Raw genomic sequence first — 72,089 nt, 5'->3', positions numbered from 1 at the left:
CCTCCAAGGTCCCTCCCAACTCTGTTATTCTGTTATCTGAGCCAGAGGTTTGGTTAAAAAGGAATTTCAGTGCTCCCTCTCTGCCTTTTGAATAACTCCCATAAGTGTTGCTACCCCACTTTGTGTCAATCAAGGAATGTGATTGGTTTGAAAGTTCCAGGCTCTTGTGGCCTGGATTTTAAACCTACTATCTCACTTTGAAGGATTTTTTTTTTAAAGGGAAGTTTTTCTGTTCCAAGCTGTTCATGGACACAGCTTTTCTACAGAAAGTGGAACTATATTCACTCCATCGCACTGTGCCTAATAACTCTCACTATTATGTACAGACATGGGAAATTTAATAGAAAAACCTGCCCTTGGGGCTTGATTCTCTGTACTGCAGTCATAACTCCTATGTTAGCTACTAATGTCAGACATTATTTAATATTGCATGTTACAAATGTTTATTTTGCGTTTCCCATCTCCCAAGAGTATTTTCCCAAGATGTGCTGAAACTAGAGGTTTATTTTTCTCCCACGTTGAGCAAACCAATTAGTCAGCCTTTTTTTAAAAAAGAAAAAAAAAACTCCCGCGAATAAACAACAACCAAGCAACCATTTTTACTTTTATTATGCAAATTCTACCCGTAGGTGAAAGAAGGAAATGAGCTTTTATAGCAGTCGTTTTAAATGATGGTCGTGCCAAAGTACACTGCAAGTGTAAGCTATGTTTCTAAAGGCCTACATGATTTATTTTAATTAGTCCTTGCCAATTTTAAAAATGCTGGTCACCCTACCCCTTAATGCCATTTACTTGGAATGGAATAATAGAAATAGATGCTGTCTGATTGAGCAGCTCATACATCTATTTTGCATTGAAGGGGAGGTGATGAACTGAGACATCAGATGTAATTCTGGCAGTCTATAATCCAAATAAAATGCAAGTCTGAATCAAACCAATAAATCCAAGTAACATCCCAAGGAAGATTTAAAAAAAAACTTAATATTGAAAGATGTGAGGAAGAAAAGAGATCAAATAGGGAAAGCCTTTTAATTTTATTCTATTCTTAGTTAATTGGAATTTCTATTCTTTAGTATCTAATAGGTATTCATTTGTTTTCTGTTATGTCTTTTTCTTTTTAAAAAAAGTTAATAAAAAAGATTGAAACTCCATTTCAGGTGCCAAGTGCTATGTGATAACTTTATCTCCTTCCTTCCTTCCTTCCTTCCTTCCTTCCTTCCTTCCTTCCTTCCTTCCTTCCTTCCTTCCTTTCTATCTTCTTTCTTTCCTTCCTTCCTTCCTTCCTTCCTTCCTTCCTTCCTTCCTTCCTTCCTTCATTCGTTCATTCATTTGTAGGAAGTTAGTACCCAGCAGTTTACTAGAAAATGAAATATTTCAGGAAATATTGATTTATATAGCTGTCCATCTCACACAAAATCTCTGGGTGCTTTACAAGATTAAAAGAAAAAAGTCATCAAACATAACCCACAGCCCCCAATGATAAACAATGGAGCACACTCACCTTCAATAGCAGAGGTCATTGTCACGATGTCCTCACATGATGTATGCTTTAGCTCTCTAAGTGGTTTTATAGAGTCCTCATATTGCCCCCAACAATAGGTGTCCTCATTTTACTGACCTCAGAAGGATGGAGATCTAATCCACCCTGCGACCCACATGCTATCACTGTTTGGTTCTAATCTAGGAATAAATGGATTCTTAATTTCACCTCAAAAGAAGTTGTCCATGAACTACATCTGTATTGATAGGAAAGAATATATGTAACTCAGGGTTGAACCTTGGTTGTCTCTGAACTGGCAGGGCAAGCTACTGTACTATATATAAATAGGGAGCAAACCCCACACTCTCTAGCATTGGTGTTGGTAGCTAATTAGTCTGCAAGCAAACAACCAAGCTCAGAGATTATCAAGGAGTCTCTACAGGTGAATTTCTGCTGTAATGATTAATTACCATTTTACTCTATCACAGCATAAATAGGACAGATAAGCATCTGTTACTCCAATGCTTATAAATTTAATGTAAAATACATTCCTATTTAGCTCTAGAGTGGCATGGTGGCCTAGAGGTGGAGCTTTTGCCTCACAATTAGGATGCTGTGAATTTGATCCTAGGTAATGGTACATACTTCTTTGTCCAGGCGCAATGTATTATTGTCTCCTGAGAACTCTGCATAGGCATCAGGAAGGGAATCCAACCAGTAAACACCTGAGCTCCATTCAGTTGCCCCAAGTCCACTCTGAATGCAAGGGATTAAAGATGGTTAAAAGGAAAAAAAAACATTCCCGTTTAGCTCCAATATTACCAGCAGGCTGAATCAGTGGTGGATGTGAATTAAGGTTTTCACAGCTTTTTTTCCATGTCAGCATTTCCGTTGTCCAATTTTTAATTTGATCAGTAAGGTTTTAAAGGTGGGGAATTTATTACAGGTGTAAGCATTGCAGAATTATGTACATTTCTATCCTTCCCTTTATTGAGGAATCAATGTACCTATATATTTGATGTACAAATAAGCGTGTGCAAATTCCAATACAGAGAATTGTAATCAGATTTCCATTTGATTCTCTAAGTTTATTAAAAGTCCCCTAATCTGAACTGTAATCACACAATATCCATGTTATTAGCAGGGATTATCTTAGAATATTATAATTTAAGACTCTTCTCGAGATAAAGACTTGGTCATAGTCTATTTATCTGGAATGAGATTACTGTCTAATATCAGTAGTACTTCTCAGTAGTACTATTATATCTTTCAGTTAGAAAACAGGACATGCTGCTTTACATGTTTATTAATATTTTACTAGTTTTCACTTACAGGTGCTACTTCTCTTACATATTCTTTTTATTTTTTTATTTTTAAACAAACATGGTTTATTGTTTATGGTTTATGGTTTATTTAATTTATAAACTGCCCTCTCTCCCCGTAGGGACTCGGGGCGGTGTACAGACCGTTCAAAATCAAAACAACAAAGACATAACATAAGACATTGAACAAAACAACACACACATACTGTCTGTATATAAAACCCCAAAACCAATTTAAATAATTAAAAACAATTTTAAAACCCGTTTAAAACCCCAATATAAAGTTTAAGAAGCCATCCAGGAAAGATAGTGATAGATGTTCCCTTTGTAAATACAATTACGATTATAATTAGGCCAGACCAGCTACTCGAAACAGGTGGGTCTTGAGTTTCTTGCGGAAGGAGCGGAGATCAGAGGTGGTTCTAATATCGGGGGGGGAGGTCGTTCCAGAGGGTTGGGCCCATCACAGAGAAGGCCCTACTCCTAGGCACCGCCCGCCCGTACTGTCTAGCAGAAGGAACCCGGAGGAGGCCCTCTCTGTGAGAGTGGATTGGTCGCAGGGATGTATGGGGTAGGATGCGATCCTGCAGATAACTAGGTCCCGAGCCATGGAGCACTTTGAAGATGACAATCAACACCTTGAAACGCACCCGAAAAGCCACAGGTAGCCAGTGCAGCTCACGCAGGAAAGGTGTTACATGGGAGTACCTAGTACTCCCCATAATAACCTGCGCGGCTGCATTCTGAACTAGCTGGAGCCTTCGGGTGCATCTCAAGGGGAGCCCCATGTAGAGAGCGTTACAGTAATCAAGGTGAGAAGTCACTAGGGCATGAGTGACTGTGCAAAGGGCGTCCCGCTCTAGTAAGGGGCGCAATTGGCGCACCAGGCGAACCTGGTGGAACGCCCCCCTAGCCACGGCCGTCACATGATCATCTAGCAACAACCGGGAATCTAGGAGGACGCCCAAATTGCGTACCCTATCCACTGGGGGCAGTTGTTCCCCCCCGATGGCCAGAGATGGAACACATTGGCTAAAGCGGGGCGCCGGTAACCACAGCCACTCCATCTTGGAAGGGTTGAGTTTGAGTCTGTTGTCGCCCATCCAGACCCGCACGGCTTCCAGACACCGGGACATTACCTCGACGGCTGAACAAAAACATAAAACAAACATAAAACAAACAAACATAAACGCACACAATACATAAAAATCATCCTCCAGTTACATACAGTATGTCGATTGGTTACAAAGCTTTGTGCTTTCTCACAATAGCCCCCTCTTGCAATTTACACAAATTCTCATATCATCAATCCTATATATATATATATATATATATGTTGCACTACTCTTCCAATTTATAAACATTGCCACTATAACATCCAAAGCTTTTTTGTTAGATTTCAAGTAAGTTCATTATATTCTTTCAAGTCAAAGCTTTGTCTTCACTCTAGTTAAGCTACTGATAGTACTCCCGAAGAGCACCTGTATGCAGGAGACAATTAGTTCGCTTATTATCGTGAAGATTTGCTTATCTGAGTTCGTGCCTCACAGAGACTCCTTGCAAGGTATTTCATTGTACAGCTTTGCGCCTGGAAGTTATTGACCTAGTAACTATCCAAAGGCTGATAAAGTCTGTTTTTGCAACTAAACCTTGAAAGTCTTATTGCTGGGACTTTTCTAGATGTGAATACCTGTCTTTCTTTCTTTCTTTCTTTCTTTCTTTCTTTCTTTCTTTCTTTCTTTCTTTCTTTCTTTCTTTCTTTCTTTCTTTCTTTCTCCCTTTCTGTCAAGAACCCCAGAAGATCTTTGGTTGGAGGAAGAAAAGCCAGACATTTTGAACATGCCAATTGATCATCTGGCATTCTTAGAGCTCCACTATTTAGTAGCTTAGCCTGAGCAAGGATAGCTAGCAGCACTTTCACTAAGCTCTCAACTCAAACTCCATGCCAGAGGTCTTCAAACTTGGCAACTTTGTGGACTTCAACTCCCAGAATTCTCTAGCCAGCAGAGCTGAATTCTGGGAGTTGAAGTCCACAACTCTTAAAATTGCCAAGTTTGAAGACCTCTGTTCCATGCACTTGGGGATCCCCAAACAGTGAGGATTTCTTTCCTTCTTTCTCCCTTGAAGTCCCCCTATTTTGGGTCTAGCAGGCCTCCATGAAGCCCCCTGAAAGCCAAAATGGGTGGGGGGGATGCTGCCGCCTCCACCCTATTTTGGGCCTAGCAGGCTTCCCCGAAGTCCCCAGGCTGCCAAACTACTACCAGTTCAGCCAAACCCATCCGAACCAGTAGGAACCCATCTCTAGGTCGTAAGTGTGAAAAGCGGTCATAAATCACTTTTTTCAGTGCTGTTGTAACTTTGAACAGTCACTAAATGAACTGTTGTAAATCAAGGACTACCTGTAATTGTGAAAAGATATCCAGTCTCTATGTACTTTTTTTTATTGAAAAAGTTTTACACAAACAAATTTTCCCCCTTTTTACCCCCCCACCATATAATGTAAATCACATACAAATACTGTACCCCCTCCCCTCCCCCCGTCTTAAAATAGATTTCTCATTCAAATATTGTACCCCCTCACCTCCCAACAATCATAATATAAGTTTCTCTTAAAGTAACAATAGTCCAATAACCCCATCATCTAAATTAATTAAACATATATAAATCCTAATATAGGTTTCTCTTAAAGTAGCAATATTTCATTAATCCCATCTTCTAGATTAGTTATGCATATATATTTCCCCACCCTCCACCCTAACCCTCCCCCACCTCCCAATCAAACCCACCCCCCTGACTTCCGCTGTACACCACTCTAACAATTCCAAGCATCCCATGTATTATTTACTCTGATCATCTATCAGTCTAAACATTCTTAACTAAAGGCTACATAGTACTTCCTAGTCTGATATTTATTCTGTATGTAATCAATCCATTTTACCCATTCCTGTGTGTAATTCTCCTGCTTCTGACCTTTTAAGAAAGCTGAAATTTTTGCCATTTCGGCGAACCCCACCACTTTCTGAATCCATTGATCAATTGTCGGTAAAAATATTTTTTCCAATGTTGCGCAATCAACAACCTTGCTGCTGTAACCATATACAAAACCAATTTTGTTTCCCCTTTAGTAAAGTCCTTAGTTATACCCAATAAAAACATTTGCGGAGTAAATTGTATTCTTTTCTTAAATACATTTTGCATAACCCACCATATTTTTATCCAAAAAGCTTTAACCTTATTGCAAGTCCACCATACATGAAAAAAGGTAGCATCTAGGCACCCGCATCTCCAACATTTTGGTTGAACACCAAATGTACTTGTATTGTTTTTCTCATAAAAATAAGGCATTCTGCCAGAAACCATTGCCAATCCTACTTTCCCTTATGAAAATAGTCACATTTTTCATTGGGGAAAATTTCCACTGAGAGATTGGAAAGTTTGGTCTGTGAATTTTCTCATCTTCGTATTTGTGATCTGAAAGTAAATGTAGTGAAGTAAATAGTTTAGTGAATATCCATCCTAGTGGGACTGGTTATGCATAACATTCAGATTTTCCTGGGAAATGATAGATATAGGTCATAGAGATATTCCACAGAAGAAAACAACAAGCAACTACAGTTATAGTAATTAAAATGGGCCAAGTCGGAATGCTGTGACTGAAATTAGCCCTAGTAATTCTCTGAGCTATAAAGGTCAGAGCTGTCTTAACAGCATTATGGGCCCCCGGCAAAGCAATATACTGGGGCCCCTATGACAACTACTCACAAGAATAAAAATGTAAATGGTCAATAAAATTAAACCTATATTTGCATGTTAGGATTAATTTTAAAATTCAGTAAATGTAATAAATATATTCCTCTATTTATATGATACAAGGTTTCAAAGTTTGTTGCAGAAATCAAATCCAGAAAGCACAAACAGATAACTGATTCAGCTGGATTCCTTAACTTCTTTATGTGCATAAGAATAGATTATTAAATGTACAATACCAACAGATGGTTCTTCCAAGGAGAGTTACACAAGGAGGGAGAGTTACAGGCAAACACAAGCAGTTAGTTTCATTTTATAGTTCAGAGCAGACAGAGTCCAGACAAGTTTACTTCTCAGAACAGGAGACTCAGAGTTTACAGACTAGTTTCAGTTTCAATTCTCAGTTAAGCCATGTCCAGACTCCAAGCTTTAGCTTCTGTTTCCAAAACAGCCCTCATTCTCCGACCCAGTTGCTATGCCTATTCATCGGCTGACCTTGTTAACTATGTATCCATTCAGTCCCGATTGGATGACCTATTCCAGTCCAAGAATATTCATCCTTGACAAAGGTGCATTGAAGGATCAACATACACAGATTAGTATGGGGTCCTTATGCTTGTGGGGCCCATGGGCAAGTGCCCGTTAGCCAATGCATTATGACAGCCCTGAATTAGGAAATGTCTTTCTGAATATTATTTTCCCCCCAAAAGTTTCAAGAAGTTTCACTCAGAGGGCCATAGAAAAAGAGGTAATGCCTTTAAAAGAGAAGGAAGGGAGCACTATTCAGTGGTCTTTAAAAAAATCTATTACAAGATTTTGCCATACACCTACCTTACTTACAAATTCTATTTAATTGGTCCCATGCAGGGAGCAGGGTTTGGGAGAAGAGATAAAACTATAGCAATTTTCACAGAATATAGGAGCATGGAAATGTAGTCTTTGATTAACATGAAAAATGTATGTTCTTTGTAATTGAATGTAATTATACTGGGACTTAAATATATATATATATATTGATGCCTTTGTTGCTGTTGTGTTTATGACCACATGATTGTCAGTGCATTTTATTCAGTGCTTCTTTGCTGCATGCAGATTGAACCCCAAACGCCTAATTTTCCATAGCTCCAGCCTTGTTTATTTTTCTGTAAAAAGCAAAAAAAAAAAAAAAGATTTCCTATTATTTATCTAAGGCAAATGCTGCAGAGAAAGACACTTAAGATTATATGTCACTGTTTATACTTTTCAAAAAATAATTATATGTAGAGAATTGCATTTCATCTCATTCTTACACACATAAACACACATTCAATAACCATAAAAATAATGTGTAAAATCAAAAATACATCTTTCTAAAGAAATATAACCTTTGGACACTCTATTTCTAATTTGACTCCAAGCTGCTTCTGCTTTTATTGTTTCTTGTCTTTCTCCTGTCTTTCCCTTCCCTTCCCTTCTCTTCCTTTCCCTTCCTTTCCACCTTTTCTCCCCCCCCCCCCCCCCCCAATCCCAATACATTTATTTGTCCATCCAGCTCAACCAAAGTGAGGATGAGCTGGGTGGACAAATAAATTGAGAACCTTCCTCAAAAACCATTTCACTAAGTTTCATTAATAGAAGGATAGAATCAAGATCATGTGAAGTTCTAGTACTGCTTTACAAAGCTTTACACACCTATAATATTGCATCCAGTTCTGGTCACCATAATACAAAAAAGATGTCAAGACTCTGGAAAGAGTGCAGAGAAGAGCAACAAAAATGATTATGAGGCTGGAGGCTAAAACGTGTGAAGAATGGTTACAGGAATTGGGTATCTCTAGTCTAATGAAAAAAAAGGACCTGGGGAACATTATAACAGAGTTCCAATATTTGAGGGGCTCTTCAGAGATGAGGGGTGTCAAACTATTTTCCAAAGCATCAAAAGGCAGGACAAGAAACAATGGTTGGAAACCAACCAAGGAGAAAAGCAACCTTGAACTAAAGAGAAGTTTTCTAACAGTGAGAGCAATTAACCAATGGAAGAGCTTGCCTTCAGAAGTTGTGGGTGCTCCATCATTTTAGGCTTTTAAAGAGACTGAACAACCATTTATCTAAAATGATATAGGGCAGAGGTGGTATTCAGCAGATTCTGCCCAGTTCTGGAGAACCGGTAGCGGAAATTTTGAGTAGTTCAGAGAACCGGTAAATACCACCTCTGACTGGTCCCGCCCCTATCTATTCTCTGCCTCCCAAGTCCCAGCTGATCAGGAGGAAATGGGGATTTTGCAGTAACCTTCCCATGGAGTAGGGAGGGAATGAGGTTTTTACAGTATCCTTCCCCTGCCACACCCACCAAGCAATGCCGACAGAACTGGTAGTAAAAATTTTTGAATCCCACCACTGGTACAGGGTCCCCTGCTTGAGCAGGGGGTTGGATTAGAAGGCCTCCGAGGTCCTTCCAAGTCTATTATTCTACGAAAAATTCTATGAAATTTATAAGTTACCGTAGTTACTACGGTAGTGGATAAACAATAATAATTCTATTATTCTATGAAAAATTCTATGAAATTTTAAGTTACTATAGTTACCACAGTATGAGTGGATAAACAACAATAAAGCATTAAAACAATAAAATAATGATCTAAACAGAAAGCACACCATGCTTTAATTGGTGCTCCAACGCAGCGCAACCCAAAAGTTTGGGGAGGGCAAATTTCCCTAATTGATAAAAGCAATTAATAATTATTAATAATCCATCTTGCTGCTATGCTTCAATAATGAATTATGATAAATTATGCTGTGGGAGCAAATGTATTTGTAAAATACTTCATTTTTTTGTACTTTATGGTATCCCTTCCAATCACTTGCTTGTTAGATGGGCAGCTATCAATTAGATAAACAAAATGCACTGGTAAGAATTTGATAGAATGAATGTACAGTATGTAGATTGTGTATGTACAGTAAATGAGTGGGCATGTGCAGAAGCAGTATGACTCATTAATCAGTTCATTGTGTGCTTTTGTGTGTATCCAGTGTGGAAAAAGAAATGGAAAAATACAGTTTTCTTCGTTGTTTCATTACATGCTCAAATGAAATAATACAAAACCACATTCAATAGCTTACAGTGATTTTCTTGTTATTATTCACATTTACTATGTTTAAAAGGAATGTCCTAATACTGTGATGGTGAACCTATGGCACACATGCCAGAGGTCTGCTGGCACATGCGCTATCATCCCAGGTCAGATCTCTGTAGAGTTTCTTTGGGCATGTGCACAATTTGGACACTTGGAGTTTAAAAGGTTTACTATCACTCTCCTAATACATTCATATTATGATAAGTATTTATTTATTGCACTGGCTTCTATTCCACTCCAGCCTGTTGATTCTGAGCAGCTCACAAAGTTCAGTTCAGTAATTCAGGTTTAAAGCATTGATAATCCAGAAAAGAACAATAATTTTACCTGCTCATCACTACGGTAGCACTTTATCAGAGGAAGAAGAATCCCGCCTAAAGGATCAGACTTTAAATAAATAAATAAATAAATATTTATTTCTTAGCCGCACCCTCTCCCGAAGGACTCGGGGCGGCGTACAGTAAAACATATGAAATACATATATAGACAAGACATACATATAACAATGACGTATACCAAGACGTGTACAAGAAGGAGGTGGGCTGATGAATAAAAACAATTAAAATCACAAAATTTTAAAAACCCTTAATAAATGAATACAATTAAATTCCCCTCTTTCACAGCTCTCCAAAATATTGACAGGCATCTGGACATCCTTATCTCGGAAGGGACTTACACTTTTATCATGTTTTTAACATCTTCCCCAAAGACTGCTGTTTCTTGTTTTCATTTTTATTTTTCCTGGAGATAGCATCATTTGTAGTCAACCTACTACCCATTGACAACGTTAACATCTTGAAAAAAAGGACACTGTTCAAACTGAAGACTGTCGGAGTTGCTCATCCTCCTCATTCTGCTTTGTTTTGTTTTGTTTCCAAACAAACATATTTTTGACAAGTTAAAAAAAATTCATCTAAAATTGCTGTATGGTGCACTATTCATAAAGGCATTTGCTCCTCTCTTTTTTTCTTTTTCTTTTTTAGGTGCCTTTTCCTCCCTGAAAAATATACTTCAGACTATTTTCTGACACAGAAAAGTAGATTGAAAAGTATCCGAAATTAAACATTTAAAGGAAAACCTTATTTAAAAAGAGATTTTTTCAATTTTTTTTTAAAGTAATAGATACGTTGGACTCTCAGTGATATTCAGTCTTATTGACCATGACGAGATGAGTTGGGCTGAGAGGGAGTGACTGGCCCAAAATCACCCAGCCAGCTTTCATTCCAAAGATATATCTAGAACTCACAGTCTCCTGACTTCTAGAATGATGCCTTAAACAATAGATGCTATAGCTAGATAGAAATGGCACTTAGACTTATATACCACTTTATAGTGCTTTACAGCCCTCTCTAAGCGATTTACAGAGTCAGCATATTGCCCCCAACAATCTGGGTCCTCATTTTATCAACCTTGGAAGGATGGAAGGCTGAGTCAACCTTGAGCCTGTTGAGATTTGAACTGCCAAATTGCAGTCAGCTGGCAGTCAGCAGACGTAGCCTGCAGTACTGCACTCTAACCACTGCACCACCGTGGGTCATGCTGTATATAGATGCTGTACATAGGTAGTCCTCAATGTACGATCACAATTGAGCCCAGAATTTATCCTGCTAAGCAAGACATTTGTCAAGTGAATTTTCCCCCATTTTACGACCTTTCTTGCCACTGTAAAGTAAATCACTGCAATTGTTAAGTTAGTAACCTAGTTGTTAAGTGAATCTGGTTTCCCCATTGACTTTCTTGTCAGAAGGTCACAAAAGATGATCATGAGACCTTGGGCCACTGCTCCTGACACAAATATGAGTCAGCTGCCAATTGTCTGAATTTTGATCATGTGACTTCCATGGGAATGCTGCACCGGTCATAAGTGTGAAAAATGACTGTGAGTCCCTTTTTTTCAGTGAGGTTGTAACTTTGAACGGTCTCTAAACAAACTCCTCTAGGTCAAGGACTACCTGTATGAGCTTTATTGGGGTCTAGGAAATTGCCCTGGGACAAGGTGCAGTGATGGCCTTATCAGCAAATTGATGCTCTCCATGCAGAATAACAGGAGTCTGAGAGTCATGGTGCTATTTACCAACAGGTTTAGTTTTAAAAACAAATAAAGGCAAAGATGTTCCAACTCACCTTTCTACCCGGCTGAATGACCAGGCCAGATTCTGCGGCTGGACTGCCGTTTTGTTCTTCCCTTCGATTCTTTGCTTTCAGTTTAATTTTAATTAGCCACCCCAAATCCTTAAGGATTAGGAAGGATTAAAAATGCTGGTAAATGAAGAAACAAATAAACAGATGACAAATGTAAACATTTTGAGCAAAGCTCTTTTTTCTTTTTTAAGAAAATAAATACCTTCCCCGTGGATCATCTTTTGGGTTGTCTGGCGCAATTAACATTCAATTATTATTTTAGGAAAATGGTCATTGCTGCACTTATTCTTTTCAGAAGCATTCAATTGCACCAGTAGTGGGATTCAAAGTTTTTTTTACTACCGGTTCTGTGGCCGTGGCTTGGTGGGCATGGCAGTGGAAGAATACTGCAAAATCCCCATTCTTTCCACACCCCACACACCTGCTTTCCAGCTCCATTCTCCTGTGCAGGGCAACAAAAGAAGACCCAGTTTATCAGCTGGGAGGCTGGGAGGAAGCAATAGACAGACCAAGCCAATCAACTGTGATGATGGGGGCAAGGACAGCCAGAGGTGGTATTTGCCGGTTCTTCTAACTACTCGAAATTTCTGCTACTGGTTCTCCAAAACTGGTCAGAACCAGCTGAATACCACCTCTGAATCTGAATTGTACAAATGAACTTTATTTACTGTCAGATTTGCACATATTATGGGCACATTTGCACCTGAGTGCTATTATCTTTAAAACGAAGTATTCACTGGAGGATAGCTGAAAGACTTCATCCCTCAACCAGTAAAATCTCTTGCCTCAGGCCTGGCTGTTCCTGTAGATTTCTTGGTGCTCTCTGGGAAATTTCTGAGAAGCAACAGAGAAAGCTATATGGCAACCATCATCTCTAGACATTTCTGCTAGTTGGAATCTATAGTTGGGGATCAGTGTCTTCTCAAATTCATGCTCCCCTTTTCTTAATTTATTCAGTGAAGAGAATTTGTATAATATTTTCTCAAGGGCAGGACTCTATATTTTCGACTAGTATCTGAACAAACTTGGTTTGTATCCAGTCTGTCACTCATTTTTCCCTCCCGGGCCAGAGGCATTCAGCAAACAATGAACCAAGCCACTGTGTTGCAATGTTCCACCCGTTTTGTACATATTGCGATGTCTCATACATGTTCAAAGAGGCAGCATTTTCAGCATTGCATCATTGCCTCATTCATTACATCAGTGCATCCGTGGGGTCCTTGATGCTCTCTCTTCTTGATATCAAGAATACCCCTATCAACACTGACAGGGAAATTATGTCATGTCCATAGGGAGCAAACCTCAGTCTCTTCTTACACTGATGATGATACACAGTAGGGTTAGAAATGACTGCAAGAAAACAACCAAACTCAGAAAACAGCAAGAATCCCACAGTTCTTCCCCAAGCTGCAAATATTCTCTTCTATTGGTATTCATTTCATTCGTTTGAGAAAAGCTTGGATTCTTTCTGTTCCTAGCCAGTGAATTCAAAAAAATTGGCCAAATATACTTCAGCGGTGACAATTGAAAACATTCATGGTATTGAGTTTGGAAAAGGCCCAGGTATGTGAATAACAGACTAGTCTCTTAATCTTCCTTTTTCATATCTTTAAGTTCTATCTTTAACTTGATCTAAGTTATTTACACATGATGGGTTCTGCATTAACTGATGAAATTTATTGTGGGCAAGCTGATGTGAATAATCTAACGAAAGCCACTATCTCAGGGTACAATTATCTCCACAGATAGTTTGTGAGAAGTGAAAAGCTGCAACATCAATACCAATACATAATGTCTAGATGTCAGCTTCCCTGATCTGGACAACCTTCCTTTTAACCTCTTTATCTAAATGTCATCTCTTCAGTTTGCTATCCATTGCAATTTTCTGAAATAAGCATACATGGATTTCTTTGGCTGCCCCTTTGATATTGATTTTGTGATCAAGTCATAAATCTGCACGGAGGCTATCAAAAAAGTTTTTGACTGAAGCTCATTCCATAAGTGATAAATGTACAACTCTCTGTCCCTTGACGTTCTTTCAGTATACCAATGCCCCTGTATTATTTTCAGGAGTTATTGCTATAACATGATACATAATTAAAAGATGAGAGTAGGTCCAAGAATTGAGAAGACAAGAACAATAGGTATATTTGGGTTATTAAATTACTCAATAAAATCAGAGTAAAACGGCATAACATTTTGTATACAAAGACAAACATGTATAAAATGTCTTTGAATAAAGGGAGGTACAATCGTGCACCCACTGTCCCTATATTTAGGAAAATGGGAAGAATGCACACCTGCATACTTTTTGCCAGACCTTTAACTATGAAGATATTTCAATTTAATTTAATTAACAATTAATTTAATTCAAAAACAATTTTAATTATTTTATTTTCTTGTCTAGTACTTGCATGATCAGGGAGGGCAAAGGAGAAGGAGGATTTTAACAAAATAGCAAAAGCCAGCTGGGTGACCTTGAACCAGTTTCTCTGGCCCAGCCCAACCCATCTCACAGGATTGTTTTTGTGAGGAAAATAAGAGGAGGAAGGAGTATTAGGTATGTTCACTGCCTTGAAGTAATAAAGGGGGGATAAACTTCTAATAAATAAAGAAATAAAAATAAAGAAAGAAATGAGACTCAAATAGAAAATACCATGTTTTCCCAAAAATAAGACCCAGGAAAATAAGCCATAGCATGATTTTTTTCAGGATGCTCGTAATATAAGCCCTACCCACCCAAAAACCGCTCAATTAAGATTGTCAGCCAGATGGGCGCATTTTAGTACGGTATTTCCCTGAAAGTAAGACCTAACCAGAAAATAATGGGTCCTTTGGAGCAAAAAATAATATAAGACCCAGGCTTATTTTTGGGGAAACACAGTAAGTATTTTTTTAAGAACTAGAGGAAGGAAGTAACATCCAGGTCAGAGTCAGAAATGAAAGACAACTGAAATTGAAAGGAAATGATGAAAATCCTGAAAAATATCAATTTAACCAAAAGGACATGCACTGTAAGTTTTTTAAAGAAGGAAAAGATTTAAAAAAACAGAATTCTTTTAATAACCATCTCCTCATCTATTGTCTATTGTCCACTTGTGAGCAATACTTTATAAGTGCAGCAAGCTGGAGTGCCAAGTTGAATTCCAACATTCCATACTCTCCAACACTTTTAGTATTAAAAAAACTTTAATAAAAAGCATATCCTTTAAAAAAATAGAATTGTCCTAAACTTAGTCTAAAATATTAGTAGTTGTTAGTTTGGGTAATGGAAAGACACACTCAGGCTTAGGCAACAAGAGCTCTTTATTGTAACAGAACAACTATGTACAATCCAGCGAAGGTTGAGTCTGACAGCAGCCCTTTTATAGGGAGCTGTCAAACCCTTCGGCCAATAAGATTAAACCTCTGTTCCCGCCGGAACAGAGGACCTTGGTGGAAACCATTATAACAGTTGCTGTATCTAACACCAGTAGTTTTTTTTTTTAATTAACTCTTCCAAATCAAGTCAGGCCTTCAAAACGTGCACAAATTTCATAAGATGGAACTATTAACATTTATGGATAATTCAGTTAAATAAGATTAGGTACAAGTGTAGTTTTCTGCATTCAACCAAGTTTATATGAATATACTATCTAAGGCATCTTTCTGTCTCGTCTGTGAAGAATAAAAATAAGTAATATAAGTACCAATCAAGATAAAATAAATATGATGGTTGTTCTTAAAAATATATATAGTAAAGAGTAAGATTCTAGGTATATATAATGATTTTTCATGAAAAAAGAATGAAACAATTTGACATTAGCTTAATACCAAAGTACATGTAGAATTTCTTCTTTCATTTTTTTTTATAATCCCGATACTTTTAGAGAAATTGTAACCTAATACTCCTTGATACAGTCTATGTGACAAGAAATGTTTTTTTATATATAGATGGATGAAATTTTTGAATCAGGACATGACATAATGTTATATCAAATAATAAGTGTGAAAGCGACATATTCGTCAGGGTGACAAAATAAGCTCATGACACTTCACAGGAACTTGTGAAGTGAGAACTTCAAAGAAAAAAATCAATCAATCTACTCTCTAAAATATTACCAGGTACAAGGTTTTTTTTTCAGAAAAGGAAACCAGAAATGTTGTATTTTGGGTGAATTTGGCTAAATTCATAGGCAGGGTTTTCCTTTTATATCAGGGTGTTTCTGTACTTCACCCCCCCTAAAGGGAGACTGTTTAGTCCAATTTAAATAGGAATATTAACCAAGTTAATTTAATACCATCAGAGTTTTCACCAACAGCTCAGTCTTAATATTGCCTGTTCATAAATGAAGTATATTTCTTCTCAGGTGATTTCTTCCCCCAAAAATATGTTTAATATTTGCAATCATAGATATTGATACTTTTCCTTGTCAAAATACTTCCCCCCCCCCTGCATTATATTTATAGATTTTAGCTCTGCATTTAACACAATACTTCCACATAGACTAGTGTCTAAACTTATGGATCTTGGATTTTCTTATTCAATCTACCTTTGGATTATGGGTTTCCTGTCTGGCAGCTCTCAGAAGGTCAGATTAGGCAATCATGGGATGAGTCTGCCTATCGAGATGAGGTGGGCCGTAGAAGGAATAGATCAGACATCCAGCCCTGGCTTATCAATGGAGACCTAGTGAAGCAAATGGCCAGTTTTAAGTTTCTGGGTGTTATCATAAAAGAGGACTTGACCTGGGGCACTCATATTGCAGCATTGGTTAAAAGGGCCCAACAGAGACGATACTACCTGAGACTTCTCAGGAAACAACAACTGAATGAATAACTGCTGGTGACCTTCTACCATTGCCCCATAGAGAATATTTTAACTTACTGCACCTGTGTATGGTTTGCCAAATGCACAGTGGCAGATAGGGCAGCACTCCAGAGGGTTAACGTCATTGCTCAGAGGATCATTGGTTGCCCTCTTCCCTCTTTGGAAGAGCTTTATAGCTCCTGCTGCCTTAAGAAAGTTCAAAACATTCTTAAAGATCCATCTCATCCTGGGCACCCTTTTTCTGAACTATTACCATCTGGCAGACAGTACAGGATCATAACAACAAGGACAAATAGGCTGAAAAACAGTTTCTATCTCAGAACAGTAACTATCTTGAATTCTACTGTATGGTGTAATTCTAAAGCAATATCAGGTTTTAATTCAATTGTGTAGAATCTGAAGGATGTGTGTTTGCCTTTTATTTTTATTGTTATAACGTACACTGAAGATGGCATTTAATTTTGTTGTATGAGGTACAATGACAATAAAGTAAACCAATTGGATCAATTAATTAAAAGAAATACTTATTATCAATGATATTGTGGGTATTGTGTCAGTATACTTCAAAAGAGATACATAACACTATTCTATTCTTTATGAACAATGATGGAAACATAGGTAGATGAAACATTACATATTGGATTCCTGATCCTGAAAAGAAAAGTGATTACTATGAGTAGATAACCCAAAGTCTTAGTGCCCTATTTTATAGCCTCTGGAGAGGGCTTTAGGTTGTCCACAAGTGCTCCAGACATTTGCTCTTCATGAAGTCTCCAGTGAGTACAGAGCTATGGGAGATGAGGGACTAAACTATCTTGCTGAACCCATGTTCAACACCTTTAAGAACAATGGGTTCACATCAGAGGTGGTATTCAATCAGTTCTAACAGATTCTGGAGAACCGGTAAAGGAAAGTTTTAGTAGTTTGGACAACTGGAAAATAGGCTGGCCTCGCCCCCGCTGCCTCCTAACTGATCTTCTTTTGTTGCCTTGAACAGGAGAACAGAGCTGGAAAGCAGGTTAGTGGGGTGGGAAGGGATTTTGCAGTAACCTTCCCCCAGGAGGGAGGAGAGAATGGGGATTTTGCAGTATCTTTCCCCTGCCACACCCACAAAGCCACGTCCACAAAGCTATGCCCACAGAACCAGTAGTAAAAAAAATTGAATCCCACCACTGGTTCACATACTTCTTTTTCTAAACACTTTCAGAAATTGTTTATTTGACAGCTTTTGAATTATTAAGATCCTTGGGATGAACAAATCCAAAAATATTGGATGAGTTTCCTTCAATCCTTAGGAAAGGAATGCTTAAATACAAGTTTTACCGACTAAAATATCGGGTGGAGGAATAAACAACAAAAGAGAGACTAGAACATTGATTTGGAAAGTTACAGATGGACTAAGGGTGCGGATGGATATAAAATAAGATTTTGGACTTGATTATAAAAATCCTTCCCATGGAAAAATGTTGTTCTTTCGAATTCTTTTAAGAAAAAACCATGGAACTTTGAAGATTGAGCACTAGAGGCAATTAGAAGGAACAAAAAATCACAATTAAAGGAGAACACTTAAAATTGATTTACTAATACAGAATGAAGCAAAATAGCTTAACATTAAACATATTGAAGAACATTTTGGAACAATAGACCTGGAGGTTAATTTTAAGAGTCTTTGCCCCTCTAGATAGTCTATTTAAAAGGTGTTGTGAAAGAGGAACAAGTTTTTTTCAGTGAAGATTGAGACTGATCTAAAAATGGATTTAAAAATGACAGGCTACAAAGATGATAAGGAACAAACTCTTACACTGGACATACAAAAGAAACCAGCTGTTTTCTTAATAATTAAAAAGGAGATACAACAAACCAAAAGAGTAAGCTGGATAATTTTCCTATATTGGATGTACAAAAAAGAGGCTTATAAAGGCTTTCCTTTCCTATATTTTTATTTTTAATTCATTTTTTTTCAACTTTCTATTTTTTTAGTCTTATATTTTTTAATCATTGTAATTATAATTTTAAATCAAAAATCGTGTTTAAAAACTGTTCAGTGAGCCTTTGGATTCAAATGCAAACAATTGCTTGAAAGTGTGAGTGTGTAAACATAGCATCAATCTACAACTTCTTAAAAGGAATGCATCTTTCATTGGGATTACACAGCAGCTGTGGAGGGTGAGACGGCATGTAATTTCGAGATAGTCAGAGTTTCAGATAGGTCTTAATATTCATGCTCCAAAGCACCACACTGTCTAAGTAACTCTTCGCAATGGCTCTTAAGGAACATATGTTGCTGCTGTTGATGAGCTGCTCCCAACCAGAAAGCTTTACTCTAGAGGCTGAGGTAAAGCTTACCTTATGTTGCCTTATTTTTACTCAGCTGGTGTCTTGGGCCAACCAGCGCAAACTCAAAAGCCAGGCAAACACAAGTTGAAAGACTTTATTGCCATGCCATTAATTTCCTGGGGAGTAACCAGGGTTAATTAACTGGAGAGCATTTAGAAATTGTCTTGAGTTGTCAGCAATCTGCCACAGGAGAAAAGATAGAGGTGGCGATATGAGCATTATCAAACCTTAATGGCCCAGGTTTGAGTAACCAAAAACTGCCTAAATTATTCAAGGTTAAGGGATTGAGTGCAGGGCAAAGAGAAATAATAATGGGTATACGATTTGAGACTCAGATGATTGTTTACATAAGAATCAAGAGGCAGTTGGAAGAAAAAAAATCCAGGTCCAGTTCCAAGCCAGGAGAAAAAAATGGAAGTTGATTGGAATGAAAGATTCTGTTTATTGGGGAACAGAACCAACACACCCACAGCATGCAATTGTGGGATAGTTGACAAAATGGAGTTGAGAGTAGGGTGGGTTTTTATACCTTTTTCATTTCTATGGGGTCATGTAAGAGTCATGGCTGGCTCTATAGGCAAAAGGGGAAATGCAAATCCTAGGTGTTTATCTGAGCTAATCTTGTCTTGCCTAATTGCTTATCTGGTTTTTCTGTCTGACCCAGTCTGTCTGAGTGGATTACCAAACCTGCATTTCTAAAAGCTGGTCTCCTCAGTTTCTGCTTGGGGCAGGGAGACGGGTGCTGGTTTCTGCCTTCCTTAGGATTTTTCTCATTTCTCCTTTAGGGGAAATATTCTATCCTGCCTTTTAAATATTACCCAAGATATTTCACTTTCTAGGAGGGTGGGTGGGGGCTGACTTTCTACTTGTAGAAAGTCAGCACCCATCCACCCTCCTAGAAAGTGAAAAGTAAATCACATAGAATACAGTGGTGGGATATGACCGGTACGCCCCGGTATGGGCGTACCAATGCCTACTGGGAGCACCAGGTACCATTCTGGTACAGTGCTCTGGAGGGCCTGCCTACCCTCTTTACTATATTTGAGCTGATTGGGTCTTACGCGCACGGAGTGTACGGCACCTGCTCAATGCTCCGCCGAGCAGCTGGAGCATTGCGGAGCATCACGGGTGGTAAGTACACATGCGTGTGCTGCACGCGTGCTGTGCACATGCATGTGATGGACGCCCAGCCCTAGACATCCAGAACCCACCACTGATAGAGTAGCTATGTATGCTACTCTTACATTCACCTTAGGGTTGGCTTGACTTGATTAATGGGCTTTATTGTCCTTTTCTCTCAAGGAGATCCCCTTTGCTTTTCATAGCTGCTGGGGTATCCTTTGGTGTTAAGTGCCTAGCAGAATCTGGTGTTTCACTATTTGAAGCACATCTCACCTGCTCAGGTTTGGTGGTTTCTCGTTAAGCTATTTAATTTAATAGCTGGAACAGTAAAGCGTACAATAGGCCAGAACACACAGATGTAGTTGATTAGTTAGAGAGTGCTGACTCATGCATGATGAAATCTGTGCTATGATTGGTTGCCATAAGTACAAAGGGGAGTTTCCCTTTCCCCCCCCCCCCTCCTTTTCTTCTTCTTCTGTATGTCCTGTCTACTGTTTTAGACTGACCTCATGATGTTCCTGACTATCTTATGTTCTTTTCTGGAAGATGACCAAGACTGCTGTACATTTAAATGTCAATATAGTTATACATTTCCCGTATTTTTGGGAGTATAAGACGCACCAAGATTTTGAAGAGGGAAGTTAAAAAAAAAGTTTTTGCACTCTGCAGACCTTCCAAAAATGGCCCCGTTTTTGCCCCCCAAAAGCAGGGGTAGGCATAGCCTTTAGGAGGCTTGTGAGTGCTCCTGGAAAAACGAGCAAATAACGGTCCATTTTCCCCTCATTTTTCCCCTCCCCAGCCCCCAGTAGCACTCTGGAAGCCTCCTAAAGGCTATGAACAGCCATTTTTGTAAAAGGGGTGGGGTTTCAGGAAAAATGCTTCATTCAGTGTATAAGACGTACCCAGATTTTCACCCTCTCTTTTGGGGGAAAAAGGTGCATCTTATACTCCAAAAAGTATGGTATATAAAAGACTATAAGCTTGTGTCAGTGTCTCCTGCTTCATCTGGACAGCTTCTGTGCAATTCCTTGACACTTCAGGAGCTGCTGCTACAATTTGATTGAGTACAGGTTGTTCAGTTTGCCAGAACTGCCTCTTCAGCCTCTTATTCAAAAGAGCCGATAGCATCTAGAGTTCATCATGCATGATCTAGTTTATAGGCCATCCAGTATACAGGCAGTCCTTTCCTTACGACCACAATTGAGCCCAAAATTTCTACTGTTAAGTGAGACATTTGTTTAGTGAGTTTTGCCCCACTTCATGAGCTTTCTCACCACAGTTGTTAAATGAATCACTGCAGTCGCTAAGTTAGTAGCCCGATTGTTGTGAATCTGGCTTCCACATTGACTTTGCTTGTCAGAGGTTCACAAAAGGCGATCACGTGATCTTGGAACAGAGCAACGGTCATAAACATGAACCAGTTGCCAAGCATCTGACTTTTGATCACATGATCACGGGGATTGCTGCAACGGTTGTAACTGTGAAAACCGGTCATGAATCACATTTTCTTCATTGCCATTGTAACTTTGAATGGTCACTAAATGAACTGCTGTAAATCAAGGACCACCTGTACTGAATTAACCATCTCTCACCTGGTGCCAACAAGTTTTGATCTAGTTTTAAATGCATAAAGTCGTTCACCATTAAATTATATTGAGAATTGGTCTTAATCTCCTTCCCTTGCTCAAAATGTGTCACTCTCACTGTCATTCTGCTTTCAGATCATCAATTTTGACCAAAGATCTGGAGAAAAGCAAATGGTACCTCCTCCACCACAAAAGGAGCCAAAAGCCTTTCCCTGCCTCACCAAAGGTTTTGGTGCACTAGAGGTGAACAAGACTCCTGGCAATGCTTGTGAAAGTTTTCATTGACTACTGTGGCCAAAGCTGAGCATCCTTGACAAAGCCTACCAAGGAACTTATGTATTGCTGCAGACCTGATAGGTCTACCAAGCTGAGGACAGCATATCAACCAAATGGACCACTAGATTACAGAGCATCCATTCTTTCCTGCTACCTTGTGCTAATTCAGATATTTACCTTACATCATGTATCGATTCTGCACAGCCATGCGAAGAAATGTACCGGTAGTCCTCGACTTACAACATTTAGTAACCATTGAGGTTCATTTAGTAACCAAAGTTACAACGCACTGAAAAAAGTGACTAATGACCATTTTTTTCACATTGTGACCATTGCAGAATACCATGGTCACATGATCAAAATTCGAATGCTTGCCAACTGGTTCATATTTATGAAAGTTGCAGTGTCATATGCTCACCTTTTCTGACCTTCTGACAAGCAAAGTCAGTGAGGTAGCCACATTCACTCAACAACTGTGTTACTAATTTAACACCTGCGGTGATTCACTTAACAGCTGTGGCAAAAATGTCATAAAATGGTGCAAAATTCATTTAACAACTGTCTCACTTAGCGACTGAAATTTTGGACTCAATTGTGGTTGTAAGTTGAGGACTACCCATAGTCACTTTATAGATCTGCTTCATGCAGCAACTCTGCTTTGTTTAAAATTTAGAACACAACCAACGCCCTGCTGAATCAGATTAACAGAGTTGGAAGGGACCTTGTAGCAGTGGTGAAATTCATTTTTTTTTACCACCAGTTCTGTGGGAGTGGCGTGGCGAGCATGGCTTGGTGACCATGGCCGGGAAAGGATACTGCAAAATCCCCATTCTTTCCCCACTCCCGGGGGAAGGATATTGCAAAGTTTCCATTCTCACCCCACTCTTGGGCCAAACAGAGGAGGTATTTCCAAACTACTCAAAATTTCCGCTACCAGTTCTCCAGAACCTGCTGAATTTCACCCCTGTCTTTTAGGTCATGTAGTCCAACCCCCGCTCCCTCCCACACTACCCAAGCAGGAGACCCTACACCATTTCTGACAAACGGCAGTCAAATCTCTTCTTGAAAGCCTCCAGTGATGAAGCTCCCACAACTTATGAATCAGACCCTTGGCCCCATCAAATCCAGCAGTCTATTTTTAGAGTGCTCTGCCATCCAAGGTAGCCACAGTGCCATCAAAGCTAATAGCTGTTGATTCCTCACTTGGTTGAACTGAGAAACTCTGAAGATTTACAGAGCTGTACTTAATCTTACCACACAAAGCACAATGTAAATCCATTTACAGAGCGCAAGCAAAAACTGTCTAAGCCCCGATGGTAAAATCCCCCCTTTCTTTCTGTAGTCCTCTTCAAATCTTGAAACATGCCTAATGGCTTGAATTCATCACCTTGAGAAAAAATAGGGATGCAGGCCGATGAGTGAAGGTGTATGAAATTGTCAGCAGCTGCAGTATTTCAGATTAATTTCTAAATGCTGACTTTTGACATTTTGCCGCCAATAGTCAAATTATTTTCTGCTGAACCTCATTTCATTTGATAGAAGTTGCAATCCTTAGCAGTATACTTTCTTGCAAGTCAAAGGTTTAAAGGGACTTATTTAACAATAAATGTCTGGGTTGAGATTAGTCCTTTTTCATAATTTCAAAGGTCAAAAATCTGTACTTAAAAGGGAGGGGAATAGGAGAGCTCCATATATACATAGACTGTGCTCTCTTTTTTCGTTTTCTTTTTTGCTTTTTTCTTCCCTTTCATATTTATCCTGGTACACTTGAAACCCAAATGCATTTTAAAAATAATTTATTGATTAGTCAGTTAACCGTATCAAACCAATTGCACCATAGTAGGTCCAATTTCCTCCAATATTTTTTTAAGTAACCTTGGGTAAATATTAAGCCATGAACAAGAAAGAACAATTCCCAAGATGTTCATTCCTTTTGTGATTGGAGGTTAGTTTAAAGCTATTCTCAGTAGTCTTAAGTAGTCTTAAGACTCAGTAGTCTTAATAAATACCCTACTAGCTGATAACTCGGCGTTATCCGGGTATTTATTTATAGGGGGGAAATGTCCAGACCAAACGTAATTTCTAATGTTGTATTTTTCCCCTTACCAAAGGGACTGCCTTGTGGAGTACTGTGAAGCCATTACCATGGCAACTCCACTGCACTGAGCCATTTTACGGCAGTACAGTAGAAGCCATTTGAAGACACAACAGGCTGCATCTTAACAGAACACCCTGCCCCCCGAGGGGTGTTAGGGATGTCTTACCCCCACATTATTTGTTTCCAGAGAGTAAGTCATCTGTGTACTAAGTTTGGTTGAAATTGCTCAAGGCATTCCAGAGTTATGCTGAACATACACACATACACAACACAGCCATTTATATAATATAATGTAATGCAATGCAATGCAATGCAATGCAATGCCTATACCTATACCTATACCTATACCTATACCTATACCTATACCTACATACATACATACATACAAACATACATACATACATACATACATACATATATATATATAATTAAATCTGCATTAACTCACTGATACACAGCCATTTATATATACAGAGTGTGTGTGTGTGTGTGTGTGTGTGTGTGTGTGTGTGTGTGTGAATTAAATCTGCATTAACTCACTGATTCTTGCTACACCGATTAGCTGCCTCCTCTGTTTTCTGACATGGTTTCATGTGTGAAATAGAGACATTTGGTGCAAATAACAGGTTGATGAGCATACATCATAATCTGCCCTACCAGATTTAGCATTGCTACTAATAAAATTGTTGCAGTGCATGTTAAGGTTTCTGCACATTTATGAAATAAGCTCCAAGGAATAACCTAGCTTTGATATAATCACAATGATTTAATTATCTCTAGGGTTTAAAAATATTTGCTGTGTACTAAATTAATTCAATTTTGGAGGCATTGTGGTTTTATTGCAACTATTTTCTTTTTGCAAATAACTTGATATTTTCTAAGTTAAAATCACTAATTTTTTTTCCATTACTTGATAGAGGTAACTAGACTGCAAACAACCCAGTGACAAGATGGTGGACAAGAATATACATAATGAACAAATAAACCTGCTCTCATCCTAATTTTGGTGTCTCAGATATGGTAATTTTATAGCTTCATTCTGATAATGCCAAGAAAATGTGCTCTGGGAACCCCAGAAGGTTTAACAGTTTTGATTTGTAAGCTGTCCAAAGTCATTGATTGAAATAGGTGGCCTTAGAAATTGAATGAATGAATGAATGAAAATGATTAAATTAAATAAATTGAAATAAATATAGTGGAAAATTTGAAGACAACACTGTGTTATATTTATTACAATGAAAGAAGATGTTAAATAAAAAGCAGGTAATGTTATGCTTTTACATAGTAACAAACATTTTTCTGACTGTTTGCCAGACTGGTCTTACAACTAGAGTAATCCTTAACTTACAGACATTCCTTTAGTGACCATTCTAAGTTACAATGGCACTGAAAAAAAGTGACATGACTATTTTTCACACTTACAAATCATTGCAGCATCCCCATGGTCATGTGATCAAAATTTGGAGACTTGACAACTGATTCATATTTACGGTGATCCTGAGATCATGTGATCACTTTTTGTGACCTTCTGACAAGCCAAGTCAATGGGGTAGCCAGATTCACTTAACTGTAGTATTTCACTTAAAAACTGTGACAAAACTCACTTAACAATTCTCTTGCTTAGCAACAGAAATTTTGGGTTCAGTTGTCATGAGTTCAGGATACCTGTATTGTGAGATGGAAGTTTGTCATTCATGAAAACAATAGGAATCTATTCAGATCTCTTGATCTTTTGATCATCAAGAGCCTTCTCTCATACCAAAAATGATACTGTTGTCTAGTATTTTAAATTACTTATCCATATTTATTTTAAATTTTATTCCATCTATCTCACTATCAAGCCACTCTGGGCAGTTTGCAACTTCTTAAAACCAATAAATCAATTGGAACATTAAAACATTAAATACTAAAAATTAAAAAAAAATTAAATATTGACAAAAACACTAGCTTTATTGCCTGAAGTCATCCATTCCTTGGCTTGCATTTTCATTTTCTTCCCCAAATTCCCTCTGCCTTTGTTGTGTTCTTTCAGAATTATTTGAGAAATGTCTTTTCCTCCAATCACTGCTTCTGACAAGTAATTGGGATTTTTCTCACTGTCAATTTCCTGCCCTTGAAGGTCTTTTCCATATCAAGATTGACAAGTGGTCCCTCTTCAGAGTTGAGCAAGTCAGCAAAGTATGAGACAAAAAGAATTGAAAGAGGAGAAAAAGTATGATTCTGAAACTACCTGTAGTTTTTTTAAAAAATTTGTAGAATTGCATTTTCTGAGAGTTTTCAATAATAGATCTCCAGAGACACTCATCTCTTCCTTGTTTATGGCAAGGGTCTGGGGTTTTTTATGTATTTTTTTTTCAAGTTAGAATAGGAAAAATCAAAATATAGTACTTCAGGGTTGTCAGGGAAACACTAGAATTTTCTACCAAGCAGGAGAGCCCGAGGGCACAACAGTGTGACAACTGCATCTGGAAGAAAAGAAGGTGGTATCACTTAATCTTATAGAAAAAGTTCATATTCCTTTACCTGATTTTATTTAACAGCCAACATATGGGCTTCTTCTATGTAGGTTCCTCAAAATTAAATTTTATTTGGCTTACTCCCCTAAACTCAGAATTGTTGGGAAGTAGAGTGACATAAAAATGCTGTGATAATGTAAATAAATAAGAATAGCCATGCTTTATACATAAAACTGGATCTCCCTCTCTCTCCCTCTCTCCCTCCCTCTCTCTCTCTCTCTCCATTCTCTCTGCTCTCTCTCATCACACCTGTGCTTGAACTGTGAAGATGTTTGATGAAAGCAACTCTTTTAACCAATCATTTCCCTAAATTAGTCTGTAGGAAGTTAGCATTCTCTTAGAAGAAGTTAGCTTCTCTTAGAAGAATGAAATATTCTAGGGAATATTTAAAAGGAAGAATATTATGTTTCCCTGGATGAGAAAAGGAGAAACATGTCAAAGACAAAGCAGATTCCTGCAGCTCCCTGCCCACCACTTCAGCTCCAGGGTGATGGGATTAAGACATGGCCCTCAGGACATGATAGGATTAGCCATCTACCCATCTCACCACATGGCACCTGGGAAGATTACATCATCCAGCAAGGCTCAACCAAGCCTGGGATTTAGGACAGCCTACAAAGTTGCCCCTGCATGGCCCCATGGGAGTCTGACAACCAATCAGAATACAAGCTCAAAAGCCCAGAGAGAGTATAAAACTCAGGTACCTTCAGCATCTCTTCCTTTTTATTTCTTCATCCAACATCTTCAAGGATGTGATCCTATCCACCATTAAAACCTTCTTTCTAAGCAACTTCCATAAATCCAGTGTCTTTTTCCCCACTTGGAACTGAACCCAAAAGGACATTTCTTCCAAAAAGTCTTTACTCACTCCGTAGACTGATTATTTGTTTGTTAAATTTATTCGTGGCCTATCTTGGTATGAGGCTACTCTACATGGCTTACAATAATAAAAAGGAAGACCATGAAAGGAGTGCAGACAGAACAAAAGTAAAATAAGAGAACAATAAAATAAGTGATGATAAAGGAACACAACAAGAATAATAATAATACATCAGTTTGATAACCAAAAAGATGGACAAGTGGAGAAGAGAGACCAAGAGAGGGGAGGTAGAGTTTACCATCAATCCAGCAGCTACCTCTGGTGTGGAACTCCCCCATTTGGTTCCCAGGACAATCAGAAGAATCAGGAATTCAGGTTTTTACAGAAGGAAAGGAGATTGAGGGTAGATCTTTCCCTAGAGCAGGGCTGTCAAACTTTGGCCCACAGGCCGGATGCGTCATGCCCTGGCCATGCCCTGGCCTTGTTTAGCAAAGTGGGGGGGGGGGGAATCCCAATACGGTACATGATGACGCTGTGATGAGTTTGACATCCCTGTCCTAGAGGGCAGGATGTTCCAAAAGGAGGGTACTGCGGCAGAGAAGTCTCTTCTTCTGAATCCTGCTAGTCAATGGGATCCAAAATAGGGATCCAAAATAGGTCCTCTCTGCCAGCACAAATAAGGCAGGCTTGTCCTAGTGGTTCATGAGGTAACTTAGAGCTATGCTAGTAGGGCTTTAGAGATCATAACCAACACCTTGAACTTCCCTTGGAAGCAAACCTGTAGCCAGTGAAGTTTGCGAAGCAGAGGTGGCATATGGGCCATTCTAGGGGCCCCAAAGTCTGCTCTTCTTGCCATGCTTTTGCACCAGCTAAAATGTCCAAATGGACTTCAAGGCAGTGGTGGGACTTGAATAATTTAACAACCGGTTCTTTGGCTGGGTAGGCGTGGCTGGTTGGTCATGTGACTGGGTGGGTGACGTCACTCATCATACCCAACCACCCCTCCTGGCTACTCGCCTCAAAGGCAGAGGTAGGATTCAGCCAGTTGAGGCTAATCACATCACTGGCTGGCCGTGGCCCTGGCCCTGCCCATTTTTCAGCCTGATTTCAGGCCATTTGGGGGGGCATTTTGGAGCTGTTTTCAGGCAAAAAAATGAGTGGGGGTGGGGCCAGCCAGTGGTGAGATTTGCCAGTTTGCCAAACCACACAGAATTTAAACTACTAGTTACGCTTCAAGGGTAACCCCTCAAAGTGTGAGGCTTTCATGTGTCACATTGATAGATTTACTAACAAAGTCAAAACTATGAATTTTAATCCCAGAATGACTGCAAAACATGGTCAACTGACTTAGGTTTAAGGTGTATAGCTGGTGAGAAGAATCTGGCCACCTTAATTTTGTTAGAGAGATGGGTTAAATTCAATTGTTCTCCCAGGGGGTAAGAGAAGCATTGCAGTGGTAAATTCTACACATAAAGGGCAAAAGAAAGAACAAAACTGTACCACCTGCCCTATTATGTCTGCTTCCTCAGTTACTGGGACCCCTGGGTTTTCAAAACTTGGTACAGAGTAGAGATAGCATTAAACTGGGCAAGAATAAATGCCTTCCTATATTTAAGAATATGGAGATTACACTGGTAGTTAGATTGCAGCCTGCATTTCATAATCTACAATTCCCCCAAAGAGAGATAAGTATGCCTTATTAGCTGCTGAAAAAATATATATATCTAGAATCCTGTTGAATAATATGCATTCTTTCGGAGCCACAAAATAAGGAAAGAGCAGGAGAGAGGCCTATAATTTATAACTTAAAATAGAGTGCTTTCATCCATGAGTTAACATGAAAGTCTTGGAAAATGTATTGAGAATTGACTAAATCAATATGCAGATACAGCTTTATTGCCAGATGTATCCTCCATACAGTTCAGGATTATCCCTCAACTCAAAACAGCAGATGGTAGTTATTTAGCAATGTTGATGATAGACATTAGAAAACTGCCTGACCTTTTTCAACAGGTAGATTAAAACTCCTACAGGAGGTTGTGGATGCTGCATCACTGGAGGCTTTTAAGAAGAGATTGGACAGTGAGATTGGATAGGATCTCCTGCTTGAGCAGGGGTTGGGCTAGAAAACCTCCAAGGTTTTCTCCAACTGTGTTATTCAGTATTCTGTAGACCCTTGACTTAAAACTACAGTTGGGGCTGAAATTTCCGTTGTAAGTCAGTGAGGTTGTAAAGGGAGATGTAACATGACAGCACTAGCTCAGTATATCAATTGTGGTTGTTCATTGAGAATTATGGGTTGTTAAACAAATACCCATCCCAATCCAAGTTATTCTTGGGCTTGGTCCCTCCCAGTCTTGAATCTCACTAACCTAGGGGACTGTCACTAACTTTCCTCAACCACTTACCTCCTCACATCTCTGCCCTTTGCCTGCCCTAGACCCAGTCTTGTGGTGCAGCAAACAACCACAGAACTGGGTAGCTGTTGGGATGACTCACCCCAGGAAGCACCAGAAGGCATTCATCACCCAGTTGCCTTCTTTCTTATCTTTTGTGCCCAGTCCCTGCCACAGGGGCTGAAACAACTTCCTGCCTTTGCTATCTCCTTTCATTCTCTTTGCTGCCTACTTTTTGGATCCAGCTTCTCCAGTGAACATTTCCTAAAGTTTCTCTGCCTTCAGAAAGTTCATCAATACATGCCATTATATTTCCCAGGGGGTGGCATGCAGACCCTGAGCTGTCCCAAAGGTCCATTTTCCAAAAGGCAACTGGACTTTCTTGGGTTTTTTTTCCCCTTAGAAACCATTTTGCTTCTCTTCCAAGAAGCTTCTTCAGTTCTAACATCTTCTTCAGTTAGAACTGAAGAAGCTTCTTGAATAAGAAGCAAAATGTCTTCAAAGGGAAAAAAAGCCAAGAACTCCAGTTGCCTTTTGGAAAAAGCACCTTTGGGACAACCGTGACCTGGATGATTGAGAACCTCCATAATCAGTCATTCAGCTCTGGGGCTGCTTGCCATCCCACAAGGCAAGTACAGGGTGGCCAAATGGGCAGAGATGGGAGGGGAGAAGAGATAGGCAGGTGAATAGAGTTGAATCACCAAATCTGTCCTTCATATCTCAACCTCTGGGGGGGAAATCATTTTGCAATCTTTCCAAAGAACATTTCCTGCTTTAGAGCTTCTAAGGCTCAACCCATACAGCTATGGGCTGGCTCTATGACCCAACCCATAGAATTAACTGTGCAGATAACTGCAGTAGAAGCTAATTCCAATGTTGGTCCAATTTTTTTATTTCATTTTTATTTTTGCAGACCAAATATGGTTGGATATAAACTCTCTTGGCAGCAGAGAAAGAAAACTTCCCTTTAAAAAAAATCAATTGGATATCTACCCTAGGTCAGTTGTATAGCCCATAGCATATTTTCTCTGAGTTCCCCAATACAACAAAGACTGACATGAGATTCCTAAGTCTGTCTAAATATTTGCTGCATTAGATTCCTATATAAAAATCATTTCTGCTTCTGTTAACTTTTAGTTACATTATAATTGACCAAAAGGACATTATGCTAATATTCATTAAACATTTCAAACTCATTTCCTCCATTATTAATGTACAATCACAGTAACTTCATTTTTGTATATGTTGTTCAGAGGAATTACTGTATTTTTCAGAGTATAAGACACACCTTTTTTCCTCAAAAAAGAGGCTGGAAATCTGGGTGCATCTTATACACTGAATACAGCATTTTTTGCCTCCTGAAACCCCACCCCTTCACCAAAATGGCCATACATAGCTTGTAGGAGGCTTTCAGACAGCTCCTGGAGGCTGGGGAGGGCAGAAATGAGTGAAAAACGGGCTGTTGTTTGCCCCCCCCCCCCCAAGCATCCAGCAGCACTCTATAAATATCCATAAGGCTATGCATGCAATTCTTTTGACAAAAAAAACGGGGCCGTTTTTGCAAAAAACAGGGCATTTTTGCAAAAAACAGGGCGTTTTTGCTCGGGTTTTGCCCACCCCCACCCACCACAGAAGCACTCTGCAAGCTTCCCCCCCCCCCAGGCTATTCATGCTTAACGGGCCATTTTTGGGAGGTTTGCAGAATGAAAAAAAAATTTTTTTTTGCCTTTTGGAAAGCTCTTTAACTGATTGATTAGAATTACATTGATCAAGTGCTGTGCCAGCAGAAACAAAGTCTTAGGTGCTGCAGATTGTCAGCGATTTCCTTCTCCAGCACATGGATAAATACACCTGGAAACATCTACCTACCTATCTACTCTCTCTCTCTCTACCCTACCTACCTATCATATTTCTTTCTCTCTCTGTGTGTGTGTCTGTCTCTCTGTCTCTCTGTCTGTCTCTATCTATCTATCTATCTATCTATCTATCTATCTATCTATCTATCGATCGATCGATCAATTGATCTATATGTATGTATGTATGCTGGTCTTGTTGTATCGGGTCTTTTCCCATGTAAGATTGAGATTGTCTTGGCAACATTTCGGCGAGGTCTCATTCGCCATCCTCAGGCTGGTGTTTTTGGCTTAAAGTGTGATCAGAGCTGCCATCTTTCTATAAATCTGGGTGGGGCTGTGTGGAGTGCTGGCATTGTTTCAGTAAGTGGATTGATTGGATGTGTGGGTGTATCATGATTGGTAGATTGGTGCTGATTGGTGCTGGATGTGTGTCCATTGTTGTTTTGTGTTGTAAGGGCCTGGGTGGTGGGTGGGGCTCATTTGTTGACTAGGGCTGGTTTCCAGATGTCTGGTAGGCGGGAGGTATGGTCATGTTGTGGGGGTGTTTCTCTATTTCAATAGCTTCCATAATTATTCTCTTGTTGAAGTGTTCAGTTTTGGAGATTAAGTTGGTTCCTTCAAAATTAATTTCATGTCCTGTAGCTTTAAGGTGCTGGAAAAGGGACAAAGACAAAATCCAGCTAGAAAACCAAGGAGTCTGCGAAATACCATGCAAAATCTGCCTTGCAACATACATAGGGCAAACGAACAGGAGAATAAATGCACACATCGCAGAACACAAGAACGCAGTAAGAAAAAAAGAAAAAACTTCCTCCCTTTTCCAGCACCTTAAAGCTACAGGACATGAAGGTTAAGGCAATATGAAGACTACAAAAATAATATCAAGCTTCTTGTTGGCCAAGGCTAGATATGATACAATCTAATTTAATCATATCTTTGATAGAATACTCTTTTTTAATTTTTGTCTGATGATGAAAAATAAAGGGCATATATAGGCTGCTTGTTTGTCCAGAGTACAGGTAGTCCTCATTCAACAGCCACAACTGAGCCTGATAACTTGGTTGTTAAGCTAAATAGTCACTAATTGAAACTGTGACTGTTGATATTATCTTAAATCAACTTTGCATTGCTTGACAAATTGTGTAAGGTAAATGCGACAATTGGTCACAAAGTTACTTTTCTTTGTGTACTGTTACTGTAAGTGTGAACGGTCATTGTCCAAGGCAGCTGCTAAATGAGGACCATCAGTACAATTAGTAATTTAGAGGAAATGTTTCATGAGAATCGAAAGATTAACCATAAAGAGGGGGGAAAACCAATGTGAAGGTATGATATGTAATCCTGAGCAGAGCATATACAATCAGAGCCATATTAAGTACGATACAGTCATATTTAATTAAAAATACACTTTTGTCCATGTTAAGATTTGGTGAGGGGAACAAATTATTTGTACTGTCTGAATAAGAATCTTTTGAAGAGGATGGCCATCATGTTATCTCTTCACACAAGGGAAGGAAAGGGAAGGGAAGGGGAAGGAGAGCTTTCCGATTCACAATATTGAAACCACATGCTGGAAATCATCTTTTTTGAGCTTTCTTGGTAAATTGTGTAATGGTCAGTTGTGGAAACTAATGGAACTGGTATTGTTCACAATTGAAGCTCCCACATGATTTCTGAAGTTGAGTAAAAAATAGGTGAATAGAGCAGTAAGGTATACATTTCTGTCACTGTCAGGATTCCACCATCAATGGCAATATCTTATTCAAGCCCCTAATTACTTCTTGTGCCAAAGTGCCATTTCAAAATTATGACACTTGTGAGTCCTTTTCAAGTTAACTTGATTTGTATTTTATCTCCAATGTTCTAAGCTTCATCACCATTCACTGTCTGGCTAGCTATTATTCCACCGAATAGATTATGTATCTCAGGAAAAATATCAATGGAATGTATCATGAAATGCCATCAATGCATTATCATACTTACAGCTTTGAAATCCCTTGTCATCTTATTATTATAAAAATTCATGCGTTGCTTGGTGCCGATACATGAAACTCCTGTGAGGCTGTAGATAATGAAGGGGCTCTCTCTGCCTGGTAGATGATTTAAAATCCATGAAATATGTAGATTTGCTGGCATCTTTAAAAAAATAGTTCAAAATATGGTAAGCACTTTCTAAAAATAAATATAATGGTCTGTAGCACTCTCAAAAGGTGCTCTTTCTCTTCCTCCTACTCTTCTTCCTCTTTTGGATCTTTCCTTCTAATATTCATTGCTTGTTGTAAAGCCTGTAAAAGTTAATCCTCAAAGCATTTATAATAAGAAACCAGAATGCCATCTGGAATAGAGGCCTTTGCTTCACTCTTTTTGCTAGCCTCCGAAAACTTCTCTTATTGTTATAGGTCTATTTAAAAATTGTCTCTTAATTTTTGTCATCTTTAATACATTTTGTTTAGGTAAATATTTACAGACTTTTTTCAATGACTTTTACGTAAATAGATCAAAACTGGTTAAACACTTTGGCATATTTATATTATCTATTTTTGCAGTAGATCTTTTCTTTTTTTTCCTTTTGCAATTTATTTGTCAATCATTTCCCTGGTTTATTTGCAAGTTCAAAATGTTTTTCTTTTGCACAACCCATCTTTATTTCCATCTCTCTCACTGTTAACATAGATAATTGTCTCTGTAGAAGATTAATTTGGTGCGTAATAATTGTTCTCCCTGGGGACTTTTTAAATTCTTCTTCTTTTGTTTAATCTCACCCAAAATCACTTTTATTTTTTCTTGCCTTTTCTTTTTAAATTCACTCCTGTGCAGCATGAAAGATCCTCTCATATAAGTTTGTTTATCTCACAACCCAAACTATTCTTACTTCTGTCTCTTTATTAAGATGATTCTCAAAAATTTCTTTTCACTTCTTTTTTTGCAATCCTTGTGGACTTCTGGTGAGGACATGGTGAGCTAGGTCCCTCTGAACTGAAGGAACTTGTAAGCCTTCTATGTCTTTGTGTGAGATCACTGAAGTTGCATTGTTTGTGAGAATTTGATGCTTGAGGGAGAGGAGGGTGTCTTGGATATTTGATGGAGCTTCTAATAGTCATGGTTTCTGTGCTCTTCAATTATGAATTATAATCAACAAGGGATTTTTTTTTAAAAAACCACTCGTAGCCCAATTCATGAACCACTTAAGAACTTAATATATGTCTGACTAACCATGCTGAAAGTCAGTTATCATGCTGTGACATCAATATTTTGGATATCAAAATCTGAGAATATTATTCTATGCATTCCTATTACAGAGTAAGTTCTGTAACTATCAGCATCTAAACCTGCATGGACTTTAGCTACGTGCTTTTGAACATGAAAAAAAAAGGTTGAAGGAAAGTCCTTAATTAATAAGCAGCATATTTTTTTTATAAAACATCCTAGCTTGTTCTGCCTTTAGAAAAAATCTTTTGTATAGCATTTTCAAAATGTATTTAAGCTACATTTGTGTTGTTTGGCTAGTTGTACAGTTCAAAAACCAAAGGAACAATAACTTGTACAGAGGCAAGATGGGCAGTATATGAAAGAGAAAGAAAGAAAAAAGAAAGAAAGAAAGAAAGAAAGAAAGAAAGAAAGAAAGAAAGAAAGAAAGAAAGAAAGATCAAGATATGAAATCAAGGTATTTCAAGAAAATGAGATATGATAAATGAAAATGCTTGCCAAATGTTTTCTCTGAGCTATATCAGCACTTCCAAGTGTCATGAGATTCCTTGTATTTGTTTTTTACAGTTTATATCCATAAAAGAATCTTGTGAATCACATCATAAAATTGACAAAGAAATCATTTCTGGATAGTCATATTTCTTCCTCTCAATACTCATGTTTCTATCTGCTCATATATTTCTCAATACCACAGCAGGACATCCACTGCTAATATTATTGTACAATTGTTAGGTACGGTATATTAAATAGAACAAGTAACAATGATAATTTATAGCAAATTGATTACAGTTGAAAAATTGATTTGTGAAAATTTTGTTTTACCTACATCAATTTAATGTAGTAATTTTTATCTTTAGAATGTTATCTTTGTTTCCTGGAATATTCTTATTAAATATTTTGACTATCAAAATGTTTTGCAAGCAAGAAAAAAATATATGAGTCTTGAGTTTAGTGCTGTCTTCAAGAGACATTGTTCCACTCAACATAGTACAGACTTTCTGTTTCTGTTCTCTGCTACATGACTTGTGCTCATGGGGGAGGGCCTATAAATGTCTGTTACAATTGGATAACATCAAGCATGGATAAGTTTAAGAATATTAGTAAAGAATACATCGAAAGAGTGAGAAAAATGCTAAAGACAAAACTGAATGGTTGAAACAACTTCAAAACTATCAATACTTGGTGTTGTTTCAACCATTCAGTTTTGTCTTTCAATGTATTCTTTACTAATATTCATCAAAACTATCAATACTTGGGGAGACGGTGCTTGACGTCACGACAACACGACATGCAATCTTGGAGCTCCAGGATTGCTATTGATATCTCTGCTGCTGGAGGGTCCTTTTGGACCTGGACTGTCCCGTAGAGATGGTGATAGAGAAGGGCACGTCCTGCTGATCTCAGGGACATCATAAAGTCCCTGATTGATCCAGGAGAAGCTGTTTTTTTCCGGCGAAAGAGAAGCAGCCACTGAAGATGCAGAAGGTTGGGACAGCGCCTGAATGGAAGAAAAGAAGGAGAGAGAGTGTGTCGAAATGGTGAGATAAATTTTACTATTAGAGAAGAGAACACCCCAAAAGACTTGGAGTAAAATTAAAATTGAAGACAGAAGAGAGTAAGCAGTGAATTAAGCCTGAATTAAACTTAGTGTGTTATCTTTTTATTTTTTTATTTTTTTACGGATGGAACTTTTACAAATGCCTCTTATTTTTTAAGTTGGACTGGTTTCTTTTTCCCCTCTTCTTCTATTTCTCTTCTTTTTTCATATTGGTGGATTATGACTTTCTTTCTCTTCTTTTTACAACGCTTGGCTGGATTGTTTGCTTTTAAGCACTTTTTTTCTTAAGTTCGGAATTTAAAGAGAGGGGTAAAAGCAGAGGAAAAAGAAGTAACACTGCCACCTACAGGCTGGAGGCTTGGAAACATTGTTTTTTTTTTCTTATTTCCTTTGAACATCTGACTCATATCTTATACTTCAAGGCTCCTGATTTTGTTTATTGAAAGGGATAGTGGGAAGAGTACAGATTGTTTATGCAGGTGCTCTTCTGGAGTACTATCAATATGCTGGACTGGAGTGAAGAGAAAGCCTTGACTTGAAAGATTATAGTGAACTTGTTTGAAACTTAACAAAAAAGCCTTGGATGTTTTAGTGGCAGTGTTTATAACCTGGAAGAATTGTGCAACATGAAGAAGAAAAATAATTAATGTTGCAAATCATGTTATAAATTCAAAAAGTACAAATAGGTACAGAAAACATTGACAAGAGGATGGAGAACATAGAACAAAAACAGAAAAAATAGAGGGAAGAGTTGAGAATATTTACAAAACAATGATGAAATTTGAAGATAGCGTTGATATCAACAAAGTGAGAAGAACATTATTGATATTGACAGCAAATCGAGCGTGGTTGGAAACGACAGGAGTGGAATGTTGAAAGGAGAGATTAATGAACTGGAATTCTATCTCAAACTTCAAAACATGGAAGAAGAAAAGGGAGAAAATCTGGCAGAAACAATGAGAGAAATTCTGGCTGAAGCATCGGTAATAACTAAAGGCAAGCGGGTGGAAGGAACAGATGGAGGGTTTTGAATCTCTACAATATATGCAATGAACAACAAGGTGCCAAGGGAAGTCCACATAAGACTTATCAAGAAAACAATTAGAATTCAAATGGCAAGAGATATAGGACTGTACTACTATTGGAAGGATATAGGATGATGAAATGAAATGTTAGAATAAAAATTAAGTTAAACTTAGTTAAATTTAGGGTATTATGAATAAAATAAAATAATAATAGTTATAGTTAAATAAATGATTAACAATGGTAAATACTCCATATCTATATACTAGATGGATAATATGAAATTTTACACAAATTGTAAGTGAGGACCATGGAGAGAATGCTGAAAAGTTTTGTTATAAAAGATAAATAACTCTAGATAGAATAGAATATAAAGATGTAATACCATTGGATGATTTCAGGATGATGTAATGAAATGCCATAAATTAAATTTATTTTAAATTTAGAATATTTTACATAAAAAGGAGTAATAATAGCTATAGCCAAATGAATGTTTAATAACCATAAAAATTGCATATATATTAGATTAATGATATGAGTCTTTATGTAAACTGCAAGTGAAGATTATTATAAGAATGCACAAAAGTTTTGTAACAAATTGACACACTGTAAGTAATTGGAGAAGGGTTTTTATTTTGTGTGTGTTTATGTTTGTTTGTTTCATGTTTGTCTAAAAATAAAATAAATAATTAAAAAAACCTATCAATACTTGGGCTGTATCTGTGACATGTCCCACTGCTGGAATTATTAGCTGGACAAAAGCTGAACTGGAGAGTTTGTACTGCAAAACAATAAATAATAAATGGTCCCAATGTTTATCAGTATTCTGGATGCCATACCAAAATATCTTGGAAGATGTTTAGATAACATTTTTGTCAGTCAATTACAAAAGGCCAGACTGCTTGGATCTGCACATATACTACATCATACATAATAACATCCTCAATCCTTGGGAAGAATGCAATGTGTATGAAGGCTAACACCAGCTGAAGAACTGGCAACTGTGATTTTATATTTTTGTGTGTATAATAATAATAAAGAAAAGAGGCATGGGAAGACAAAGCATTACATACCCAGTACATTAAAAAGTAGAAGGAAAAACAAATAATAAGAAGTCCTAGCAATGGCTAAGAGCAGGAAAGTTGAAGGAAGAGGTGGAGTGGGTAATTCTGGCTACACAACACCAAGCCTTAAGAACAAATTCATAGAAAGCCAGAATTGAGCAGACAGCAACAGAAAGCAAGTGCCAGCCCTGCAAAGAAGCTGAAGAAACAGTGGATCACCTGGCTAGTACCAGACTGACTGCAAACAATGGTGTGACAAAGTAGCAACAACGGTGCATTGGAAGATCTGAAAGAAATACCATTTGCCTGCAAGCAAGAACTGGTGGGACTATGAAATAGAGAAAATCATAGAAAATGAAAAAACTAAAGTGCTCTGGGACTTTAGAATTCAAATCAACATACACTTGCCCCATAGCACAGCAAACTTAACAATTGTTGTTAGGAAAAAGAAAAAGTCTGGATAGTGGACGTGGTAGTACCTGGAGACAATAGAAGAGAAGAGAAAAAACTGGGGAAGATAACAAAATACAGAGATCTGCAAATAGAAATAAAATGACCATCCCAAAAGAAAGCAAAGGTAGTACCAATAGTAATAGGTGCCATGGATGCAATCCCAAAACAACTGGAGCACCCTTGAACACCATCAACATTGACAAATTCACCATTGCAAAAGGCAGCTTTACTTGGAACATCCTGAGACAATATCTATAACACCATCAAACATCCAGATCTACCTATCTTAGGTCCTTGGGAAGGACAAAAATGCCAAATCTAGTCTGAACATCTGGCAGGCTATGCAATGAACTGTAATAATAATTATCGACTCTGTGGTACATATAACCATGATTATCACAGGAATATTATTACCAATTAATGAGCTACTCATTAACTGTGACTCATTGTAATTCCCTTTGCTTCTGTTTTCCTTTGTTCCTTTTATGCAACTGTTTCACATCCTATTGTCTACTTAGCTGCTTTGTGGTTATTTCAAAGCATGACATTATTATTCACGGAAGTAACTGGAGAATAACCAGTTGAACCCAGTTGTAACAGTAGAGAAAATATCTTCATTATATGACAAATCCATCTTTTTTTTTATATGATGGCATCTTAACTAGAAGTGCCATATATTTTATAGCACTTATTCTAGAGGGGGGCTATTTAAATAGACAATTATGGAGCTGATAGGTAGTTATAAAAAGAGATTTGCTTCTAGGCTCTTAAAGGCCCCGTGAAGTTTTATAATGCTCTTTAAATATTTAAAAAGCCCCTTTCTTAGACATTAAATTGTTTTAAGTATAAACAATTGTATTAATTTCTTATTTTTCCCCTACTGTGGAAGAATTCTTTAAGATTTTTTTTAAAAATTAGGACAATTATTATTCTTCCAGATCACCAAGTGGATTTTTTAAGCGGAATAACCATGAATACTATATATATGTGTCAGGCTCCCAAGAACCAAGAAAGACATGTAGCATTATTTCTGAACAGTTTCTTTTATTGTTCCTCTTTTGTCTATTTTATAGACAAAAATCTTGTGAAACTAAAATGACTACTTACATCATTAAATACACTTCTTCCAGCCTTTGTTGGTGCTACAGCACCTCGATCACTCAGGGAGATGCACGTCTTGATCTCCACCCCGAGATACTGGCCTAGTTCAGTTGCGGCTGATGACACTGCTGTTGCCGCCTCCATGGCCTGCCCGCTGCTCTCGCAGTACCTTGTGCAGCACAATTAAATTTAGCATGTTTCACAATGGGGGAGACGGCATCCCCTCCTCCTCCTGGAGCCGATTATGATGCGGAGCTTCAACTGCAACCAGGCTGGGCCAGTGTATCAGGGCCGAGAGTAAGTTGTGCATCTCTGTAAGTAAGCAAGGTGCGTGCAGCACCAACAACGGCCGGAAGAAGCACCCGCGAGATGCGGCAAGTACAGGGGCACTTTGCTCCTGCTCTGGAATATGGAGCGAGTCTCCATACCCCACTAACACCCTTACCTTCTCAGGGCAAGTGAAGAGTGACTGGGAGGGGAGGGCGAGGGGCAGGGCCAGCCAGTGCTGGGTTCAGCTGACAGGAAGCTATAGCAGGGGGAGGAAAGAGCTGCCAACATCCCCTTTAAGCCATTGAGCCCATGTTGTCTAAAGACATTCCCATGCTCATGTGGCCAGCATAACATTATGCCACAGCACAAAGAATATGGTGAAACATGGAGCATTGTTACCTTCTCACAGAAGTGGTACCTATTCATCTACTTTCATGGACATGCTTTCAAACTGCTAGGTTGGCAGCAGTGGAGGCAAATGATAGGAGCTCACTCCATTATGCAGTGGTAAGACTTGAATTGCCAGAGCAGAGAACTTCTCCAGTGTCTTTTTAAGCCGCTTAGCCACTGCTTAAGTGCAGTGGTGGGGTGGAAAACAATTTAAAATGTATCATAAGGCAAAGCTATTGAGGGACAGGGTGGATTATTTCAATAGGTTTCATTTTTTTCCTAAAATAAAATAGAAAATTCAAGCACTTATTTTCTATTTTGATTTTTAAAAACAACCACACCCTCCCCTCCAAAAATCATGCCATGAATATTGGTGTGCTACTATTGAAATTCAGTGCAGCCTATTCCTGGGGAATGGAACAGGAAAATTCAGAATCTCCACATTTAATTTAAAGGATGGAAATCTTTCTGTTGATGCAGATGTTTCCAATTATCAACTGAAGCTGTCCTGAACAGAAATAACATATGAGCAGCAGGAATGGAGTAATTTCACAGTATTTGTGTGAAGAGGATAGTATGTTTCCAGCCAGACACACGTTTTATGAGGATATGTATTATTTCTTGGTTGCACATTTTTTCCCCATATAAGTATCAATCTGCTGCTATATAAGATTATTTGAATGCACAGAAATTATGCATAGCCTCTTTGTCATTAGATTACCAGTTTATTGACTTCAACATCTAACTGCACTTGAAAACACATTCATGTCCATCACACATGAATGACAAAACTGCCTCTTTTCAAGCCAGGTATCAGTTCTGTACAATTAAAATATATCAAATAGGCAGGACAACAAAGGAATTTACCATTCTGAAAAATGGAACACTTGCCCTCACTTGAACCTATGTACAGGTATGATTTACACAACATCACAGCACATGGTCTGCTCCAAACCATGCTATTTGCCCCCAGCTTTTCTCCACATAGCATACCAAAGGAATTCCTAGGAATTGGATGCCATTATATGTTTCACTTGATCCTTGACTGCCATCTCCTCTTCATCTAAATTTAACAAAGGACAAATTCCTTAGAAGCAAATTGAGAGATAATTTGAAATGTGTGATCATTCTTTTTTTACTGTCTTCTTAAAATGAAAGAAGGAAGAAATGAAGAAAATATTAATAAATGTGCATAAGAAGGAAGGGAGGGAGGGATTCTCCATGCTGTTTGATAAGGAAATTCTCCTTCTTCTTCCCCTCCACCTCCACCTATAAATTTGTCTATCATTTGATTCCCAAAAATTCTGTCTTTTTCTCTACAACATCTACTGCTGTAATTCCTCATGAGATGTGATAGAATGTAGAGATACCCATGCCCCATTTTCAAGGAACGGTTCAACATTTACCTATAATAGCAGAACTAACTAGTTCTTAAGGGTGATTTCCCCTCCCTCCTGGATTTTCTAATAAGAAAAAAAAATGAATCTCTAAATTATGATCTGACAAGGACACCTCTACTACTTGCCTTAGAAAAATGATACAGATATACAGAAAGTACCCCACAGATATAAGAATAACTTTAAATAATCATAAGCTAAGGACTCAAAGAGACGAGTCTGTGTGTGTCCTGCAGTGAAGCTACCGCTGAATCTTCCATGCACACAACAAAGCAATCTTCTCACAGGTGCAGCAGAACTCAACAGCATAAAATACATTGAAATAAAACGACCCTCCCCCCATCCCTTAACAAAAAATGCTCACTGCAACACCTGCCTTTGAAAAAAAAAAAGCTGTTGTGAAAATCATCAAGCTGATTTTCCAGCTGATTGATCCCTCTTTTTTGATGGGACTTCCAACTGGTTGATTTCTTGGGCAATTATTCCATTCTTCTCCTTAGGCTGCCTCATAGTAGGCAAAACTTTTCCTTTGCCCTATTCTTCTAACTATTGTTCCAAGCTAAACTCCCTCTGCTCCTTTCCTTTCTTTCTTTTCTTTCTTTTCTTTCTTTTCTTTCTTTTCTTTCTTTTCTTTCTTTCTTTTCTCTTTCTTTCTTTCTTTCTTTCTTTCTTCCTTCCTTCCTTCCTTCCTTCCCTATGTTTATTTATTCACAGTTCCAAGGCTTTTACAGGAGGTTCTCAGTTAGCAATCACTAATTCAGTGAACATTTACAAGGATGCTGAATGAATAGCAGTCAAGACCCTGTAATTCTGGCTATCCCAGAACCCCACAGTCATTGGATCATCATTGGTGATCTTCTCTGCTGGCTTCCCACAAGCAAAGTCAATAGGAAAGCCAGCAGGGAAGGTTGCAAGTCACTCCTGTAAATTGTTCCCCCTCCCACCACTTTTTCTCTTGGAGATGCCAGGGATCTCAGACTTCATAGCACATGCCCAACTACAGCACACATATGTACATACAAAAACATACACTGACACACATATGGCTGGTCATACTTATAACTGAGCTGCAGCAGCCTGGCAATGCCTGACTTCGATCATGCCATGCCATAGCAGCCACCTGTCCACCTGGCCATGCTCCATTGCACTCTACCTGGCGGCACTGCATTCTACCTAGCCACACTGCACTATACATGGCTCATTTAATTTCCTGTCCACACTGCATTCTATCTAGTCATGCTGCATTCTACCTGGCTACACTGCATTCTTCATGTCTACACTGCACTCTATCTAGCCGCACTGCACTCTATCTGGTTTCACTGCATTCTTCCTGACCAGACTGAATTCTATCCAGCTGCACTGCATTCTACTAGGTTATACTGCAGTGATTCCCAAAGTGTGAGCCGCGGCTCCCTGGGGAGCCGCGCTATTGTCATAAGGGCGCCGCGAAATATTCAATTAATACCTGCGCCTGCTGGGTCTAACGCTGATGCGCCATTTCTGAAATGTCTAGTGCGCATGCGCAGTTACAAGTCGGATTTCTATTCGTTTGTTATCACCTTCTCAGTGCTCGCATAAGTTTTTGTTTGTTGGGCTAACTTAATAGTGTGGTGGTTAAGTTACTTTTCAAAAGCTATTTTTCTGATCACCCTAAAATGGACAAATTCTTATTAAACTTGAATAATCAAGATAGTGCTAAATCTATAGACGAAGTTCCACAAACTAGTGGCAAGGGTTCCGAGAAACGAAAACGTCGTAAATATGACGACAGTTACTTGGATTTTGGCTTTACATCAATATACGAAAATGATAAAGAGAGACCACAGTGTGTATTGTGCATGAAAGTTTTGGCACCGGAATGTATGCTTCCAAGTAAGTTAAAACGACATTTAGAAACCAACCATTCTAACTTTGTTGGTAAACCTCGCAACTTTTTTAAAAGAAAGTTAATTGAATTAAAACAACAAAAAGGCAGCATTTATAAACATATGTCAATACCAAATAATGCTTTGCTAGCATCATACAAAGTTGCATATAGAGTTGCTAAGTGTAAAAAGGCCCATACTATTGCAGAGCAACTCATTCTACCGGCTGCTGTAGATTTAGTGAACATTATGATTGGTGAGTCGGCAGGGAAACTGCTTTCAAATGTCCCTTTGTCTAACAATACAATCAGTCGCAGAATTCAGCACATGGGGGAGGATCTCAATGCACAATTAATTGAAAAATTAAAAGGAAGTGAATATGGACTGCAACTCGATGAGGCCACAGACAATAATAAGGACGCACACTTGATTTGTTACGTACGGTTCTTAGATGGTAATTCAATCGTTGAGGACCTTCTCTTTTGTAAAAGTATTACTGGAAGTACAAAGGCTCAGGATTTGTTCGAGATCCTGAATATATTTATGGTTGAAAATAATTTAGACTGGACAAAGTGCGTTGGCGTCTGTACTGACGGTGGTCGTTCGATGTCCGGCTCTTATGGAGGATTGCAGGCGCTTATTCGAAACAAAGCTCCAGATTCAGTTTGGACCCATTGCATCATTCACAAAGAAGCACTTGCATCAAAGTATATAAGTCCTCCACTAAATATAGTTTTAGAACGTGTGGTAAATATAGTAAACTATATAAAAACTCGGCCACTGAAAGCAAGATTTTTTAAAAGAATGTGTGAAGATATGGGAGGTGAATACACATCTTTGTTGTACTACTGCCACTCACGATGGCTCTCTCGCGGGGGTGTATTGTCTCATACGTTCCAATTACAGCAAGAAATATACACTTTCCTTGAAGAAGAAAAACATGAGTATGCCAAATACTTTGTAGAAACAGACTTTTTGATTAAACTCGCATACCTATGTGATATCTTTGAATAGTTGAATGCGTTGAATCTCTCTTTACAAGGACGCAATATGCACATTTTAAAGTTAACAGAAAAGATTTCAGCTTTCAGAAAAAAATTACAGCTATGGAAACTAAAAATTAATGAAGATGATCTTAATGATTGCTTTCCCTTGTTGCACCAGTTTTTAACCTCCAATGAAATCAGTTTGTCTTGCAATTTAAAATCTCTTTTTGAAGATCACCTATCTCAGCTTATCAAATGGTTCGAAAAATACTTTGAAGCAGATAACATTGAAAAATTTACTTGGATTCAAGACCCATTTAGAGCCAAGGCTCCATCAGGATTTACCTCTACAGAAGAAGAATCTCTTATTGAGTTGTCTTGCGACACAACATTGAAGTTAAAATTTGTTAGCATGGAACTTTCTGATTTTTGGATATCAGTAAAAGAGGAATACCCACTGCTTAGTTGCAAAGCCCTAAGAATATTAATTCCTTTTGCAACGTCCTATTTGTGCGAAGCTGGGTTTTCGGCAGTCGCGGTAATAAAAAGTAAATATCGCTCGAAAATTAACGTCGAGCAAGAAATGAGTGTCGCTGCAAGGGTCGCGACATACTTGAGCCCGGGTTCGCCTGTCTGGGCCTTCAGGGTTCTCCCTTGGGTGGGAGAACGAGCCCCGGTCCTCACCGGGAATTTGGAGAGTCCACACGTGGACGAAGGCCGCAAATTAAGACACCACACAAAGAGTTAGCTCGAGGTAGGCAAGCACAGAGTGCTTGGAGGATGTATGGCTACATTCCTCCTGACATGTTCTGTACAGACCCTTTTTATTAAGCAGTTTCTTTAGGGCGGGGGAGTGGACACATCAGCAATTTTCCACAAGAAAATAATTAATAGGTATGTAGCAGTTAAGGGGTTTTCAAAAACATCCCTAATAATGCATCGTATACACAGTTAGATATTTGCAGTTAACCAACAACCTATACAAACGCTATGCTAAGCTAGATAAACGGTTAGTTAAATATTGTGGTCAGCAAACATCCTATACACAGTTAGATATTTACAGTTAACCATCAACCTATGCAAGCATTATGTATGTTAAAGGTCACATTCTCATGGCCTACTTTCGTTTCAGCTTCAACAAGGCCTGAACCAAACTACTGTCATGCATTCACATCTCCTCTGTTTTGTTTTAAAAGGAGGTCAATATCCCTCCAAGGCTATGCGTTCCTCTAACAGCCCACCCTCCGGCAGGCAGTGAGAAGAACCATTCACCTTATCCGGGAATTGAAGCTCACTTTCTGTATCAGAGTCTGAATCCGAAAATGTTAACAACGGTTGTTTGAAGGTGTCATGCGAGGAGGGTAACAAATTTTGCAGTAGGTTTAAATCTTTGCGAGTAGCATCAACTTCTTTATCTATGTCACCCAGGCAATTACGTAAAAACCTGAGCAGTTTTCCCATAACACAAGGACCAATGATACAAGCAATCAAAATCAAAATCAAAGGACCTATAAGGGCTGAAAACAAAGTTGTAAGCCATGGAGAAAAGTTAAACATTCCTTGATACCATGTGTGAGACTTGGAGCGTTCTGACTCTCTCTCTTTCAATCGGGTATTTAATTCTGCCATAGAATCAAGCACAATGCCTGAACTATCAGTATAAAAACATCATTCTTCTTTTAAAGCTACACATAAGCCGCCCTGTTTTAAAAATAACAAATCCAATCCTCTTCTATTTTGTAAAACAACTTCAGATAGTGAAGTAAGAGAATTCTGGAGAGCAACCATAGATTGAAAAGGTACGGCAGAACCTATGGCCTCATAAAATGGTGGTTGGAAAAAAAAGGCACATCCAACACTCCGGATCAGCATTAGGAAAGGCATGACTGTTATTAAGAGCAAAATAGGAGGAAGAAATAAGAGACAATAAGGCTTATTACTTAAAAATATACAGTTAACTACATTAACACATGTTACATTTTTCAGAGGGAGGATCATAAGCAATTAATCCTCAATGAAAGATAGTCTTATAATTCGAACCAATGAAGTGTTGAATTACTGCAGGCAAAATTCAAACAGGATCCAAGCATATAAAAAGCAAATGTTTCATGTACAGTTCAAGTCAGTGTGTGTAATGTTAGTTGCACCCATAGATGTTTATTGCAGTCACTGTTCAAATGAGTTTTTTGGTGAGATGACAAAACAAGTAAACATAAACAAATGATGACTAATGATGACTAAAAACTTGGCAAAAATGGCAGCACATAAGTTGTCGTGTCGTTGTTTCAGCACTGCTTTGGTGGTTTTTGGTTTTTCATATCACTAGACAGCTGTTTTGGCAAGATCGTATTGGCCACTGTGCTGTCTGTAAAGTCATCTTGGTCATCTCTGGAACTGGATTTGGGAACTGGTACGACAATATTCTTGTCTAGACAAACATCACGTACTAGAATCCATAAAAATCTGTAAAAACAAGCACAGCATATCCTCGTCCCCCTTGCGGGGGAGGCAAACAAACTTTTTAAATCTATTATGTTACCTATGCCAAATTAGCCAAATTGGGGTACACCAAATTACTAGGTACCCAAAATCCCTCCTTTTTTATATGTTTGAAAAAACAGTCCCTGAAGGACCAATTAACACGTTCCACAATGGCTTAACCTGTGGAATTATAAGGAAAAAACCCCAAAATTAAAACTGGTGCAATTAGTACAAAATTACAAAAAGGCCAATGAAAAATAGGCCAGGCCATTGTCAGTTTTTTTTAAAAAATTTTTTGCCCAAGGCAATAAAGGCTGAAAGAAAAAAAAAATGTGGCCAAAAATTAAAAATAGATAATACAATAATAATACAATAGTAGAGTTGGAAAAAACCTTGGAGGTCTTCTAGTCCAACCCCCTAACTAAATAAATGAATTTAGTTCTAAGGAGCCAAAAAAAAGAAAACATAGGTGACATCCATTTGCCATAGTGATTAGAGGCCAAATCATAAAAATTAACTTCTTTGTCCCCAGAGGGGGATGCCCCAAAACACTAGGAACAAAATAAAACAATTTGCTTGGCCTGGTTGAGTGGCATATGGCAAAATTGTGCCAGTCCCCAGGCATTTTGATGAGAAAAAAAATAATCAAAAATAAATCTAAAGAAAAAAAAACATAGTTTCCAAAAAATTAAAAATAAATTGACACACATAATAAAAGTCAGAAATATAGTTAAAAAGCTTATTAAAAAAAGATGTGAAAAAATAAAATAGCAAAAAACAATTTTTAGTGTTACAAAAACAACAATATTGCAAGGTAGGAAACTTTCATAAGAGTCCTTATAAACAATTTCATCTTCCATCCAAAAAAAAAAACAGTCTTATGAAAGCAAAGAATTGAGAACAATAGGCAAGCAGAAAAGTCATACAGACCACATAGTCAATTAAAAGACACTGAAAAAAAAAATTATTTTGAAAATAAAATAAAAAAAATCAAATTTTGGAATAGAAAAAATAATGTTAATAAAATCAGTCCAATTACCTAGGTCTTCCATTCAGACAGGCTTTACCTTTTTGTTACCTGCTAAATTTCTTACTTTTGCTTGAAGTGACCCGGCTGTTCTATCTCCTTAAGCACTAGATAGTTAATGCCTGTCTCTGCCCTGGGGTGTTCGTTTCTTAATTTGGATCTGCCAGCGGACGCTGGCTAAGTTTTAAAGATCCAAATTCTATCTTGATATCCCAGCATGCGCTGGCATTTTTAAATATCAAGATGTATAAAAACAATGTACAGAGATGTTTGTCCACACATTGTTTGCATTCAGCCAGGGTTCTAGGTTGGCTCATGCTGGCATATTTTTAAAGATCCAAGATGTATGGAGACTTTCATTAACACATCATTTGCATCTGGGTGGGGCCCTTGATTCATCTGATGGTGGCCAAAAAATCAGCAAATTTGTTGACAAAATCTAAATCAAAACTGCCTTCTGGAGGCCAGGTTTTTACTTTAGGACTAATAGAGTAGGTTGGTCAGAAAAATGTGCAGAGGGTTTTTACTCAGGTTGAAGGCAAACCTTTAGTAGGAACTTCCTTCATTTCATACATACATACAAGGCAACAAAGGCAGAAAAGGAGCCAGCCCGTGGATCTACGTCAGGAAAGTCAGTAGGAGTTTCAGTAGGAAAAGAAGCAGAAGTCTCCGCCAGGGGAGCGGAGGAAGCGACTGAGACTTTGGGGGCCTCATAAGGAGGTGGTGAAACCTTCGGGGTTTCGTCCAAAGGAGAAAGATTAGGAACAAAAGAAACGGAAGAATCGTCTGAAGGAGAATTAGGATAGAGAGTAAGCGATAGATTTTCGAGAAAGCGGATAGACAGTGATGCTATTAATCTTTTGGAGAGAATTAATACGCTTCACGAGAGCGAAAAGTTCCTCTCGGTGATGAGCAGAAACCTTTGAGCCCGAGGAGCCTATGACTTACGTGTGCACAGTGGCGCGTCCGGCCGGGTAAGTTCACAGGAGTGAAGGAGAGCACACCGCTAGACAACGATCGTGCCCATGAAGACACCAATACAGGACTGGACGAGCCCCCAGATGTTGCCAATACAGGACTGGACGAGCCCCCAGATGTCGCTAATACAGGACTGGACGAGCCCCCAGATGTCGCTGCAAGGGTCGCGACATACTTGAGCCCGGGTTCGCCTGTCTGGGCCTTCAGGGTTCTCCCTTGGGTGGGAGAACGAGCCCCGGTCCTCACCGGGAATTTGGAGAGTCCACACGTGGACGAAGGCCGCAAATTAAGACACCACACAAAGAGTTAGCTCGAGGTAGGCAAGCACAGAGTGCTTGGAGGATGTATGGCTACATTCCTCCTGACATGTTCTGTACAGACCCTTTTTATTAAGCAGTTTCTTTAGGGCGGGGGAGTGGACACATCAGCAATTTTCCACAAGAAAATAATTAATAGGTATGTAGCAGTTAAGGGGTTTTCAAAAACATCCCTAATAATGCATCGTATACACAGTTAGATATTTGCAGTTAACCAACAACCTATACAAACGCTATGCTAAGCTAGATAAACGGTTAGTTAAATATTGTGGTCAGCAAACATCCTATACACAGTTAGATATTTACAGTTAACCATCAACCTATGCAAGCATTATGTATGTTAAAGGTCACATTCTCATGGCCTACTTTCGTTTCAGCTTCAACAAGGCCTGAACCAAACTACTGTCATGCATTCACAAATGAGAGTCGCCATTTCCAATTTTATTCCAAGATTTGAGAAGTTGTGCAGCGAACAACAAGCCCATCCATCCCATTAATAATTTTAAATCATTAAACGATGTTCAATAAATTGTGAATTTAAAGCTCGTGTTTAATTTATTTTTCAATTAACCTAACCTTAACGAACTAAAAAGTAGATTTCCAAATCCTTAAAAAGTCAAAAATTTAAAAAAAATCGGATGTACCTATTAAGGGAGCCGCGGAAGAAATCCGAAGTGTTATGGGAGCCGCAAACCGAAAAAGATTGGGAACCTCTGTTATACTGTACTCTACCTAGCCACACTGCTCTACATTCTGCACACATAGTGTAGGGACACACTGCATTCTTCCTGGCTGCACTGCATTCTTCCTGCACTTTACCTAACCACATTGTATCTGGCTGCACTTAATTCTACCAGGTCATACTATATTCTACCTAGCTACATTGTGTTCTACTTGGCTGTACTGCACTCTCTCTGGCTGCACTGCACTATACTTGATCACATTGCACTGTATCCAGCCGCAATATCCACTTGTCCACCTGGATTGGGTAAATAAATTACAGGGCAGATTTATAAAAGGGTTTTCATTTTTGAAGAGATAAAATTATTTTAAGCTTGGAGGAAGTGCAGGGGAACAATATGGGAGAAAGTTCCATTTCCACCTCCTATTTGTCAGCAACTCATGGACATCTGACTGAGATGCCAAACAAAAGGCTAGACTAGGATAGTTTCTTTCTGATGGGTGACCATCATATTTCTCCCAGGATCTCAGAAATAACAACCTTTTCATTATTCTTAAATAATATTTAGTGTCTCGGGAAAGTTTTCAGCATGCCATGAATACAATCTTAATTATTGAGCCGGTAACCTCAATTTGTCCTGTCAGGCTCTCAAATAAATCTTTCTCTTTATAATTGAGGCATAAATAAATGTTGATCCTCTAGAAGATAATATTTCAATTAATTAATTGGTAAGGAAATTGCAGAAAGCAATTGAAAGCCAGTGGATGCTGAATATTTGAGTATCACGGAACCTGGTGCTAGATATTTATGTTACTTTTTGGCAAGTGTAACCCGGATGCTCCTAAAGATTTGATTGTCTTGACAGTTGTAGCTTACTTAGAAGTTGCAGAATACTAGAAATATATGCTTTCAAAGGAACAGCACACCCCGTTCAGGATCTGGTTTAGTGGAAAAAATTGTCTCATGAATCAATAGTGTCAAGAAATGTGGCCACATGTAAGCATTTAGGTGCTTTATGATACCTTTTATCCCTCCCCTGTGAAACGCTGATTCCAGCATCTATAGAGCAATGTAACCTCAGAAGGTGTTCTGGACAGGCTCCCTAGATCAAAGTCAGACTATAATTCTTTCTTTAAGAAATACAACACTCTAAGAAGTTATCCATCATTCTATTAGCTGAAGAAAATCAAATGAAAGTAAGCACTCTGATATTTTATCGGAGGCTGAACTTCGTGCCCATGTTTAGTGTTTTATTCCTTCGTTCATTTTAAAACGTCATCCTTTTTCATCATGCTAAGTCATTCAAAGTGACTTTATCTCGTTCATTACAAAATGGGCATTTTACAAGTAGTAACCGTCAACCACTTCAGGATCACATATAGACTCTTAAATGAATGAATAAAAGGGGGAAAAGATCTTAAATTCAGCAACTGTGAGACACTTGGTAGAAAGAGTCCTAAAGCTGATAAAACAGCTAGATAAACTGGGATTAACACCAAGATTCAACAATAAAGTAATGAATAAATCAACAATCAAGAAGCAAATAATATCCCAAACAAGAAACTACTAACTCAGACAAACAATCTAACAGTAAACAACAGCTAATCAAGGAACTACTAAGAACACTACCACCAACGCCGACAGGGCAAGCCACTATTATATAATAAGAGAGCAAACCTGTCAGAGTTTTGGCAGCGTGACTAGTATTATGTGATAAACCCAGAAGCAATAACACAGCACACAGAGCCTTAAGACAATTAACAGTGGTTTATATATACAGAAATATACATACAGATACATACAGGAGATAAATTCCCTTACCATTCACCACAGACACAAGGAGAGAACTGAATACACAATGAGAGAGATAAATGCCCTCTAATAGTCACCTATGTATAGACTTGTGTGGAACTCCCATCTGAGTCTTAAAAGGGTTATACCATAGCTGCAACGAATCAGGCTCATTACATCAGCCTTATATTATATTGCATCAAGTTGCAGATTACAGTTTACAACCTTTCACCAGCTGGCAGCTATTAAATCCTCAGTACCTTGACAAAACCCCTCTGTCTTCTTTCACTGATGATGTTATCTACGTGGGTAATGAAATGTCTGCAAGAAATCTACCAACTCAGAGAACACCAAGGACTCCATAGTTCAACCATGACCTACAAATATTCTCTTCTAATTGGCTCTTTTTACAGTTTTCCAAGCAGACCAACATTTGAACATAAGAGAACCAAGAAGTGATGATCTTTTCATAATTATGCTATCTATCAGCAGTTACTGTATGTATGCAGAATCACAATAGCCATTCTTTGAAACAAACATTATAATAAGGAATTTGTAAAGCAGAGATGAAAGAAATACTGTTATGGTAACTATTTGATAACTTGATAAATTTCTGAAAGAAGCCTCAGAAATTAATTGATTTCCTAAAATTGGTTTCAGTTTTTGTAGCAACCCAATAAAACAGCTCTATCAAAGTAATTCAGATATCAAATGGTAATTAAAACTTCTAAAGATGATTTCATTTCTTATCAGATTCTAAATTAATTACTCTTTCAGCCATTTTATAATACATCTTTCTTTCTAAAATCAAAAATTTTTGCTACTACACTTGCAACATCCATCATTTGACTTTTCTATCTACTGAGATAATACATGGAATAGAAAGGAATATTTAGGATAAATATTCAAGGAATATTTAGGAAAGAAAGTAATGCAGTTATTTGGACAGCATTGTACAACAATTATGACTATGCTTTAGTACAATATGACTTTACGTTAGTACAATATATATGACTATAAAGTGAGCTTGATTCCTTGTAACTGATTCCAAGTATTTCATTGCAATGATATAACAGAATAACAGAGTTGGAAGGATCTTGAGGTCTTCTAGTCCTACCCCCCTGCACAAGCCAAAGACCCTATACCCTTTCAGCCAAGTTGCTGTCAATTATTTCATAAAATCCTCCAGTGATGGATCACCCACAACTACTGAAGGCAAGCTTCTCCACTAGGGAATTGTTCTTACTGTCAGGACATTTCTTTGTAGGTTGCTTCTCTCCTTGATTAGTTTTCCATCCAGTTTTGCCTTCAGATGCTTTGGAGAATAGGTTGTCCCCCTCTTCTTTGTGACAATATGAAGTAGTTCACCATTGCTTTTTTCCTATGTACATGTATAGGAGATTTCAGGTGGGCCAATATTCCTCCCCAAAGAAAGCAGTGCAATGGCTCAGCTATTCAAATTTGGAAATTAGATATGATAAAAACTCTTTCCCAGGAAAATGACATAGTCAACTTAGTCATAAAACCCTTATTCATTCCAAGCTCCATTGTGTTTATATTCTTCATACCGTAGTTACAGCCTAATGCAGGGGTGTCAAACTCGCTGCCCGTGGGCTGGATGTGTCAAGTGCTGGCCATGCCCATGTCTGCTTTAGCGATGGGAGGGGAAAGTCACGATAGTTAACATGACACTGCCATGTTGACGTGAGTTTGACACCCCTGCCCTAATGACATCACCAGGCATATGATATGACACCATGTTCCTATTTCCAATTGCATACATATTCTAATTTGTGTAAATCCTGCTAATTTTTAACTCTATTCTTCTTTGAACTTGTATTTGCCTCTAGTACTGGTTACCAACCAATTTGTGGTTCGATGTCATATGTCCTGCTCTCAGGTTCAAGAGACCCCTTCTATTGTCTGTGTATGGCTCAACTTCTGAGATCAGCTAAAGTCAAAAAGAAGTACTCTTAATACTTTAGCAAGGTCTAACCGACCTTGTCTAAAAGGTAAGCAAGGTGGTTACTATTTGAATGAGAATCCACCAGGAAAGCTCAGGGCCTGGGGGCTATATTGGAAACAAACACACACACACACAAACACACACACACACACACAAACCCACCTCAAAAGAAATGGCAAACCATTCCCAGGGCTGAGCCCATAATAGTCACAAATAGTTGAGTCGACCTCAAGAGCATTTGGCCTGTTTCAGAAAGTAGGAATGCAAAACCTTCTTATGGACGAAGTCTGCATTCTGAATGGGTTATTAGAGGAAGAGAAGAGGAAGAACAAGCAATAGGAGGCAAGAATTAAATTAAATATTATAGCTATGATCTTTTGCATAAGAACTCCAGAAGTAAGAGGTGGGAAAGCATACATCTGATTAGCCCGAAATGAAGCAGAGAGGTTAAAAAGCAAAGGAGAAAAAACTTAGTATTTCTCTTAAGAATATTCACGTAACTCCAAATTACAATCCTAAGTATCTTTTTTCAGAAAACTATTCACTTGCATCTGAAAAGATCACATTCAAATTTGTCTAACTAGTCTAAATTATGTTCCTCCAAAGAAGAAGCAAATGAAATGGAGTAATAAAAGTGTTTATTTATTTATTACTAAGACAGCAGTCTTTTATGTCAAGAAAGAACATACACTCTTACTCATAAATTAGCCTTTTTAGGAGCTCTTCTGAGTATCATGCTTAGAATCCCAGTAATCACAGGCCAGGATGCAAATTGGATATACAATGATTATACAGACTCGTCTTTTAAAAAAAGTCTAAGAAACTCAAATGAAATTGCTGTCTCTCAAAAATGAAGAAGTTGGAATAGATCTGAATTTTAAAGAACAAAAGGAGAAGAATAGGCACATTTCTTTTTACTCTTGTCAAGAACAACGATGGATGGATGGATGGATGGATGGATGGATGGATGGATGGATGGATGGATGGATGGTGAGATATAAAAGAGACATGGAATGAGATGGGAAAGAGGTCCTGAATCCACCTGGATTCAGGTGGTCCTGAACCTGAATCCACCTGTATCACCTTTCCATGCTTTTGAGAGACCAATTGAATGTTCCATGTTCAATTACTGTTCTCAGTGGAGGTGATTTTGAGTAGGAGAAACCACTGTTTCCCTAAACTACAACTACATAAAGCTGTAAGAACAGAAGCCATGCCTAATCTTGTTGCTGTAACTAAATAAAGCTTGGTCATGTAGCCAGTACAAATATATATGTTATATATCTAGATATATCTAGATATATCTAGATATATCTAGATAGATAGATAGATAGATAGATAGATAGATAGATGGATGGATGGATGGATGGATGGATGGATGGATGGATGGATGGATGGATGGATGGACGGACAGATAGATGTAGATATATATTTAGTACTGTGCATGCGTGCATAGCGTGCATCAAGCTTTTGTGCGCAGCACATCTCTGAACAAACCGGCAGTAGCAGCAGCCAAACTCACCCCTGATACATACATACATACATACATACATACATACATACATACATACATATCAAAATACTTGTCTCCTGATTCAAGGAAAAGACAAACTGTTATTTATGAAGTCTGGAGGAAATGCCCAAAGCTACTTTCAGGGTGCACAAATCTGGCATTTCACAAAGAAGATAATGTCTTCTGCTCCTAGGAACTGCCAATATAACAGCAATGCTGGCTCCATCTGAAATGCATTTCTTTTTAAAAAAAAAAAACACCACAGTCGCTAGTGGAAGTAGCATAGAAGGAAGATGTGATATGGTGTTTTGCCATCAGTAGCCAGCTGGTGACTAATAGGTTCTGGGATTCAGAGGCAATGAGTGTACTAATGAGGAAGAGATAAAAGGATTTTATTAACTGAAAACAAATCAACAGTCATCTACAAAGCAAAAATCATCTTACAGCCCTTCTGCTTGTTAGGAACTTCAGAACTGATGGTGGGTGGGCCCCTCAAACTAACATGTATACTGATTTGCACCTTGGCGCCTTCCAAAGTTCACACTGAGGTCCATCTGCACTCACCTTATACTTTTTAAAGTACATTCATCACTCCTGGCAACGAGGCACTTTCATAAGAGTGATATGTTTAAAATCCACACCTCCACATCTCCTTTGCCGCAACCCGAGGACATTTCAGCAGATATAGATACTTTGGGGGGGGGGGCTGTGTTCATATACATCCCCCTTGTGGTTCATTTAAGGAGTATATTTTAATTAAACATCATTCTTACACTGTGCTAGGTTGTATAACGATGTAACTTAAGAAGACTGAAGGTGATTATTAGCTCCATAGTAAAACTTAAGAGTTCTATGGTTCATCTTAGGTTGTACAGAAATCTCCAAAAAATATTTCTACAGATACAATGGAAAAAGAAGAACAAACCTCCTCACTATTCTTCTATAATAGACCTGGGCATTTTACAGCCCCTGGGCCACATCCTGCCCTTTAGGAGTCCCTGTCTGGCTTTTGTGTGTTCCTTTTATTTTGAAGGCAATTGGAATTTTTTATTTTAATTTGCCTAGTGGTGAAGATGCACATCTCCCACTTAGAAGGTGGAAAGTTCAATCCTAGATAGCAGCAGATGTTCCTTTCTCAGGGCACAAAGAACAAATATCTGCTGTGTGAACTTCATATGGCACCAGGAAGCTCCATCCAGTCTCTACCCTGAATTAAGGGATTAAGGGTTCTATAGTATCACTATATACAGAATGGGATTTGAGACTTTGTCGTATACTCCCCACCTTTCAAATGATTGAAATTTAGTTTTAAAATCCTTTACTTTAGAATTCTTTGCTGCCTGGCATCATGCATCTATTCTTATGTATTCGTCTCAAACAGTACCAGGTCTCCTGCTTGAGCAGGGGGTTGGACAAGATCTCTTCCAACTCTGTTATTCTATTTTGTTATATGTTTGTTACATGCCAGAAATGTATAATCCAGATGGAAACTGTTTGATGTTGACCAACACAAGACTAGGCATCTGTGGGTCATAAACTCGGGATTTTCCTGGAATGCAAATCCCAGTGACCAGTTTCCAGAACACAACTAACTGATTATTTATTTAACAGAAAATTAGTACGCCCAAAGATTGTTCTGAGCTATTTCTATAAATCAGATAAGTTATAGAATTCCCAACAGTCATTAACTTGTTTAAATTAAAATTACAATGGTATGCTGTGCCATTTGTGTGTTGGTTTGACATTTTCATCATTTGGGTGCAGTAGTTCTTCCTACACATTGTTTATACCTAATAAAACATTTGCATTGCTTTGAGCCAAGAACTGGAGGGTCTTTTACAATATGTTAAGTATTAAGAGTTGCCAATGAAGACTATGACTTCATTGCAAGATTGATTCTTCCTCTTACTACTGCTGTTGTGAAATGAAGTCAGATTTGCCCAGAAGTGTATTTCTGTATATCGCAAACAATTTGAGTTCTAGTTTTATCGTGAATTATTTCAATATCTCCAGGAATCTCTAAGCAGTTAGTTTTCTTCAGATAAATAAAAGCTTTTTTCTCAGAAGAAATGGTACTTACACTTGTAATTTATGTCACCAAATAGAAAATGCCAAACCGAATAGATACAGATCACACTTCTTAAAAGGAGTAAGTCCTTAGGACAGTGATAGTTGGTGCCTGAAAAATAATGCACACTTCAGTACACTGGGGTCATATAACTATTGTGTTTTTAAGTGTTCATAGCACTCTTGATTTCAAGTTAGAGAGTGAGTCAATAAGCTGTTACTGCATGTATGGTCTTATTGAAATCAATTACAACCGGTAGAGAACAGCTTTTTCATGACAGCCCATGGCTCTTATTTGACATTGTCACAGTAATTGCCATTTTATTTTTACATTTCCCACTAAATGACATTTTGAGGGGAAAATGGCTGCTTCTGGCATCCTCGAGTTGTTTATTATTTGACAACCAGAATCAATTTGCTTCTTTTGCCTGTCAGGGCACAAAATCAGTTTTTGAAATTGATACGCCATAATTTATTGGGTCAAATGAAAAAATGGAGGTATTAAAAAACTATAAAACTTTGAATTGGATTACTCTCCTGTTCTCTTACTTTCCTTTTTCCCCAACCACCGAGAAGGCAAAAATAAGCAACTGCGTTTTAGTATTTGTGTACGAATGTTTCTGAAAAACCATCTGCCACGTGCCAGTTTGAAGTAAAAATAATTGGTATCTTAGGACAGGAGAATATCAAGACCGGAAATTGTGAAACATGCAATTGTCACTGAGGTTCACTCTAGCACTGTATCTTACTGATACTTGCTTTCAAATGCAACATAGGACAATTTTATATCAACTTGTGAGCTCCTTTAGTTTCTTTTGCTTTTATTTTATTTTATTTATCAAACATTTTCCCCACCTTTATTATTTTATAAAACAAAACTCAAGGTGGAGAACAAAACTTGGCAACTTTAAGACTTGTGGACTTCAACTCCCAATTCTGGGAATTGAAGTCCACAAGTCTTAAAGTTGCCAAGTTTGGAGACCACTATTAACTAGAGAGTGAGTAATACAACAGGAACAGAAGATGCATCATAGGAACAATAGAGTTGAATCCTAGAGTGACCATGTGATACAAGAAACAACTACAATAGAGAAGAATGATAGAGCTGCATATAAAGTAGACATAACACCTGTAACAACAGTGACTCATCCAAGTCCTTCTTTTATGCCTAAAACTGGATTAAAACTCATGGTTTCTTGGTTTCTAGGTGAGCACCTTAATCCCTACCCCAAACAGCCTTTTATTTAGTCCTGCTTATTTCACTCTGCTGAAGTGCAGGGATGATTGCATTTGCCTTCTAAAGCAATGCAGGTGGCAATTCAAAAGGCTTCAGGGAGGTGCGGTGAGAGGAGGTCCCTCTCAAGATTCCTCCCAAGTGCTGGAGGATCTTTTCCAGGTTGATCACCTGTGGGATTACACAATGTATGCAACGAAACTTCCTAGCAGGAAGATCTCCAGGATGTGCTGAGCTGGTTCCAGGCTGTCCAGCTTTGCTATATTGTCCAGAATTGCTTATAGTACAGATGATAAATCAAGTGACACAATACTTCTGGTATGTGCTTGGAGGACCCTTCTTCTCTTCTAGAGTGCTTCCTTTAGTAAGACCTGAGGAGGCATCAACATCTCTTCTAGATCCCTGTGTAGGGCCTTCAGGCTGCTTGCTAAAGCCAAAAGGTTTGATCAAGAAGTCAATCATGTCTCTAGCACAGTGCAAGCCATGTTCTGCCTGTGCTCTCAGCTTTCACCAAAGATACTTGGTAGAGAAGACACCAAAGGATCTATCAGATAACAGAACTGATAAAAGAATAACAGAGTTGGAAAGGACCTTGGAGGTTTTCTAGACCAAGCTCAAGTAGAAAACCCTATATCATTTCAAACAAATGACTGTCCAATCTCTTCTTTAAAACTTCCAGTGTTGGAGCACCCACAACTTCTGGATGCAAGTCCTTCCACTGATTAATTGTTCTGTGGGGAACTTTCTCCTTAGTTCTAGGTTGGTTCTCTCCTTGATTAGTTTCCATTCAGTACTTCTTGTCCTACACTCAGGTGCTTTGGAGAATAGGTTGGCCCCCTCTTCTTTATGGCAATTCCTTTGATATTGGAAGACTGCTATCATGTCTCCCCTAGTCCTTTTTTCATTAAACTAGACATACCAAATTCCCATAGCCTCCAGCTCCCTAATCATCTTTGTTGCTCTTCTCTGCACTCTTTCTAGAGTCTCAACACTTCTTTTTTTATATCATGGAGACCAAAACTGGATGCAATATTCCAAGTGTGGTTTTAACAACCTATCAGTTACCTATCAGTTGGCCAACTTCCCTTCACACCATAGGCAATTGTGCAATGTTCAGTGAAGGCACCCAGCTTGGAGGCATACAGTTTCCTCAGTTGTAACAGTGAACAAAAATAACTGGGTTGTCTTGTGTTACTTTTTTTAGAAGCTTTCCTTAGCTATCATATAATGTGAGTAAAGCTGGGTGGAACTTGCTTAACCTTTAAAAGGGAGAGGAATGGTGCAGCTTTGTGCAACCACGTGAAGGTTTGTCAAAGTGAAGCATCCTTTCAAAGCTTCACTCTATCCTAGTTTTGATTATAGAGAGAAATAACAGAACATAGAATTTGGTTTGGAAGTGCCCTGACATCTGCCCTTTGAGTGGGCAAAGATTTAGTGATCCCTTATTAAAGACTGTATTAGTGAAGGCCAGAACCTTGAATTTATTTCTGGACTGAAACCTAGTTCTTGTTATAGACATATCCTGTCCTAAAAAAAAAACATTTGGAATGTTTGATGTAGATAAATGGATGGTGACACATTTTTGGAGTTCTTTTCAACTTAACGCATAATGGACCTGACTGAAACTTAAGAATGACAATTGGAATCAAATAACAGCACAATGGAGAACTGCTTATTGAACAATACCTGAATGTAAAATATGTTGGCTTTTATTGGCATGATTGGTAAAAGAATAGGTGGTTATAGTTAAACAAGCAAGTAACCCAAGGTCAATAAAATGGATCAGAGTACTGTGGATGCTTTTAAACTTACTACTTCAAAATCATGAAGAATAGGTAATATATATCTTTATGTTTTGTCACCAATAATATTCTCTATGTATGTGAGTACATACATAGATTAACAATTATGTTTTGAAAAGAAGGAACACTATTTTCAAATTAGTTAGAAGACTAAAAGATCCTTTGTAAATTAAAGAAAGTTCCAGTCTTAATAATTTATTTAATTTTACTATATTAAATGTATAGGCCACCTAACTCCCATCAAGATTGTGGGGGAGGGGTTATAATTGTTAGAACATTGAGAAACAAAGAAGGGCAGGAGAAAAAACACAGCACAAAGACAAAAGAAGAACAATGCCAAAGAAAATGAACCCAGGAAAGAAGAAAGAACATCAGTCGTCTATCCCAAAGGTTGGGGTGAAGATAATAGGTGTGGAATATTACAACAGAAAACACCACCATTTACCAAACTGCTTGAAAAGAAATTCATATGTTTAATTATTCATTTAAGCATCTGCTTGCTTAAGTCTTGTCTTGTTTGCTCACAGTCATGTAATATTTACCTGCTTACACAAAATGGAATATATATATGGTTAAGCCTTTGCCAGGTTTCCAGCAATGTAGTGGTGTTTATGCTTTGTGCACATGCCATAAATCAGGATCTGCGGGGCTCACTGCTATATGTACATATGGAAACATAACTCCCAGAAAGAAGGGGATTCATAGGAGAGAAGGCCAACTTTCTGATGTGTTCCAAATAATTTTTGGCATCTGCCCTTTGAGTGGGCAAGGGCTCAGCTATCCCTTAATTAAGACTATATTGGAGAAGGCCAGAATCTTGAATTTTAATTCTGGACTGAAATCTGGAAAAAAAAGATGGAAAAACCATACAGGACTAATATGATAGAGAGTCAGACATATGGACAGATATTTGGTCGCTGAAGCTAAAACAAATTCTTAAAATTATTTCTTATTTTAATGTTTTTCAAAGATAGACAAGGGGACAACAAGATCAGTGGGGGGTTCCTACCTGTTCAGCCGAGCTGGTAGTGGCTTGGCGGCCTGGGTCACTGGAACCGGCAGCAACCCAGGCCTGCCAAGCCCCCGAACTGGTTCTCTGGGTGCTGCCGTAGGCACCACGATCTTGTTTTTGAGTTCTGCGCATGCACAGAACAATTGTACTGCACATGCGCACGAAGCACACATCAAGTGTGAACTGACAATAGTGTTCCTACCTCTGAACAAAATATATGCCTTGTCTTATATTATCTTATTAGCCTTGGCTGAATTTGTACATTACAAGACAAAATTTTGCACCATTTAGGGACAGGGGCTTATTTTTTTGTCAGGAAATATATAATTCAAATAAAACAAATCTGACTGAGAATGTTTTTATTAAAGGGGTTATGTAATGAAAAAAATATCTCCAATGCAATTGACAATATATCAGTCTTTCAAGTAGTGGCGGAGCTCTCACCATTTGAAATCTCTGGATAAGCCCTGCCACCATCACCATTCCTCAAATGATTTATGTCTCTGCAGAGGGCCATACTTTCAGCCTCTCTCCACAATTTCTTTGCATTTTGGAAGGAGGCGGAAGATGTAAAAGTAACTGGGTTAAAATTAATCACACCTATTTTGCTTCTTATTTCCTTTCATGGAAAAAGTTCCTACTGCTGGATTTCCACCCACCCCCCCCATATTATTATGACCTAGGTAGGTATCAGTTACAATCAGTGGTGGGTTTTTCTGCTAGTTCACTCATGCATGCTTGCACACTTGCGCGATGCTTCTGCGCATGTGCAGAAGTACCCAGGTGGATGGGCGGAGCCTCCTGCCGCCACCGCTACTGGTTTGCCTGATACAGGGCAAACCGGCAGAAACCCACCTCTGGTTACGATCCTTTTGAAACAACTAGAGCAGTGGTTCTCAGCCTGTGTGCCGGGACCCCTTTGGGGGTCAAATGACCCTTTCACAGGGGTTGCCTAAGACCATTGGAAAACACATATTTTCGATGGTCTTAGGAACTAAGACACCAATTTTATGGTTGGGGGTCACCACAACATGAGGAACTGTATTAAAGGGCGGAGGCATTGGGAAGGTTGAGAACCACTGAATTAGAGCAACTGAGTCATCTATGATTTTGTCATCCTGACAAATGCTGCCTAATACTATTATTATTAGTCACTATGCATATTTTTCTATTAAAAAAACCTATGATCCTCTCCTCTGGCCATTTCACGTGATAAGAATTACAAATGAAGAGAAAATGATTCTCCGTCTATTCCCATAATAGACAAATTATTTATGGTGAGTCATGGGTAACACACAAAGATCCTTTTATAAAAGCTCTGAAAATACAACAAACACACCCTATCTTACAATTCCTATCAAGTTACCCCATTGATCTGGTTCTGGGGCTCATTTGAACACACTGTCCCCCAATGCTTTATGTCATCAAATAATGTTTCAGATGATAGACAAAAAGTGCCATTCCCTGAAAATGTTTAAAAGGACATTGTGTGGCCATCCAAGCCAACAACACAAATCTCCCTGTCCTGCAGTTCTACATTTCAATTGCTGGTGCCTTATTTATTTGAAATCTGAGCAAGACAATAGTCAATGTTATAACAATTCTGAACATAACATAACAGTTGATAACTTGTTCAGTTATTCGTTGACTTAAAAAATAAATGGGTTGCAAAATTTTAAGATCGAAAACGGATAGTACTGATAAACCCTTTCCCCAATTTTTCCACTAAGAATGCCACTGTGCCATGATGATTGGACTTAGCAGGTGCCTTAAATTCCTACTGGGTTCACCCTTTCCGAAAAGATTGAAAGGGGAATGGTGCAACCAACTGTCACACACAATGGGATTGAAGGCAATTGAAGCTCTGCAGGAATGTGGAAGGAGAACACACCTAAAAAAGAAGGATCTCATGTCCTGGCTTCAGTGAAGGAAGAAAAATGTCAATTAGCAGGCAAAGTGCCACTGTGATGCAAGTGCTTTGGAGAGAGGCTTACAGAGATGCTGGATGGGAATAGACAAACATTGCAGAAGGAGTAACGTGTTTAGGAGCAATATCTGTGCAGCAAGGCTTGTAAAAATACCAGGAAGGTTTAAAGTCTGTAGAGATTCTCAGTCATGCAGGTCACTGTTGTCCCAAAGATTCTTTTACAGGAGGCAACTGGACTTTCTTTCTTTTTCTTTTGAAGACGTTTTGCTTCTCATCCAAGAAGCTTCTTCAGCTCTGGCAGGATGGTGGGGAATGGAAGGATTTATATTCCTTGCAGACAGCTGCTCGTTTGCATCTTTTTAGAGGATGGTTGAAGCACTTGGAGATTTATCTGTGACTTGAGGCACAGCTGTCTGCAAGGAATATATAAATCCTTCCATTCTCCACCATCCTATCAGAGCTGAAGAAGCTTCTTGGATTAGAAGTGAAATGTCTTCAAAAGAAAAAAAAACAAGGAAGTCCAGTTGCCTCCTAAAAAAAGCACCTTTGGGATGATCAGGAAGGCTTGTCTGGAGAGACAGCATCAGACAGGCAGAAGGAGGCAAGAGAGGAGGAGTAGGAGAAGCAGGAAAAAGAATGCCCACAGCTTACTAGAGGCTAAAGAGAAGGTGTAATCCTGGTCAGACTGTCTCTGATCAAATACCACACAATAATAGGCTCAAAAGTAATAAGGGATAAGCCAGACATTTGATCAGGAGAATGTGGAGGTCAAAATGGAGCAGGAACCAAAAGCAGGAATTCAGGAAGTACAAAGCTTCGATGCCGGGGTTGCGTCCAACAATAGAAGGCAGTCTCTGCCCAGTTTAAACCCTCTCTTTGCCAAGTGTGCACAGCTGAGGTTTTCCCTGCTCAGCGGTTACCAACAATGAAGCCCTGGGCTTGATGGTAAAGCCAAGACAATGCCATTTGCTCACAAGGCTCTTATTTTGCCATGGCAGAGCAGGACGCCAGAGAGATTCTTGCTTCTTGGGAGTCTTGTTTGCTAAAGAGGGATTGATGATGGCTAAGGAAGGACCTGATTGGGTACTGGTATTATATTCAGGGGCTGTTGAATCAGAAGGTACAGCACCTTGTGTGACAGTGAGAAACAGGACAAATAAATGCTGGGGGCCCTTAAGAAGCCAATCTAGCTCATGAAATACCTGCTTAGATCTGTTAAGGGTTGCGTTGGGGTAGGAGCATTGTAGTCCCCAAGCTGCTAATGAGAAGCTCCCAAGATAGTGAGTGGTATTTTTTGGAGATTCATGTCTATGAAGATTCTTCAGTCATCCAGGTAGAGTTGTCTGGGAGTTGAGTTTTGATAACTGGACTTCTTTTTTCCTTGTAGAGATTCAACATGCTGAGTGAGCCTTTAAAGATCTCAGAATAGTTCCAAAGGAGATGTGAAGATGGGTCCTTCATTAGAACTATTAAGGCACTTTCACACCAATTTTCTATGTGATGGATGTCATTCCAAGGCATTGGATGGCTTCCAAATCACAATTCTGAATCACTAGGCATTGTATGAATGGTGAAGAAAGTGTTCTGACCTAGGCTTCCCTAAACCACGAAGCAGACTCCTTATCCCGACAAAAACAGTTTTATTAAGTGACTGTGAATTCCTCTCATTCACATCCAGCAAAGTCTTTCAAGGGAGGATTTACAGTCCCAGACTTTATCTGGCTTGTAGAGCTGACAAGCTGATATCTTCAAAACTTGGCAAGGAGTCTCAGAGAGTCACAAACTAATTAAGCAAACTAATTGTCTCCTGCAAACTCCACTCCCCTTTCGCTCCTCTTTTATTTCCTCTGGGAGGGGCCATTCTCATCCACCTGTGGCCTTCCTCCCAAGTCAGCCCCTGTTCCTTAGCTGTTCCCTTCATCTGGCAACTCTGTGCATGCGCACACTGGGGACAGGCTCCAGCTGTTCATCTGCCTCACTGATGTCTGACTCTGAAGGCAGCTGATAACTGTCAGATGGCCCTGGCCCCATCTCTGCCTCTGACGCAGAGCCCTCATCAGAACCTTTCCCAGACTCCAGGATTTGGGCATAATGGAAGAACACAGTACACAAATTGATTTGAATGGCGCAGGAAATAAGTGAATGAGAGAATTCTTAATTTAATATCTCAAAGGTGCTCTTTCAAGAGGCAACTGAACTTTCTGGTTTTTCTTAATTTGTTACCACCTTCTGTTTTAATTAACAACCACCACCCCAAATCACAGCATCAGAATCTGATTAGCTAAAAAAAAGAAGCAAAAAATTAAGATATGCAACCCAGTTCACAAGAAAACTTTCAGGAGCAGATTGTGCAATGGGCCAATAATTATAGCTATTCGACATACAGGTTAAACTTAAAGAAAATTAAAGAGAAGAGATGTGTCAGCAAGGTTTGATCTGGTAGACATACAATCAGAATAGAAAATCAAAATAGGGAATAAATTCTGAAATATATGCAGAAAAGGACTTGAGAAGCAATGGGAAGTAAACCCGAGGAATTACAAGAAAAGTTAAGAGACATTTCAAAGAGGCAGAGATCAAAGTGGCTTTCGGAGTAAGCTGTAATAATAATCAAGGGAAAATAGAAGGCTTGGACAGCAAGAAGGACATGAAATGATTTCCAACTTCAAGCAAGAAACAACAAGGAAAGAAATCTCAACCAATTACATTATCAAATAAAATAATAAGGAATATGATATGATCAACAACAACAAAAAACCCACAAGGAATTTTATAAATAGAAAGCAGTGAGATTAAATAAAAATAGGATTGTAGAATGACGGAAGCATTTTCACCAAGAAAGTGTCTTTAGAAACTGGTTCCACAGAATTATGAAAGGCAGTGGAATATGGGTTTAATAGACAATCACGAGACACTGACAAAATACTCACTGAACTGTTTAAATCTATAGGTGAACAGGCAATTAAAGTGGTAACAGCTCCAGTCTTTGTTTGCTACCCAAAGTTATATTGGTTAGATGGACATAGTTTAATAAACTTTAATAAGTTTATTTAATACATTGAATAAACAAATATAACAAATATCAGAGAAGATGGCATGGCCCAAAAAATTGAGGAATATGTCTGTACTGAAGAAAAGGGAAGAAAGATGAATTCTGGGGAGCAAACAGAGTTAAAATAAAACAGATGCACATATACTGTACACATTACAGAAGTTAAAATACACAACAGCTGAGCAAGATCAACGCAAATCACTAACATAAACAAGGTGTGGGTCCCTGCAGACAACTGAGGCTCCAAGCCCAGACACAAAAGTTGGTCTAAACATTTTTGGGAGAGACAAGCAGAGTGGGGCTATCCAGATCTCTGGAGGGAGAATGATCCACAAACTGGACACTGGGGCAGAAAAGGGCATGTTTTCTAGATCCCAACAAATTATTTTTGCCAACAGGACTCAAAGCATGTCCATCCTGCCTGAGTGGATTGGATGGGTAAAAGCATTAAATGGAGCTCTACAAGGAGACAGGAATGTCAAAAGGATACACAGGTTTCAAGAAAAGCAGAAGGACATGAGATATGGCTACTTTGTGCAGGTATATCTCACTCAGAGGTGGTATTCAGCTGGTTCAGACCGGTTCACCCAAACCGGTAGCAGAAATCGTGGGTGGGCCTGCCCCAGCTCTATGCTTTTTAGGCTGGGTGCATGTGCGGAAGGTATGCATGCGCCAAAGGCCAGGCGCCTGTGCGGAAGGCACATGCGCACGGCAAACCGGTGCTAACGAAATTGCAACCCACCACTAATCTCCCTACAATCAAAACCGATTCACTGTGAGATCAACCAACTAATACAGGATGGATAAGAAGAACAAGAAGTATAAGAAAGAGGTTTAGCTTTGCTTCACTGACTACACCAAAGCTTTTAGTTATGTAGATCCTCATTGAACATGGAAGATACTGAAGCTAATAAGGGTGTCAGAACATTTGATTTTTTTTCTGAACAATCTTATAAAATGAACACATAGCTCCTGTAAGAACTGAATTCAAAAGAGCACAGTAATATCAAGTAGGAAAGGGAGTGACATAAGGATGCCGATTATTCCTGGAGCTGCTTTATGTAGAGCAAACTTTCTATAAGAATGCTGAGATTGGAAGAAGCAACTGTTGGAATCAAAATCTGAAATGATATGCAGATGACGTCGCTTTCCTATCTGAAAATAAAGACTTTTAGAGGTGCTTGTTATAAAAACTAAAAGTGAAGATTTGATTTAATTTTATGCATTAAGAAAGCCTAAGTAATACGAGTCTGCAGGCTTAAAGAACTTAAGAATGGACTGAGAAGAAAAGAAGATGCCGGATAGTTTTTGTTTTCTTAAATTCAGACACCGAAAAAGGTCAGCGGGCTGTAAAACAAAGAGAGAGAGGAAAAGATTAATCCTACGGAATAAGGCAGTGACAAATTTGTCTGTGAAGGCTGGATGCAGAATACGAGAAAGAAAATGCTTTTGAATTATGCATCGGGAGATTTATTGTTCTTCAAGACGGATAAATAAATCCTGGATCATACAGAGACTGACAACTTTTTTTAGACAATAATAGTTTGAAAGTGTCCTGGCACTAGCAAAGCAGCCGCCTTGAAGCTGCTACATCCTCTTGTAATGTCCACCCAGAGATCAATATGGAGGCTACCTATGCTAGGCTCTGAAACAGCTACATTAAATCTTCCACTAGGAAGGGCAGCTTTAACAGTTCAAGGATAGGGGTTTCTTTTCTAGTGTTAGTCTAGCTCAGTGATGGCTAACCCTTTTGTACTCAAATGCTGAAAGTGTGTGTGTGCCCAGCCCATACCCATAATGCAATGCATGCACAACCCCAGCTCCCCGATGCATGCATATGCATCTCCTGCATGCGCACCAGAGACCCCAAAATCAGCTGGCCGGCAGGAGGTGTGCATGCATGTATGGTGGAGCTGAGTGAGAGTGACAGCTTGCGTGCCTGCAGAGACGGCTCCACGTGCCACCTGTGGCACATGTGCCATAGGTTCGCCATCACGGGTCTAGCTTGCGAAGCACCCCTCTTTTAAATGGTAAGAGGCATACCTACACAAAAGGAAACATGGAAGAGTGCAAAGTGCCACCAGTGTGGTTCCATAAAGCAAAATAGAAACCACCATGTTCTACTCAACTTCATTACCTTTGCATGTTTTTTGTGCATTTGTGTACCATAAAAACATTTCCATCAAGATGGCCAGCAGCTGACTCATTGTTCAATGTTTTAATGACATCCATTCCAGTCAGTGAAGGGTTCCGGATCCCATTCCAACTGGTACGGTTGGAACGGGCCCAGCGGCATCCACATGGATGTGTGCAGCATGCCTGCACACTCATGCAGCATGCGCCGGCATCTTAGCGCCTCTACAAGCCTCTGCGACACTCCAGCTGCGCAGCGGAGCATCGCACAGGTGCTGTACGTGCCGTTCGCAGAAGCCCCGAAGACTTAAAAGACAGTAAGGAGCTTGGGCAGGCGGATGGGCCATACCGGAACCATATCCGGTGCTCCGGGCAGGCTCCAGTGCACTCGTACCAGGACATACCACCTGCAACCCACCACTGATTCCAGTGATTGGAGGCAAGGCCATGTGCTTTGCATCATTCTACCTAACATATACTAGGGTTTTTACACTGCCATTCTAGACAACCAGAGTAAGAAATTATATTCATCAAAGGGCCAAATTTATATCTGGAATAGGACCATTAACATCTCTGCCATTTCTCACGGAGAGGGGAGGGGAAAGTCATTGTATCTTACATTACTTTCTTCACAACATGAGAAATTTCGTGATACCCAAAAGCTGTTCCTCAGAAAGTCACCAAGAAGCTGTTCTTCACAAGCTTCTGAGTCCATGCAGAACCATAGTTGGCGTGACAATTAGCTAGAATCTTTCTATTATTTTCTTAAGCCTCCAAACGTTTGCCTGTCATCAAAAGAAACATTTACTTAGTATATTCTTCTTTCCCTGAATTTGTGCCTGTATTTATCACAGCAAGACAGCCCATGTCTCATTGCATCATCATTTCAGAGATATTTTCTTAGCTAAACAGAGAAACAGAATGACTGCTGGTGGGCAAAAAAGCCGTGGGAGCAGGAGCAACTTTCAACTTTCTGCTTCCTCATTGAGTTTTCTTGTGAAAAGCTGGTAAGGAGCATCAAAAATCTCTTCCTTCCTTCCTTCCTTCCTTCCTTCCTTCCTTCCTTTCTTTCTTTCTTTCTTTCTTTCTTATTTTCATGGTGTACAGGCTGCTATCTTTCTGCATCCCTTCAATCTTCAGCCTTTCCAGGTTTAAGCCTAGTTGCTTTGCTTCTTTCTCTCTGAACATTTGGAATCCATTTTTCTACCATTTGTAGAAAAACCTTCCTAATTCCAGCTCAGCGCAATTATAAAATGTATTTTCTAATCATCCAAGCAGGCAAGTACATTCACAAGCCCCTCTGGCACCACCACATGCTCTTCATGTCAAGTGCTCCAGCAGCCCATCCTGCTGCCAGGGGTCAAGATAGCCTGCAGCTGCTGCCACAGTGCCCTAGTTAGTTAGATGTTGAAATGGCAGGAGATAAAATACCTGTAAAAAATCAGACTTAGATCAATGGTTTCTCAAGAGGTTATATTGCCTAAAAACCAACATTCAATACATGAGAAAGACTTAGAAAAGATGCATACAGTATTCTCTTTTCTGCACCTTAACTTGAACCTATTTCAAGATCTGCAATCTCCATCCCTGCCCCAACTCCACACACACACACCCCATGTAAGTAGTAGTTTGAGGCAAGAATGGCTGGGCTTGATTAGCCAATTTTTTGTAGGCATGGAGATTGATCAGATATGCGGAGTCCTTCATAGCCTTTCCATTTTTTTCTTAACTTCTTGTTTCTCTCTCATTATTCTTCTGACTCTTCAAATGCATACATTAACATGATTATTTCCTTCCAAATTGGAAGGATATCTTTAGCATTACTAGTGTAATTTGTATGCAACCCAACTTCCAATGAATTTGATGTTGGTTCACAACAATCGAAGAAATTACAGAAAAAATCCATTCTAGAAGGCAAGCATTACTATAGAGAAGGCCTACTTGCAGCATCCTGATAGATGACGTTGCTTAAGTGGAGGAACCAATAGCCTGCCAATCTTGCTGGATTGAATCAGCCAAATGGGGTTCCCTCAAATAATCAGACTCTATAAAATATAGGACTTGATAGATAACAACTAGAATCTTGAACCAGATCCAGAAGCAAACAGACAGTGTAGTTTGCAAAGCAGAAGTGATATGTGGCTATAACAAGGCATGGCCATTACTGCTTATACTGCTGCATTCTAGACCAGTTGAAGCTTCCTATGGGATTCCTATGTAGATCACTTTGAATTAGTCAAGCGACAATGTGTCTAGGATATTAGTGACTCTATGAAAGGCTCCCTGATGTATGAAAGGGTGCAACTGATTATGTATCATAACCAGATGGTTATGTAGCCTTCCTGGTCACAACTGTTACTTGCTGTTCAACCAAGAGCTGCAAGTCTAGGAAGACCCAGAAATTATGCACCAATCTTGAAGAGGTGACACCATCCAAAACTAAAGATGGAATATCCCCAGTCTGGGTGACCCAAACAATCTCAGCCACTTGGCTTTGGCAGGATTGAGTCAGAAATGGATCATCCCTATTCAAATCCCCTTGACAACCTCACCTGGCCAGCTCAGGGTCAAAAGATATAATTGAGTATTAACAACATACTGATTATGTTGAACCCCAAACCCATAGATGATTACACCTAGCAATTTTATGTAGGTGTAGAAAAGGCAAGTAGAGGGAGTAGAACTCTGTATCACCTCCCAAAGGAAAGGACTAGGGAATGATCTCTCCTCCAACCAATACCACTGCAGCCAGCCCCAGAGAAAGGAAGAGAACTACCACAAAATGGTCCCTCCAATCTCCAACCCATAGAGCCAGCTCAAAAAGACACCAGGATTGATGGTATCAAAAACTGCAGAGAGATCATGGATGGATGCAGCAACTTCACCCTGACATTGACACAGGCCATCAATAAGCATAACTATCTCAGTACTAAATCCTGGCCTGAAACCTGTATGAAATGGGTTCAGATAATTTGTTTTCTCTAGGATTCTCATCAGTTGCAGACCTTTCCCCAACAATTGGGACACTCATTTATCCAATTGTTGCACCTGGTTTATTTTTTCATTTGTATATATCATAGATAGCATATTCATAACTGAATTTTGTTTGCAGACCTCAAATCTTAGTTAGATGTTAGCATTTGATATAAGGGTAAATGAATGATACAGGTGT

At 38.8% G+C, this 72,089-nt stretch overlaps 1 long non-coding RNA gene across 2 annotated transcripts; it reads right to left on the bottom strand.

Annotated features, from left to right (window-relative positions):
- Window positions 1–26,279: 26,279 nt before the first annotated feature.
- On the bottom strand, window positions 26,280–52,359 carry LOC309386674. 2 transcript variants are annotated; one of them, XR_014174460.1, is made up of 3 exons: window positions 52,213–52,359; window positions 33,605–33,757; window positions 26,280–26,498 (listed from the first exon to the last, which is right to left on the bottom strand). It is a non-coding gene; the product is annotated as an uncharacterized lncRNA (long non-coding RNA). The 2 variants fall into 2 exon arrangements; XR_014174461.1 differs by lacking the exon at window positions 33,605–33,757.
- Between the last annotated feature and the right edge of the window lie 19,730 nt (window positions 52,360–72,089).

The sequence above is a fragment of the Natrix helvetica genome (genome assembly GCF_964273705.1).
Source record: "Natrix helvetica genome assembly, chromosome: 2".
Taxonomy (NCBI): domain Eukaryota; kingdom Metazoa; phylum Chordata; class Lepidosauria; order Squamata; family Natricidae; genus Natrix; species Natrix helvetica.
The sequence above is the reverse complement of the archived record's forward strand: the minus strand, read 5'-3'. Positions and strand labels throughout refer to the sequence as shown.